At 43.9% G+C, this 72,089-nt stretch overlaps 1 protein-coding gene across 1 annotated transcript; it reads right to left on the bottom strand.

Annotated features, from left to right (window-relative positions):
* Nucleotides 1-39,139: 39,139 nt before the first annotated feature.
* On the bottom strand, nucleotides 39,140-51,865 carry NMUR2 (neuromedin U receptor 2). The gene is made up of 4 exons (XM_039486602.1): nucleotides 51,146-51,865; nucleotides 43,413-43,497; nucleotides 41,677-41,802; nucleotides 39,140-39,399 (listed from the first exon to the last, which is right to left on the bottom strand). Exons 1-4 carry the CDS (start codon nucleotides 51,863-51,865, stop codon nucleotides 39,140-39,142), a joined length of 1,191 nt encoding a protein of 396 aa, XP_039342536.1.
* Between the last annotated feature and the right edge of the window lie 20,224 nt (nucleotides 51,866-72,089).

Raw genomic sequence — 72,089 nt, 5'->3', positions numbered from 1 at the left:
CAACTTTCGTAAGCTTTCTCTCTCATCTCCCCACTCTGTCTCTGTAGCAGCAAGGTAGGATGCTCTCCTCACGCTAGAGCCTTTGGCTGGCAATTGTGCTGAGCAGAACAACCCAGCCCCAGGAGCATGTAGCTTAGGAGGCACGGCCAGCCGCCTTGTTGGCCAGTATGTATAATGTCATCTATACCATGTGAGCTGGAGAACATGCTCCTTGGCATAGCGGTAGCAGTGTCTGCCTCGCTGTGGCTTGGACTGCAGACAAGTAGGATGGTCATTATAATTAGTTCATGAGCAGCTCTACATTTCACCCCCATCCCAGCCACGACCAGTAAAGAGCGTATTTTGCCCATACTTTGTATAGCACCATCCTTAGGTGAAAGCAGGTGAGCTAAAGGCAGGTTTTTAAGCCTTATCTCACTGAATTCCCTTGCTTCATAGGTTGAATTTATATCCCAGATCTTATTTGGAGACAATCTTCAAGGATTTAATTAGATTTAGGGAGAGAATGGAACACTAGAAAATAAAGAAAGAGCTATAAGGCAGACCAGTTATGCAGTCATATTTGGCATAAAGGATGAAGCTTAGCAATTCAGGTTTTGGATGTTATAAGACTTTCACATGGGACAGGCTTACTATCTGGCTCTATTTCTCAGTATACACTGTGTGTGTGTATATATATTTATTTTAGAAAAACACTTAGCCAGAGGGAAAAGAATATGTTGTGAAAGATAAATTATGCAGATAATGTTCCATTATGCGCACACAATAAAAAGTACAAGGGACATGTATTTCCCCAGGGATGCACCTCTGAGATGAGAGGCCGGCGCAAAACAAAACAAAATAAAAAAAAATAAAAAGAAGAAGAAAAAGAATCAAATTGAAACTACAGCCAGTTCTGGCAGATTTTGCTTGGAGGTGGAACAAGACTGAATGAGCAAAAAATTGTACCAGAGGCTGTTCCTTCTGACCAAAGTTCTGAACATTGGCTGTGTCAGTTTTCGAGGTCACCACTCAAACTCGTTAGGACAACGTTTGGACCCTGGAGATGTTTATGCCACTCTGTGTTGGGCTAGAGAGAGGGTGACTGGAGAGTGTGAAAAGAATCAATGCAGAAAACAATTGGCAGTTTCTTTTCCCTCCAGAGCTCCCCTTGCTCAAATCTGTGAACTTTTCCAGAGCAATACTGGCTCTTGGACCTCTTCCATACCAGATTGCCATAAATGCATGGCACATCTTATATGTTGGATGACATTGCAAGGTCACATAGCAAGCAAGGCTTTGCCTGGATCTTATATGAATGGCAGAAAATGTCATCACAGGTGGAAGACTAATCGGAAGTGTTTGAACTGCAGGACACGGAAACAATCTAAGTGGGCTTTGCGCTCATGTCAATGGCCACTGAAGGTGAGTGCAAAAACAATATATATATCTATAGTTCTGCCTTTCCTCTCTTCCCATTATGTGGTTCTACCTTGTAATGGAAGAACCTCAAGAATATGAAGGTTCGGATAAGTCCCTTCTGTTCCAGTGCTCCTCCAAACCTATTACTGTGCTCGCCTACCCACCCCTTAAACTGACCCCCCAGCAATCCTTCTGATGCCCCCCACATCTTCCTTTTCCCCCGTAGGCTGCATTATCCATCTGTCTAAACAAATCAGGTGAAGCATCTTGGTTTTTCTACTACCTCATCCTCCCAACAGGCTCTGCTAATGTAGGGAGTCATTCTTGAGCTTTCACCCCCTGTGACTCATAAACAGCAGGAAGCCACTCTCAGCAGATCTGCTCCAGATTTTCTTCTCTGGCTCTTGCAGTGCTTGAGAGGAGGCACCGCAGGGATACGATGGGTTGTGGGATGGTACATGCAGCTTCAGTAAGATATTTTAATGCTAATAGAGACATGGAACCTGTGTAAGCTCTTGACCCTCTGTGCCTCTGTCTCTACTTGGACAGTTGCTGCCAACCACCATGCAGATGACTCTCTGGTCTGCTGGGCACTGGCCAGCTGCTGCCCTGTTCAAATTCTGCATGCTTCAGAACATCCTGGAATTAGAGACCCCCTAGGAAGTATTTTCCCTCCTCTCTGAAGTATGGGGTTGCAGTTAGGCAAAGCAAGATTGGATGCTGTGGGGGTGGGGATGTGTGGGAGACCACAGCCCTCTGCTAAAAACAGAGGAGCTCCACCTCAGTGCTCCTCATTCTCCTTCGTCGGTGCAGGGAGAGCTCCCCCTCCTTTTTCAATCTACTCTACCCGCTGCTGGGAAGCTCCAGAACTCATGAGCTTTGAAGACTGTGGCGAACTCAGTAGAGTTTCTGGTCATAGCTGGACTGGCAAAGGTCGGTTTGGTCACTTGGGTGTCATTGGGAGGAGAGGGCAGCTTAACCAGCCTTTTTCTTACCTGGAAAAAGGTTCAGTTTTGGTTTCAGGTTCAAGACTGAACCAGCTGCCCCATCCTAATTTGGTTTCTAGAATTGTCTAAAACTTTTCAGATGGAACACTTTTCTGTTGGAAACGCTGATCCAATTACATTGAAACATTTTGCGGAAAAGTGTTGATTTCATCGAAATATTAGATGAAAAATGTATCAAAGCCTTTTGTTTTGATGCAGTCAGATCACTTTGTTTTGACTTTTATATTATATATTATTATCGAATATATAGTATAATATAAAAGTCAAAATAATTAAATTAAACTGAAGCACTTCAGTACAGTCAAGCTTGAGATTTCCAAAACTAACTTTCTTTTGAATTTTCATGTTGTGCAGATTTCCAAAATCTTTCACTCTGAGTCAGGCTGAAAGAAATTTTTGAAATGTCAGAATTTCCCCTGGACTGGAAAATCCAACTTTCGTCCAGCTCTGCTGATTTCCCACAGGCTATTATTTCTTTTCCTCTCTATAAAGGAGAAGAACTCAAGAAATCAACTCAGTGCTAACTCAATACAGCTCCAGTAGGACATGTCAGTAGGTTCTATTGTCTTTTTTACATTTAGAATAGCAGAGATGTGTAAAATTGTGGCACATTTCTATAACAGTGTTACCAACTCTTGTGATGTTATTGTGAGTCTCACAATAATAGGTGTTTCTCTTAAAGTCCATGCTCCTGAAGTCATGTGAATATTTGAGAATATCAGCATTTGTCTATTTTTTTAAAAAAATGTGTAGCCCCAGTAGTTGCAGAGGAAAGCGCAGAAATGTGAGCGTAGTGTGCCCTAAAAAGGCTCAGAATGTACAAAGGCAAACCCAAGAGGTGTTATTTATTTATGATCTTCAAGTCTATCTTATAATTCACGCGTAGACAAGTCCATAGTGTGTGGGAAAATGAGAGTGAGTGTGTGCGCAAACCGTCTGTATAAAATAGATGCCTTATGGTAAAAAATCAAAGTTGCTAGTATCCATGGTATTTCATAAATAAGGTATTTTGTTTCATAGCAATCAAAATATGCCAGGGAATGGGAAAAGTTTTGCAGGGTTTGCCACACTGAAGTGACTTAGCTACTGCAGGCGAGTCAGCTTCCTCACTCTGGATTTCAGTTCTTGGCCTGACCTTGCTCATGGTGAAATTTATAGGGGTTGACTTTCAAACATTCCTCCATCCCTGTAAGAAGGCAGCTTGCCATGCTGTTGTTCCGCAGACTGACTTTCATGAGTCCAACCCACGTCGTTCCATTATGATTCAGCCCAGCGATAAATACCATCCAAGGTGTTCCTGAGCTATACAATCCAAACAACTCCGCTTCTGGAGGGTGAACGCTTTACCTTACCCCACTTGTTCTCATTGTCAAACCTCATTCAAACTGTTGTAATAAACTGGCTGCTGCCAATCTGCTCATGGGAAAAACCTGGCAAAACACTGGCCTTACAATGGATAGAACATGTACCGAACAGCAGGCTCCTCAGTCGCTGTAAATTATTAAAGGACAGGATTTTGCTACCTTAGTCCTGGTGGAAAAGAAATCTCCCTTGCCTCATGTTATATCCTTGTACAAGTAACTTATATCAGGGTGAATACTCATCTGCTTCCAGTGTCCTATCTATGGAACCAGTGAACTGCCACCTCAGATTCATGCTATTATTTACTATCAAAGAATATTTTCTCTTGGCCTAATTTATAGGCTTTCCTTTTGTTGGTTTTAAGTGAGTCTTCCTGTGCTGTCATTTAGTGAGACTTGAAAAAGCAGCTGGTGCCTCGGGGAAAAACTTTGAACAACATCCTATTTAGACAAAATTCTACTTCAACAGCAAATGGTGTCACCTGTATTTTTCTTCCCTTGTTTTTATTTCGAATTACAAAAGTGCTTTTGCATTTTAAATGAGTCTTTATTTCGTAAGAATTGCTAAGAGGGATACTAGACTGAATGGCCTATCTATATTCCCCAGTCTGATATGCCTCAGTTGCCAGAGTGGTTTCACTTGGATAAATTACATACTTAGAACATTTCATTCCGCAGCCATGGCACACTGAGGCACAGCCTGTGGCCTTACTCTTGCGAGTAGCCCATGCATCTCAACAGGAGTGTTGGATCAAGACTATTATCTTTAAAAATAAACACTAACTAGCACTGTCCAGAGTGGGCAACACTATTAGCCATCACCCTGTTACCCACCCCAATTTGCCAGGGACGGTTGAAAAGATGAGCCCTGCAGGAGACTCTGAAGGCCAGCAAACCTGGGCTAGGACACATGGAACTGAGTTCCTTACTTGAGAACTCTCCACCACAAACTTCCTGCCTTCACTTGAGAGTTCATGGCTAGCAGGGGGAGCCTCAGGCTGTTATCACTTGAGTCAGTGCGACGGTGCATGGACCATTAGGTGGTCTGGTAGGTAGGGACATCTGAGAATAAAACCAACTCCATGCAGTAGAGCCTGAAGCTATAATGTGCTCACACCAACAAGCAAGACATTAGCTGACACTTCTGTCTGGTCTTCCGAGTGTTAACACCAAGCAGAGTACACTGCAATCATCAGGAGTGGCAGTGACTGCCTGGCCTCTACTACTTCTGAGCGTATGTGCAATGTGCCTCAGGTAGGGTGACCAGATGTCCCGATTTTATAGGGCCAGTCTCGATTTTTGGGTCTTTTTCTTATATAGCCGCCTATTACCCCCACCCCCATCCTGATTTTTCACACTTGCTGTCTGGTCACCCTAGCTCAGGTGGCAGGTGACCAGGGTTCATCACCAAATTTGTCCTGCTGGTTGGATCATAAGCTTCCCTGGCCTGGGCCAGGTACTGATGGGGGGTGTGATGTGAACACTGATCCATGCCCCTCTGTCCACTACTACAGCTAGTAAAAATGCAGCACAGGCTATATGAGAGAGACCTGAATTTCACTAGTGGGTGAAGATACAGTATTGTATGTACTGCAGGCTGCACCTGTTCCATGAATAAATAGAGGATCTAAGATTCCTGTACTGTTAGTCCAGACTGTTTCAGAACTACTCAACTGAAAACTAAAACAAAAGAGCCCGCAGGTTTTAAAAGAGAAAAAAACACAATTTAAAATTTGAAAGTGATTCCTCTTGGTGGTTTAACAAAGGACATGTTAGGTAATGCAATCTGATGTAGCGGTAGCAAGGTAGAGATTACTGTTTTATGTCTACAGTGCTAGAAACAAATGAACAGCTCTCTGGAATTAGCATGTGTGTGTATCTTCCAATACAGAGACATCACCTGGGCAAACCTGCTGTTCAGTGGAAGTTTCATCTGAATAAGGACTTTGGGAATGTGCCAAACGCCCACCCACACACGTTCAAATGTATGTGCAGATATATATTTATTTATACTGTAGAATATTAAATTATGTAGAAAAGATGTTAGTGCTGCTTCTCTCTCTCTCTCTGCCTGGCTACCTTGTACTCTTGGGAAGCGAGGAGAGAAATCACTAATATTTCTGGTTTCTCATCTTCCTCATTCCACATCCCCATGATAAAATTCACAGATCAGAGCTCAGTGGCGGGTAGTTTTCTACATTTCCATGCTGCTCACTTTCCATCCTTCTGCGTATGTCAGGAGTCTCTCTCGTTAGGATGAAAGCAAATGGGAACATCGAGCTGCCTAGACTCTGCATGTCATTCCCTGAAACTTTGTTATTCACGTTCCGAAATCCCACTCATTAAAAACGAGTCACATAAACAGAAATAGATGGGCCCGTTGCTTGTCTAAACACAACACACATGGGAGGACGTTACTGTAGTTTGTCACCCACTGTCGCTGGTGTCTGTGCCCTGGCAGAGAGAAGCGCCAGCAGCTGCAGAAAGCCGGCAAAGGCCCAGATGACTCCTGCAAAGGCAAAGTAAGTGGCTAAACCCCAATGCCCTCTGTCTGGGGAGGGAGCTTCTGAGTGCAGGGAATTGCTCCTGATCAGCCCCGCCCCATCTCGTGGGAGTGAGCATGATTCCCAAGCGCCACTCTCCCCAGCTTCTGCTCCTGCCAATGGGAAGATTCAAATAAAGCCCTTCAAATTCCCTCGCTCCTGAATCTGCCCCCACTCCATAGGCTACTTCAGCAGGGCCCAGAATCAAATTTGCCACCCAACCCCCTTGCCTCTCTCCCACTCCCATGAAGGCAGCTACTGAAAAGGATTTCCCTGCAAAAGGTGCTCCCCATTCCCCAAAGACTTCATCCTACTACAGGGAGAGGGCTAAGAAGGTGCTCCTTCTCCCCTTTCCTGAGGGAGTGACGACTGTCTCCCAACAGGAAAGCTAGGGAGGCGGGGAGAAAAAACTCCCCAACATTAATCAAACAACTAGCAAGTGTGCAGGGGTCTCCAGCCTCCACTATGCAGTAGCTAATGTTCGTGTAACACTTTAGAAATATAAAGCGCTAGGCACAGTAAATGCTCAGCATTATTTCTGCTGCTGCATTGCGTTGCCTGCAGATCCAGCATATACACAGAAGTGTACGTCTGTGTATATATACATATAAAGTGCATGAATAGGGGAGTGTAAGGGGGGGTCTGGCTGGAGCACACAGCACTCTGGCAATCCTCAGTGGCACACTGGTCCCCAAGGGGCCATTATGAGGCAGCGGGTTATGCCAGGGGTTAAATTCCCCCCCATATCCTCCACCAGCCAGCCCCAGTATTGGGGAGGATATAGGTGGCTTAAATCCTTTCCCCTTCCTTCACTGAGTGGAGGGTTAGGGGCCAGTATATATTACACACTCTCTCTCTCTCTGTATTAATTGGCACGAGCTCTTTTTTGAAGCTGCCTCTTTCCTGAAAAATTTAAGAAGTTAAAGAGGGGGAATAAATCACAGTATACACTTGTCACCCTAACACTGGCAAGATCAGCAAAGGAGTTTAAATATAGCTAAACTGGTGTGTTTCCGTAAATAAACTCTGAAGTGCTTAAAATAAATTGCTTGTCCTTGTATCATTACTCATTCCTGGAATGATTTATAAGCCAGTTACATAGAGAATTTGCGTCTCTTTCACCAGCTTTATAGATTATGGGTCAATTATGTATTTTTCTCCTGCAGGATGCATCCTAGTAATGCCCTGAATGTCTGAGCTGGAAGATTGGAGCTAGGGAGTTGTATACTTCCTCTTGCAAATGCCCATGGTTCATGGAAAACTGTTTGAATAATTCTGTGTAGTGACAACTCTGTCCATGTATCATGCTTGCTTTATTGCTTATCTCTTTTTGTTTATTCCGGAGGATATCTGCATGAAAACTGAATGTCCCTTTCTGGTGAATGTGCTTCTGCTAAGCCTTCCCCACCTGACCTCCTCATCCTTTGTCTGTGGGCTCCTCAAATTTAGAATCCACAGATGAAAAACTTTAAGCTACAGTTAATTTGTACATAGTTATTCAGTAAGGGCCAGATTCTGAGCTGGCATAAATCAGCATAGCTCTACTGATGTAATGGAGCTACACTGAGCTACATGAGCTGAGGACCTGGCTCCGAAAGTCAAATCTATTGCCATTTACACGAGTGTAAATCCAGAGTAACTCCACTGATGTTTATGGAGTTATTGTGGATTTACACTGGTGAAACTGAGAGCAGAATTTGATCGAGAATGTTAAAGTTGACAAAAGAAAACATCTGAAAGGTTGGAAATTCACAGATAAGGAGCCAGGTTCCCCAGTATGTTCTGGATGCTTTGTTCCACTCTGACAGTGCAAAGCAACTGTTAACACACAACTAACTAGCTGATTAATCTGGTCAATGTAAAGCAATCAGAATTTTTTGCTGAGTCTGGTTCAAGGTTCCTACATCACATTAACGCCGCTCTTCCTTCCTTATTGCAAATATGAATTACAATGCCCCTGTTTTTCATAGCTCTGTATTTTCTGATTACATGAACATAAGCTACCGAGTTAAAGTGCACAATGGAGACTGGAGACCCCTGAAAAAGAAATGGAAACATTTTTCTGCCATTTTTAATATGGAATGTTGTTTTTTCGGCTGAGAAATGACTTCTCATTTCAAAATGGCCTTTAATTTTAGTTTTCAGCAAGTTCAAAAACATTTAAGAATGGTCAAAACTGAAATGAAGTGTTTTGGTCTTTGTCAAAATGAAATGTTTTGTTCAGCCCAAACTTTTTGATTTGCCAAAAATTTCAATTTTTTCTGGTTTTGGTCTGAGCCAAAACATGAAAAGGCCTTAGTTTCTTCCATTGATTGAACCCCGCCCCCCCGCCCCAATAGAAGAATTTCAAGGAAACTCCACAAAGGTGGAACTTGGGATGTTTCTGCTTCCCTACGCGGGTTATGGCCACCTAGAAGAGAACACGGTTTAGACTTGGAACATCAGGTCTGCCAATCAGTACATTCTATTGTAAAGCCAAGTGCCCTCTGGTGCTCAAACATCATAAAACAGCTGCCGAAACAGTCATGCCTGGTAGCTGCACCATTCAAAGGCAGATCTTAAATCTTAGTGGTATAAGCAATACCTTTTAAACCACTATGGACTTTTAGGTACCTCTTTATTTTACTGGGCAACTGTGCACCCTGCTATTTCTTTGTCACGTCACTGTTAATTTAAATCCAGGTTTTCAAGCATTGCAGGCTTGTATAATCTGTATGTCCATTTCCAACCATTGTGCACAAATAATACATGCTTTTTTTTTGCACTCTGGGTTATGTACCAGCAAGTCTGAAAATCTGGACCAAAGATTGGACAGAAAAGATAAAATAACAAAAAAATTGGGAAATGCAAAAAATACGATTCTAACAGCTTAACTCAGTGCAGTTGCTCTTCCAGCAAGTTCTATAGGAAACATTTTACAACAGAAAGAAAAAAAAAGTGTTTTATTTCTAACCCTCACACCTAGGAAAATTCAGTAAGGACTAAATCATTCCACCCCCTGCCCGCTCCTCTCTGTAGCCCTCTTCAGAAAAGAGTGGCTAGAGTTTGCTTACAACAGGAAGTAGATCTGGTCAAAATGTTTCATTGAAATATTTTCTTTTTGGATAAAAATGGATTTTTTTTATTTCAAAATGGAAATTTCTGTGGGAATTTTCCCCTTTCAACATTTTTTGTTGGTGGATTAACTGAAAAACAAAAATGTTTTTGTCATCAGCAACTGCAAAACAAACAAAAAAAACCAAACCCCAAAACATTTGCTCATCCAGGTGAAGTTTTCTCAACCAAATGAAATTTTTCAATGTTCAGTTATCAAAAACCAAAATCTATTAAATGAACTAAAATGAAAATTGTCCAGTTTTGTTAACATTTTTCATAGGGAAAGAGACCAATTTCCCGTAGCGCTAACAGGCATGTATTTTTTCCCCACTGGCCCAAAGGAACTGAAAATGACTGGCAGGTTTGTGCTCTAATGTTTGGGCAGCCCAAGCATAGTCAATAAACGTGGAAAATAGAGTGGCAATGTAAACTGTTGGTTGCAATATTGTTGTAGTCATGTTGCTCCCAGAATATTAGAGAGTCAAAGTGGGTGAGGTAATGTCTTTTACTGGCCCCACTGAAGAGAGCTCTGAAGAACTTGAAAGCTTGGCTCTATCACCAACAGAAGCTGGTCCAGTTACCTCACCCACCTTATCTCTCTGGTGGCAGCCATTAGCATCTTTCAGCATAACAAGAGTTTCCATTAAAGTGGTATTTGAGCAAAAGACAATCACAAACCTCACTATAGACAATGGGTGTCCCAAGCACTGTCTTATCTGCTCAACAGAAGGCGCAATCAAGCCACTTCATGTAGTAACAACAGCTGCAGACCATTAGGGCTACTCCCCAGAACTAGACGGCATGGCCAAGCCACAGCTAAACCGGGGTTTCCTTAGTTGTAAACGCAAGGGCTAGGATACTGGTTACAGGCTGTGCTTGTTGATGGAGGCAAAGCCAGGAGAAGGAATTATGAATGCGACCCTAGGTGAAAGCAGAGAGCTCCTCGGGGACAGAGTTCACTGGAGTGGCAGACGTGGGATTTTCTGAGCAAGGAAACTTCCTGCTGCTGTTTGCAAAGTCCCATTTCACGGAACACAGTATACACATATTTTTGTAGATAAACAAGTTTACACCAAGACTATATGTATTTATTAGCTGCTCTTGTGCTGTGTGACCCAAGAGGTACCAGTCTTTCCATTTGCCTAATGCCATATTTCTTACAAGCATAGAATTGTAGGACTGGAAGGGACCTTGAGAGGTCACTTACTCCAGTTCCCTGCACTCCTGGCAGGACTAAGTATTATCTAGATCAGGGATCTCAAACTCAAATCACCACGAGGGCCACATGAGGAGTAGTACATTGGCCCAAGGGCTGCATCCCTGAAAACTTTTCATACAACGATAGAAAAGTATAGTCAAAAATGAAAAAAATGAAGAGTAATATAGTATGCTATTAAAAGTCAATGTATTAACTTTTTAAAAACTGTAATGCGAAGAGGGGTTTTAATGAAATATAAACATCTGTAACTATTCCTTATGTGGTCAGTAACACTGATGATGATCTACACTAACAGTCTATCAACATAGCTGTAATGGCAGGAACTTTTTAAAGTAACTATTCATACAAAAACAACAAGGAGTCCAGTGGTACCTTAAAGACTAACGGATTTATTTGGGCATAAGCTTTCGTGGGTAAAAAATCCCACTTCTTCAGATGCATGGAGAAGTGGGTTTTTTACCCACAAAAGCTTATGTCCAAATAAATCTGTTATTCATACAAAATACTTTACCATTGTTAACAAACATTCTTCCCAACTACTCACAGCAAAGAACCATACATGCTGAATTTCATACCTCAGACTGCTCAACCAGTCCATGAGGCCCTGCCCCTATTCCATACCCCTTCCCCAAATCCCAGCCCTGGCCCTGCCTCTTCTTCGTTTCCTCCCCTGCATCCCCACTCCCTCCTGGAAAGACCTGAGCGCTGCCAAACAGCTGTTTGGTGGCAAGAAGCACCAAACAGCTGTTTGCTGTTGGAGGAGCGGGGATGCAGCACGCTGGGGGGAGGGGGCGCGAGGGAAGGCGGGGGCTGCCGGTGAAGTCGGCGCCTATGGCAGGCCACAGGAAATAACTCCGTGAGCTGCCTGCGGCCCGCGTGTTTGAGACCCCTGATCTAGATCATCCTTCTTAGTCTATCATAGTCTGTTTCCAGGACAGTGACATCTTTCTTAGTAGTTTTCTTTTAAGTCATCTGTGGTACTCGTCTCTTCCATCTTCCAGTCAAGAGCTTGTTTAGGAATACAGTTTTCTGACATCCCCACAACATGCACAAGCCCCTTCAGCCTTCTTTCTCAAATATACCCAACTCGTATCACCAGTTTCTCATCTTACCAGAATCAACCCTGCAAGGTCCTGATTATTGGCTAATGGCTGGGGGCAAAGGGTCAGCTGTATGTTACATCCCTAACTACAGTGGGCTTAAGCAGAAACTCACAGTAGTTTAATCCTGCAGTGCCTAATTTCATGAATGCCATGAATACTTTTGCCTGACCCGTTGCTACACTTGAGAATGTCTACCCTGTGTATTTGTCTACAGGGGAGCACGTACAAGTAAACTGTATTCCTTCTTTCTTCTGTTCATGCTCATTGCTCCCATGAGCGCAAGTGGGAACTACCTGATACTCACACAGACTGAGGAATGGAAATAGACCCTTTAGTAGTTGAATGTTTCTTGATACTTATAACAAGCTGGATCCCTCCGCTAACATGGATGTTAGAAACTGCCAGCTACGTGGTAATTAAACGTTGAATTGTTTGGCAGATTGAAATATATTTTAAAAATGATCATGAAATTCCAAGGTAATTGCCCTGTAACTGTAGAACAATATCAGTTCCAGGGCCCTGCTGCATCTTTGATAGCCACTGATGAACCTTGTATTTTCCCTGCTTTATCTCCTCCAGCCTTGATGTCTTGTGCCCTCCTTACCATCCTTCCAGTCAAGGGAAAAGATTCCACCTCACACCGATTGACTAGATACTTGCATCCTGCCACTAAATACATGAACACTGCTTCCTTTGCAGCACTCATGTTTAAACGCAAGTCTCCTGTATGCACATTTCATTGGTTGCTTGGATATAAGGGCCTTGAGAAGGAAGCTCTGTGGTTCTTTTTCAAATGGTCAGATAACTGGAAAGATCGCTCTGTGACTGCAGCCTGGTTATTCTAACTTACACACTAGCTTTGTCATTCTGCTGTATCATGTTCTAAATCATCTGTACAACTGCTTCTGATTATTATAGTAAATGTTTATTCAGCATCAAATGTGCACTAGGCTCTTTAAAGACTCGTAAACAGGCTCAGCAGTTAACAGAGCACAGAGGATTTCAAAGCACTCTGCGTATACTACTTAAATCCTACCATGCCCCATGAGACAGGGAAGTATTATAAATTGGGAAACTGAGCCACAGGTAAGTAACTCCCCCAAGATCACACAGAAAGTTGGCTTCGGAGTTGGGATTAAAACCCAGATCCGCTGATGCCCAGTCTGCCTGCTGTTGAAACCACTACATTCTACCTTGCCTAGTTTCTTATTAGGCATGGCATGTGAATAAGGATGGGGGCAGGGAGAAATGTCTGGCTATTCAGTTGCAAGTCTGACCTGTAAAGTATTCAGATAATAGGTAATTAGATGGGGGACAGCTGGGAGTACTTGGTAGATTTAGAACAGGCTCTCGAGTTATTTTTCAGTACAGTGACTGCATAGGCAGACATGCTCATACGTGGTGCTGGATATTAGAAGCTGGTTCATTGGGTGTGGGGATGCTGGTGTGACGAGTCGAACTGACACCCACCTTTGCCCCCCTTTTCATGCAGTGATTAACTCATGAGCTAGCTGGACCATCTCTAGAGATGTGCAGAAGGGTGTTGGGGGTAACGTCTTCTGCAAAGGACGGCACCTCTGCTGGTGCAGTACCCAGCCCCTCTCCTGCACTGCAGTGTCAGCAATGGGAATGAAATGAGAATCTTGTCAAAGAACTATTGCATTGAGCTGCATTGGCAGCCTTTGGGTGGTTATAGCTGTTTCAATCAAATGCCTCTTATATACAATTCAATCTTTTGGAAAGGGAGGCCCTAATACATTCCATCCCAACCAAGGAGATGGCAAAGGGAGAAACAACCTTTTCCATGTGTAATTTCTGTCTCCTTCCCACTGTTTTTCTTACCACATAGCACCTGTCTCACTGATCTGCCCCTGCAGGGAAGGGGATTATCACAGCAATGAGGCTGAATGGGACAAAGCATTGATAAGGGGATGATAGGTCTCTGGCTGAAATCTGGATCAGCTGGGTTTTGCCTGAAAGCTGTGTCATCTGTTAGATGTGGTTTACGTGAAATGAGCCAGTGCTGTCATGTCGGTCCCCCATTTGGACAGGTGTCCACATCACCGTGAGGACCCTGGTGAATGGCCTCCACCAAGAAGATGAATGAACAGGCAAGAAGATTGTGATCACTAAGGTTCCTCCGCCCCATCAAGGCAAATCCTAAAGAGTCACAGCCTCCTTGCACATCAAGCCCCATCTAGGTCCCTAAAGGCTTGTCTTCACAATGGGGGTAAGTCAACCTAAGTTACGCTACTCCAGCTACGTTATTGATGTAGCTGGAGTTTAGCTTAGGTCGACTTACCTCGGTGTCTTCACTGTGCTGCATCGATGGGAGACACTCTCCAGTCGACTTCCCTTACTCTTCTCGGAGACCTGGCATATTGGGATTGACCGGAGAGCACTTTGCTGTCGATTTAGTGGCTCTTCACTAGACCTGCTAAATCGATCCCTGCTGAATCAATTGTAGCAGCATCAATCTCCCCGTAGTGAAGACCAGCCCTAAAATAGTCTTGCAGGATGTTCAGCTTATGTCCATAATTGGTGATCTTATTGCACCACCAAAGCTTTTAGTAACCTTGTGAACAGTAGCCATGTAGTAGCATTCCTTGGTAAATGTGCTTCATAATGCATTGGTCTTCCATCCTCATAATAATATGATAATATAATACAATAATAATAATGAGATGATAACAAAATGGCTAGGATTGGTTTCTCGTGACATGACACTTCAGCCCCATTGGTATGTGTTTGGGCTAGACTGGCATTTCTGAAGAATGTTCATCCACGGAATGGTTGCAGTGTATCAAGGAGCAATACCAGCTCCCAAACCCAGCCCACCAACACATAATTCACCTTGAAAAAAATCAGCAAGGTGAACATGTAACTTGTAAGTCTAGTGACGGCACGTGTAAAAGGACCCGGCTCGTCATTCCCTCCCTATTACATTTATTTTTCTTGCTTTCATATTCCTCAGGTTTAAGAAATTCTTTCTGCCCTCCAAACAGAGAGCTTGGAACAGGCCGCTTAATTCCAGGAGGTGAAGTAAAAAAAATGTCACTCTGTGATTAATATGTGTTAAAACTAGGAGTGACATGGTAATAAAACAATGAAGGTTTGCAGGGGAGGGGGCGGTGCTCCAGGGAAAGGCAGCCGAGCTCACTCTGCTGTTGGAATAATGAGGCCTCTACTGTGCGGTCATGGAGTTAATGCATTTGATGCAGGTAGAATGATTAACAAGTTGTAGCCACCTGTTGGGAGGCCGCTTGAAAAGTTTTTGTGCCTTTTTCCCCAAAGACAAATGGTCTGTGTGTGTAGGGGACACATGTTTATTACTTAATATCTCAATTGTCCAGAAAATAACGACACACTATGAATACCCTGCTACTATCTGGTATTTACACAGTAAATAGCCTACCTTTCCTAAGGTCCTCTGTTAATCCGTTTATAACATATGACAATTACCCTTGATGCTGCATGCAAGAGGCTGGTGCATATGATCATATTACCCCAGCAAGGTCAGTACTTAGCAAGAACTAATTCAAGTAGTAAAGATTGATACTGTTGGTGCTGAGGTCTCAGGTCTGATCATCAGTGATGACTACAAATAGATGCAGCTACAGCTCGTTACAGTGAAGCCCCAGAAGCATGTCCGCTAGTCCATAGGGATGGAAGTGAATGGACTTCTATTGTACCTACTTCCTATTCATTATCAACTCATTTGTTCCCGTCGTTCTGGTTTTTGTCCCTCCTGCAAGCACCGCCTCATAGGTCTGAGCATGTCATCATCATGCCAGACATGCATAACTGGCTGATTTTCTGATGGCAGGTTCCTGGGATGGTTGCCTCTACTTTGGAAGAGTGTGGAGGTAAGGTGGATTTTGGCCAAAGGAAAGGTAAAGCTGGGTGGGGGAAGCTGCTCCCCATGATGGAAAACTGAAATCACACTGACATAGATGCCAGAGAGAGGAAAACACAGGACAACAAGGAAAATAAACTGAACCAGAGGGTAGCCAATAATGTGCAGTGGGGCAGGGCAGCGGCTCCCCACAATGGACGATTGTACACCTATCTCAGATAGTGCTTAGTTATGGTAACTCACTTTCCAGGGCTGGAATCTGGTGTCCCTCTTTGGAATGTGTTCAGCTGATATCAGCGTTCAAGGGGATGGAATACACCAAATCGTGTGATCTTTAGTTTGTGTGTCAATTGAATTATTCTGCCAGTGAGGCAGGTAGAGAGGAGAAAAATTGGGACATTCACCTGGCACTTAAAGGCCATACATTGCGAAATCTTAGAAAAATATCAACTCAATTTGTCAAGACGTACAGTACATTGTTTACAGCCTTTGGTAAGATGCTAGTGTGGCTATATGGACAAAGAACCAGTTGGGCTAGTGAGTCAGTAGCTCAGAGTGCCAAACGTTGGGGTCGTTTACTTCATTTCCACCCCAGTTACCATTTCCTTGCTTTCAAGGAGGGCTGAGAACTGACTTTCAGCTCTAAGGTGAAGGTGTATAGATTTTGCAGTGCAGAATAGAGGAAGGTTAAGCTTCAATTCAGGCACTAAGGGCACGTCTACACTGATAAAGGCATGTAACAGCGAGCCTCCCAGCCCACGTCTACAGACTTGTGCTAGCGGCGCTCATGCTAGCCCTCTATGAAGAGTTGTGTAGATGCTGCAACTTGGGACGGAGCTCTCAAGCCTGTGGGTGCACTTGAGAGCCAGACCTCCTGCCCAAACCGCACTGGCAAAACAACAGCTGCCATTTTAAGCACATTAGCAAAAGCCTCTCTAGCACTAGTCTGTGGACCTGGGCTGGGGGGCGGGGGGGGGCTCACTCTTATGTTCAGTGTACGCATACCCGGAGGGGCCAAACACAAGGGAGTGCAAGTGAATTAATAAAAGAGGGGAAAATCCTGACTGACCAGAGGGGGCAGCAGATGGGAAGAGTTAGGATCTTGTGGGTGGGAGATTAGAAAGTATTACGGAATAATTGCAGCATATGGGTTCCTCTGGAGATGCCATGTAACCTCGGACAGACCTATCTGTGCTAATAGAGAACTGGGTGTGGAGATCTGAGGTGCAGAAAACTGCTTTTTCTTTCAGCGCAATCCTCCCATACCGTCATTTTTAGACTCCCACAAGACTAAGTATTATAAAAATTCTCTGTCATTGCTTTGCAACGGTCCACAGCTTAGCTAATTTAAAAATGCAAATGAATGCTAAATTGCAGACAAATCTGAACCGTCTCTCTCCATTCAGTGCACTGGGAAGAGCAGGATGCAGCAGATATAAGTGCTGAGGCTGGAAATCAGTCTTTATGGTTTGGGGTAACTCTGAATAAACGCCTGTGCCAGTGGGTGAAGTCATTGGAGGTGCTCGGTCAACCGGGATTCAAAGAGGAATGGTTCATAACGATTTGCTTCCCTCTGTCCTTACATTAGGACAGAAAGCTGCAGTCTTTGGCTTATTCTATACTGGACCTTTCATACTCCAGGGATACTCAGGGGATCTCAAAGCACTTCACAAAGTAATGTTAGCTACAGCACTGCTGCTATAGTCCCCACAGTGTAGATCAGGGGTCGGCAACCTCTGGCACGCAGCTTGCCAGGGTAAGCACCCTGGCGGGCCAGGCCAGTTTGTTTACCTGCTGTGTCAGCAGGTTCAGCCGACCGCGGCTCCCACTGGCCGCGGTTCGCTGTCCCAGGCCAATGGGGGCTGTGGGAAGAGGTGCGGGCCAAGGGATGTGCTGGCCAAGGCTTCCTGCCACCCCCATTGGCCTGGGATGGTGCAAAGCGGCCAGTGGGAGCCGTGATTGGCCGAACCTGCCGACGCGGCAGGTAAACAAACTGGTGTGCCAGAGGTTGCCGACTCCTGGTGTAGATTTAGCCTATGTTGGCATAACACTGTACTGTAAATGCACCTACACAGATGGAAGGAGTAGGAACACCACGGCCCCAAGCAATGGTAGCTAGGTCGAGAGAAGCATTCTTCCATGGACCTAGCTGCAGCTACATGAGGTGTTGGGTTAGGCTGGCATAGCTATGGTGCATGGGGTATGGATTTTTCATAACCCCGGGGGCCATAGCTATGTCAAACTCAATTTTAAATGTAGACAAGACCTTAGACACTGGTTCTACAGGGACATCATAGGCAAACACATCAGCTCTCACACGGCCCTAGACTGTACAGTAATATCTTGTACTCCGCTTGTACTTGTGACTTCAGGGATGTTTCCTCCAACTGCCCGCCCAACTCCCATTTCTTCTCAAACACCAAAGGGGAGGGATAGCTCAGTGGTTTGAGCATTGGCCTCCTAAATCCTGCATTGTGAGTTCACTCCTTGAGGGGGCCACCCAGAGATCTGGGGCAAAAATCAGTACTTGGTCCTGCTAGTGAAGGCAGGGGGCTGGGCTCAGTGACTTTTTGGGGTCCTTTCCAGTTCTGTGAGATAGGTATATATTATTTATTAGCACCATTTGGGTCTTTACTTTCCTTCATCAGAGAAGGCGCCTCAGTTGACATTCTCACTCAAAACTTGGTACCATTAACAGCGTCAATGTCCTCCCAGTACTACACTGCATTGTTAGCCTTGAGAGTGAACCCAGGGACTAGCATGGGACTCTTGGATCTATGCACTGCTTAGTTAGGGTCAACAGCCAGACCCAGGAGTTGACCCAATAACACAACTCATCCTAGTACTAGATTGGTGTTAGTGGTAGCGTCATGCCCTTTGCAAGGTGAGTCTGCAAGGACCCGAGTCTTAGATGCTCTCAGTCTTAATACTAATGGTTACTATCTGCAGCTCTATGGCATAGGGCCAGCTGCTTTGTTTAAACAGTATTTGTTTTATTTTTTTCTTATTGAAATTACACGACTGTTTTGTTGATGCTTCTAAACAACAGACAAATTTCAAATGGGTTCTGAAAAGGCAGCTGAAATTCTGAATCCAAACACTGTGATGTCCATGGGGTCCGTACAGTCCCTTGTTATTTTTCTGGACAGAAGATGTAGAGATGAAAAATACTTGTGGATTCAGACACCCTTCCCCGCTTCCCATAGCAATGGACCAGAATCATGCCTGTTCCTCTCACAGCCCTCCGGCACACCAGGCAGTGGAGCCTAGAGTTTTGGATTTCAATTAAGATTCAAACATCACAATGATAGAGTCCTCCTAATCCTTCTACAAAGGTGCACATGGTTAATCAAACCACAATGCCTCAGGCTCCAGGCTGCTTTCTTTAACATGAGTTCAGTGCCAAAGCTCCCAGAGCTGTGCTGACCTGTTCAGAATGTGTGACATGCCTCTTGGCTCCGGGAGAGGGGAAGGCTGGAGAGCTCTTGTTTGTGAGTCCAACGTAATGGTGCATTGCCTAATGCCGACTTTTATTGCTACTGGGTGGGTTATGGGTGAGACCTTGGTCTTTCTCTCTTCAGAGCACGAGAGAGGGCCAGGGGTACTGTTCTGGGGCAAATGCACCGGAGTAAAGAAATACAGAAGATTTATTTCATGCATACGGCAGCCAAATGGAACAATCACATTAAATAAGGCAGGGGGTCTAGAATGAGAATGCATCCACATGGAGGGGATAGGTATCGACCCTAGTGTCTGCAGCAGCTCCATCCTAGAGCGGGAGGGTTGTGGATTCACTGTTGTGCTGGCACTTCACACTTGGTTATCATATCTTACAGGGTGCTTCACTTCCCTGTGTCACCTCGGGGGGCCTGTGATGGTTAACGGCAGACAGTCAGTCTGGTTGTCAGGCTGGCTTACATTAGAGCAGCCGGAAGGTGGACCCTACCTGCAGTAGCTACCAATAGTCCCCAGGGGCCATTCCAGCAGCTAGGTGCGTAAGGAAGCTCAGGCCTTGCCCCCTTACGCCCACTCCCACTTTATTAGTCCAGATGGAGAGTGGCAAAGCCTCTGCTCTCTACCCAGTGATTCCCCTACGCTGAGGGAATCCTCCCGAGCTCAGCTCTGCCAGAGCAGTACAGTGCTGCTCCAGAGCACGCTAGGCCCTGGTGGCCACCCAGGACAGCGTCTGACAGAGGAATACCAAGGGCCAAATCCTGCCCTCAGTGACACCGGTGTAAATCTGAAGTATTCCCATTACAGTCAGTGGAGGTGCCCTGAGTTTATACTGGTGTCCTTGAGAGCAGAATCTGGCCTCAGGAGTCTACTGGGGAGGAGGGGAGAATTCTCATGAGTACCAATGGGAGGGAGAGGGAAGAAGTATCCTGTGTCCTACCACGTCCTCCCAGTATTTATGTGTCACCACATCCCTTCACTGTGTGTGTGTGTGTGTGTGTGCATCACTGTAACCCCTCTGCAAATGTGTGTCTGAGACCACATCCCCTCAGCATGTGTTTGAATATGTCACCACATCCCTTCATTGCATATGTGTGTGAATCATTGCATCCCTTCTGTGTGTGTGTCTCTCTCTCTCTCTCTCTCTCTCCCTCCCTCTCTCTCAGGCCAGCAAGGAGAATTGAAGATGAGTTCAGTCCAGTCCTGAGCAATAAAAAAACCCAACACCCAGTCACAATGGGTTTGTCAACAACACTGGAGGACATTGTGCTGTTTTTTTAGTTGCTAGCTGATAATGGCCTGGTGTAAACATTTTATAACTAACTCATGAATTATTCACAGCCAGCTCCATAACCTTACATTTTATGGGATTATGGTTTAGAAGGGAGCGGCGGGGAACCACCAACAAAACAATCAGGGAGAGCCAGGACCTGGCTGCAGCAAGGGAGAAAGTTCTGAGGCCTCTGATTTATCTTCTGTCCGCACCCAAGGGAGGTGTCAGTCTTTGATTTCTTTCCCACTCTTCTCTTTCCTTCTTTTTATCCCTTCTGTTATTCACATTCTATATTTAATCACCACAAAAATATAAATAAAACACCTTATGCTGCTCTTGTAAGCTAAGCGCAGCGCTTGAAATATTTCACTCTTTGCCGAGGAACTGTTCTATTATTGTTGATGTCGCTTGCATTTGATGAAGGACAAGTCAGTGTAAACCAATCTGAATCTCTCTCTCTCTCTGTCTTTGTTCTCTCCTGCCTTCTTTTTTCTATCCTTTCTATCATCCCTTCTTTCCTTATTTTTCTCTGTTCTTTTCAGCCTCCCCCGCTCTCCATCCTACTCTCTCTTCCTTTCTTTTTATCCATCCCTCTATGCTCCCCTACCCCTCTCCTTCTCTGGGTTCTCTACTCTCATGGGAGCTGAATAAGTCAGTTACCCGTGTCTGCTGGGGCAAGAATCAGGCTCAGAGATGAGTTTCTGTGGTTTAATGAGACACGGGAAGGAAGAACAGCGCCAAAACCCTCATCGTCTCCTGCAGATAGGTGTGTCTAGTGTCCTGCCCACCAAGTTGCACTGGAAGGCGTTAATGCAAATCTGCTCATGACGGTTCCCCAGAGAGCTGCAGCAAAATGCAACTGCAGCAAGGGTCTAGGTGAGCCACCCAGCCTGCCCTGTTCCCCTGCATGGACAGTGATGCAAATGGCACAGCGAACATGGCAGCTGGAAGTAAATCCCTGTAGGAACCAATGGTGCTCTTAGTAACCAGGAAAATGATTGGCAGCTGGCACGGGGCCCAGACCCCATGATTCATTGTTCCTGATCTGAAGGTGAAACGGAGGGCACAGAATCAGCGTTGCCACAATGTGAGAGCAAAGGCATGAGAGCACCTTTCAGGGCTCCTTGTGAAAGCAGAGAGGACGTGGGGAGAGATTTGTATTTAGGACATTGTCCCTCCTTTTAGTTATCCACAGAGCTAGCTTTGGTGGCATGGGAATGCTCAGTTGTGTTGAAGTTTAATGCAAGGCAATTGATCGGTGCAACAGAGTTTCTGTAAGGAGCTCCCCATACATCAGTCACACATGTATTTTTCCATGTATCTCTAGGGCTCATGGGTATAGCTGAGGGCACAGGTAGGGACTGATGGGTATGCCCATAATGCTGGATGCACCATCATGAACTGGGGGGTTTAATGGAGGGTCCCCCTCGGGCCCTTTGAGTATGTGGGTACTTGGAGAGGGATGACTGGGCATGCAGCATTTTTTATTCAATAGTTCTTTGAGAAGGAATGAATAATTTTCACCAGCTCATTTCATGCATTTATTGAAATTCATGCCATAAGAAGCAAAAGCTGGGGCGAGCCAAAAGATTGCACTGATTATATATATATATTCTGTTCTAGATACATACACCTTGATTTTTTTTTGCTCAGTGCTTATTATTGCTTCACCAGCCTTGAAATGGGAACTGCGGGCAGCTTGATAAATGGCTTGAAAAGCTGTCTAATTTCACTGAAGTCTCTGTGAGGAACGCTGCCCTCTGCTGAAAAACGGTTTACAATTTCATACGCCGCAAACACCATATGCCTTGGTCTATCACCACAGAGAGCACTGCAGCCCCTATGCCAATAGCACGGCGTGGGGACGCCGTTTGTTTACCTTTTCCTTAGCTGAGGAAGTTCACCACTGCTACCAAAACTCAGCCGGTAAGAGCAGAGCAGAGCTGCTGCTGCTGCAGCAGATATGGCTGTACCGCGGGTGGCAAAGAGGGAGCCAAGATCCAGATGGTATCACCCCAGATCTGTGCTGGGGAGTCCACTCCTACTGAGTCCAGAGATTTAAAAATCATGAGTCAAGCCTGCCAAAAATTATGAAATGGGCTTAAAAATCATGAGGTATAATTTTTTTTTAAAAATAGTAAATTTTATCTTCCAGTAGCTGAGCCCTTAGGGTGCACTTGGATTTCAGGATTTTTTCCACAACCACAAGGACTGAAAACTTCTTTCATTGTTAAATGAAAGCTGAGCTTCTCGCCTGTTCAGATGCTCCCAAGAGTAGGGCTTTTGCACAACACACCAAGAATTGTGAGCGTTGGCAATGCTGGGAGATACTTCATTAATATTATCACTGCCCTAGGAGGGATAAGCTACAATAGACACATTGAAATGCAGCAGGCTGCTCGATAGAGCAAATGAGCTCTGACATTCAAAGTTGTCTGGCCGTAGGATGCCAAGTTTGCAGCACAGACCAGCTAGCTGCTACCCAGGAGCCACGTAGCTTTTCTTTCTGGGTTCTTTTTTCACTCGCTCCTTCATTCCTCCAAGTCCTTCTCTAAGCGGCTAGGGCCAAATTCATTGTGGGTGCAAAAATTTTAGACATCAGCAAAGTTACACCAGGAAATAACTTATTCCAATGCATCCATGGGCCATGGTGCCATCTACTGATTCTGCAGGGTATTAATGGAGTTAAACAAGCCACTCCAACGCCTGAAGGTATGGAATGAAAAGGGGGAAAATAACCTCTAAGAGCACGCTACTTTCCCATTAATTACAGAGATTCCTCATTCACCTCCTTTCCATCCAGGGGACGGCCTAGACTACCTGCCTCTTTCTTCTATTGCTCCAGTGCAGCAAGCGTAGATGCCGGCGCTAGGGTCTCGTTGTGACTAAATCCAGGGCAAAAGGTACCTGGCTTTGTGGTGGGGAATAACCGGAGACCCAAAGCGGGTTTGTGAGTAGACTTGACAGGGCTTCAGTTGCCCTCCATTCCTGTCCCATTGACCTCCACATGCAGCAACACCCAGCAGCGATGAAACGGCTGTTCACATCCCATCAGGCTGAGCAATGGGCAGTCAAAGGTAGAGTGAAGCAAAGGTAGAGTTGACAGCTCATAGCCCTGGGCCGAGCTCTGCTCCCATGGAGCAGAAGGAGCATTCTCAAGCGACATAGGTAGTGCGGGGGGCAGCTCCAGTCAGGCCAATGGGGCTGCATGTGGGGGGAGCAAATTCCACACCTGCCGAAGCTTGCAGTTTGGGGGGGTGGGCAATGGCCGTCTGCCCCCCTAAATTCTGCCCGTGCCAAGCGCAGGTCAACAGTTCCCAGTGATAAGACCAAAAACATCTGCACAGCGACGGGCACTTTATCCCTTCTGCCTCGTGTTGCCCAAATGAGCGCACCCCCACTCCAGCCCTGGGGCGTTCATATTAAGCTGCGTTCACAGGGGTGTGTGTTGCCACTGGATAGCACAGTCTGCATTGACGGCAACGAGCTAGCCGATATAACATCATTAGCATAGAGGCCTGAACGTTGGGGTTTCGAAAGAGTTTTGCTGTTTGAGGAGCGAGAGAGCCCAGCTTTTGCTTGGGGACGGTGTGGCATGCAGTGGGACACAGCATAACGGGAATGGGAGACAGGAAACCCAAAAGATGGACTCTCATCATTCTCCTGCTAATGAGACTTTATCAGTGCCACATCGTTAGCGTCGAAGGAGACTTTACTGCACACGGAAAAGTAAACCAGCAGCAGGGGATCAATATTCCTAGCACTGTGCAGCTGAGCTGATGAGAAAAGCAAGGCCGTAAGCTGCTCACAGCAAAGTGGTGTGACGCTCCGTGTTCGTGCACTTGCCAGAGCCAAAGCTGGGGGGCTCTGGACCTCTCTATATCTCAGCTGTTGTTTCAGCTTGGCGCGGTAGTTGGGTGCATGGATTCTCAATGCCCTTTGGATGAAGATGTGGTCTAGGGCCTGTGGCCGGAAGGGAGGCAAGTGGCCCCTCATTGATCATTCTTCTGAGAGCCAAAGCTAGGCCAGAGACAAGCCCAACATGAAGCTGAAATAGCAAGAGTCTGGGGCCCAAACTCAGTGTGATCAATGGACCAGTAACCAACGGGGGATCGCAACACCGAGCCTCAGGCTGTATTTACGGTGTGGTCCCCACAGATCCAAACACAGTGGCCTTGTGTCATGGGGACGTTCCTCGAGGTCAAGTCTTTTAACTCAGAGGCCTGCATGAAAATATGCAAGACCAAAAGAAGGGGACTCAGGCTAGACAAAAGGGATCTGCTTTCGCTTGGAGAACGGACTCAGGAGCGCAACTTGAGCCTCCCTTTTGACAGCACGAAGCACTTCCTGTGACCCCCACATTGGTTCATACACGGACGGCTGTGACCCAGCGTGGATGGGGGCTCAGCCCTCCGAGTCACCGTTTCTATTATGCTCAGCTCCACCACAGTATAAAATAACACACTGTTCAGCGGCTCCCAGTTCTCTTTCCAGCAGATGCAGTGTTTGCATAGGGATGCTGGAGTGATGCTGGTGTCTTGAATTGGTTCTCTCCCTACCCATAGGCCTATCCTTACATACTTTGCTTAATCAGGGCCTAAGTATAAATATGAGAAGTCTGGCTGAAGTCATGTGAGTAACTGCCTCGTTATTTGCAATCTCCGTGCACCTGTGAAAGTTCATTTACACTCCAGCAGAGCTACCACATCATGCAAAGTTTCAGCTTCCTGCACAGGTGTACAGTACACATCCCTCCCCAGGGGTAACAGTCCTGCCAGTAACAGACTGCTGAAAATTTGGGGGGAAACTGGAAAATGTTCCATCCATATTTTGAAGGTGATTTTTTTTTTATTCAAAGGTCAGGAATGGAACAATGCCTTGTACTGGGCATCATCCTTTATACAGGGAAAGCAGCCTCAGGCAGGAAAAAAGATCAGCTGCTTAAACGGGAAGGGGGGGAAGGGAGGGGGCAAGAGGTAGACTCTGGTGCAGCTTTTCATGGCACAAGAGTGACCTCCAGTGGCGTGTATAATCCATGAGCACCCTCACTAGAGCAGCAGTGGGCTGGCTTCAGATAAGGTAACTACAACCAGCCTTGTCTGTACCCTTCTAGTCTGCAGAAGAATCTAGTGTCAGCAGCTTGATGAGTGTAACAGTGCTGTAGATACATTACCCTAGCTCAATTCTGCAAAGACCGAAGGGGGCTTGGAGCAAGAGGTTGGGGGGAATACACTGAAGGACTGTGGCCTAGAGAGTAACAGTGGAAAGAGGAAATCTGTCTAGGGGAGAAGTTGCTGGGAGAAGGAAGGAGACGAAGTAACAAGAAGCCATCTCTCTGTGGAATGACAGGAGAGAAAGGAGAGACTTTGAAACTATGTGGTCAAAAACTGTTTCATCTTGAGGGTTTGGTTCTTTTTCAAGATGAGTAGGGATGAAGTCAACCTCGAGCCTGTCTCTCAAGTGGAGGAGAGAGGACAGACAAGCTGAGAAAGCACAGATGTAGATTGAGAAAGAGCGATGAATAAGAATGCAGTGTTTGCAGTTGGGCGGAGGTTCTCCTCTCTTTGAATAAAGATTAAACATTTAGATTGAGGACTCTTCCCAGGATCTTCTGGGCAGCTCTCCTCTCAACACCCCCACTATTCTCTCTTTCCATTGACTCCTACCATCCCTGCAATCAAACTCTGCATAACCTCCCTGCCGGGCAGGAGGTGGATCCCCTCCCATGGAGCAGCACTATCTCCACTGGAAAGCTACTAACCCTCTATCCCCATCTGGCAGCAGCAATCTGGAGCCGTATGCTGTCTGGCTCTTACCCCAGTGAGCAGATCCCTGCATCCTGCAGTTCTCTTCATACCAATACCAAGTCTCTATCAACAGGGAATCACTGAAGCTAGTGGCAAAGCTCCCACTGAAGCTGGGGCAATCAGGAGCTAATCCTAGACCTGTACCATCATTTTCACCTTTCAGCAGGCGACTTTGGGGTGTATCCCCCACTTGAGGCAGGAGCAGAACTTTCGTGAATGCACCTTAATGCAGTGCAGAGAGGACAGGCCAGGGAAAGGAATTAGAATTCATCTAAGAGAGGCAAGAACCCCGAGGGTGGAGCTGTTACAGGTGATTCACGTTGACCCAGGTTCAGATCTGTTTACACTGGGGCAAGTTAGTCCAGATTTAGAAATCAGAATTTGGCCCACTGCATCTAGTTAAACATGTTAAAAGGATGGGGGCAAAGACCGCAGTGTTCTTAACTTCTTGAAGAGAGAAGAGCTCCAAGGGGAATTTATAGAAATGAGCATAATGGAGCCTATTGGTTATGATTTGATGTGGGTGAGCTGCAAAAGGGATAGCATTTGTCTCATGAAATGCACAGCTTCCAAGCGGCTCAGAAGAAAGGAGGGAGATGTGAGTGTCTGGGGTGCTGTCTAAGCATGGAGTAAAGGCAGACAGAGTTGAATTGGCTTTCACCAAGCGTAGTTAGCATAGGCCAAGGCCCTCATTTTCTGTTGACTGGAAGAATGTTTTACAAGTGCCCCTTCTGGTTTCGAGAGATCTGAAATCTGTCTGCAATTAAGTTAATTTGGAGTTGAACATGGACAAAGATAATGAGTTGGAAATAACAACGGGAAAGGAGGAAGGGGGTTGCTAAGAAACAGGACCATTTATTGCATCCAGAAAAATCAAAGAAATCATTTTTACGAGCTGAATGGCTGAGTGACAGGGCACACATTAGAGCTGGCATGGAAATAAGAGTGCTAGAGAGAGAGACTGCAGAGTAATGAAGGAGGTAAGAAAAGGACAGGACTTCTGGAAAACTGCAGAAAACAAAACAAAAAGAAGGGGGAAGAAAGACTGTTTTTGATAGGTGGGGGCGAGTAGGGTCTAAGGGTCAGTGCACTGGCCTTGGAGCTGGGAGACTTGGGTTCTATTACCAGCGCTGGCACTTAACTGATGTGAGTTAGGGAAACTGAGGCACGGAGTCTGTCCAGTCAGTCACATAAGGATAGTTATGATTGCCTTCCTTTGTGAAGTGCTTTGAGATCTACAGATGAGAGTGAAGCATTATCATCACTTTCCAAATAAAGGCAAAAATCAACTCTCTGACCCACAAAACTATCCTCACCTCCACTTTCTTCCCATTGGGAGTTTCACATGGAGATCTGAGAGGGCAGCATTCCTTTACTCTGGGAATTAACATGCAAAATGTCACCCCTGAGCTAAGGGGAAAAAAAGAGAATTGAAAAGAGATCAGAGTGCTTAACAATCACAAGCCTTAAGTAAATACATGAGCTATTATCACTGAGCTGGTTTGAATTGACAGAGCTTTCCTGCAAATATTGGGGTGACACATTCCCCACCGGTGCATGTTTTAATAAGGAGCTTGGTGTTTTCTTATTCTCTCTTTCAGCTAAAATGGAAAAGGTTGCCCAGGTAATTGAAATCGGGACTAGAATACAAATACAGTGTGAGAACCCTACACTTGGTAAATATAGTTGCAGGGTGAAGAAGGAATCCCAGTGGAATTCTGTATGGGATGGAAAGAATGGGAGATCCTGAAATATTTCCTCCCCACTGATCAGATTAGGGAAAGAACGCAAGATGATGGGAGACCAAAAATGGACACAACAATAATATTGGTGTCTCCAGTCATCACTGAAAGAAAAGGCAGATAAGAGATTATTTCAAAGGCATTGAAATTAGTTATGATTAAATCAGGGAAGCTAATCAGTGTTGCCTCTTTGGACAACTTTGTAATGTTACCATCTGGTGATTCCCAACAATATTACAAAGTATCTTACTTTGCACAGTGCCTAGCACAGATGGGGCCTGATCTTGGTTGGGCCTCTGGGGGTGACTATAATACAAATAAGAAGTTCCTCTACTAAGAAGTGCTGTTCAATTGAATGTATAGTCAATTAGAGCTTGGGGAGACTGCCTTGTTGTTGATTACAATGCAATTCCTTTTGGGAACTCTGCTATGGGATATCACCAATAAAGTTTGCTCACCTTCTAAGTCTCTCTGACTGGAGTAAATTCCTAGCTGCAGACCTATTTCATCACAAAAAACAACAGAAACTTTAGCCTGTATGCTGTTAAAAATAATAGAGATGTATGGAGATATCGTCGTTTGTATTCTGTGTCCTACGGAGCTGAGCGAGGGGGTCTGCCCATTCCCACTAGACTCCTGAAGATCCTTTGGTAGTTCTTTTCCAGTTCATCCACACTGCATTCACTCAATGCTCTGTGTCATGGCCTTCTGCATTTCAGTCAAGAAAGACTTGACAGAATTTCTCCTTAGAGCCTGTCAGCCTTGTTTATTAGACATTTAGAGTGGTCAATGCAGAGCATGCCACCTCCATAGCTCTCACCAAATTGGGGGAGGAAACACCAGGCTTGGGAACTGAATTGAGGTCTTCTAAAGAGTGCTGTCCAGCTCCATCACTGCCGTCCTGCAAGGTTTCAGTATCACTCTTGCTCCGCCAGCATCACAGCAGGGCACTTGCCAAGGGGCTACCAATAGGGCTACATCTTTGATCAGTGCATGAGAGAGGATGCCCACTAAACTGGCTTTGGTAGCTACAGGGTGAAGCCTTCACTAGGGCTAGTAATATAGGCGGCAAGCAACTAACTAATAGTGCCCCAAAAGCAAGCATCAGAGTAGCCAGAGCCCCACTAAAAGAAGTAAGTCATTTTACCTGTCTAGAGTGTGAGATATGCAATGATAGTGACACTATGCTGGATGTTAAGCAATGACTATTCTATCAAAAGCAACAAACCACTTTCATAAACTTGAAAGGATCCAGAAAAGTAGCAGGATTGGCACTGATACAAAAATACAAATTCTTAACACTAGCATCACATTTTGTCCTCCTTTATGGAAGTCTACAACAAAAAATGACGAGAAGATCAACTCTTTCCAATGGATTCTGATGATCTTCTTCAGGTATTTACTTGGGGAATGAGTTTCTTGCAACATCAGAAATTCTAAATAGAGAAAACCAGCCTTCAGCGTCAAATGCAGTAAAAGATGACTCTCTCTCTCATCAACAGACGTTGGTCCAATATAAGATATTACCTCACTAACCTTGTCTCTCTCATATCCTGGGTCCAACATGGCCGCAATAACACTGGTATCTCTAGTGACAACTTAGTGTCTTTTACCCTTATTTGGTACCTTGTAGTTTATGTATGATCCAGGGAGGTAAATAGACAAAATACATTTGATTTTATAAAGTTATCAGTAAGACGAATTTGCCTGGCAGAGTTTGCAAGGGTTATGTGGTCTCTTAGGAAATGGCCAGGTGAGATGGTTGTAAGATTCCCACGTTCTACCTTCACTGGAGATCTGGCTTTTCCAGAGGGCTGTTTTGTCAGGGGTAGTGGCAGTGGGCGGTTGATCAGTGTGAAGCTACTCACATTTCAGTATAAAGAAGGGAAATCAGTGCAGAGAACAAAGCACTTTCCACTCTTCTGCTCACGGCAGGAATCCCAGGGAGAGAGAGCAACCCTTCATCACAATCTCTTTGCTCCCGCGCACACCAAGCTATGCCAGTTGAAGAAGAGTGGGGGAGTTTGACAGAAGGAAAATGACATAGAAGGCAGAGCAAATAATGAGAAACCATGCAATCTGATTCAAAAGGATTTGGATTGCTTAGGTGATTGAGCCCACAGTTAGCAAATATAGTTCAATGTGGACAAATCAGTTTGGGAGCAAGGAATCAAGCGAGGGAATATGTGCTATATAAGAAAAGCACCCAGCATACTGATCAGGGAAAGGATTACCCCAAGGTCATTGCATTTTTTAACTTCAGCTCTGCACCAGCCTGATGGTGTCAAAGATATTTCCACAAACTTGATACTAGTTTCTATGGAATACAAAATACTAGTGACACTGTTTAAAGCACTGGCTAGATCCTTGCTGGGATACTCGGTATAGAACCTACTCGTCTCTCTGCCAGAGGAAGCATATTTTTGCCTTAGAGAGAGGGCAAGGAAGCTGATACAAAGTCTGAAAGGAATTGGACGTATTCTCCTGGGAGCAAGAAGGCTTTGCGGTGATCTGATGGATGTTTTCAGAATGATAATGGAGATGATTGGTAAGAACACATTGGGATGAGGTTCGAAACAATGGGAGAACCTAAATATTTTTGTTTAAAAAAGCTAAATTATATTGTATGTAAATAGTAAGAAAAGTAATTAATACAGACATTTATTTGTATTGCAGTTGTGTCAAGAGACCACAGCTGAAATCCAGACCCCAAAGGCGCTGGAGGTGGCAATCTAAATATTCACAACAGACAAAGGGGGCGAGACAGAGACAGAACAGACAAGTGGAAGTTCGGGAACTGAGGCCCGGAGAGATTAAGGGGGAGATTTCCAAGGCACAGCAGCAGTTACATGACTACCTGCCACTGAATGTCAATAGGAATGGGGGGTCGAGCTGCCCTTTGTTCCTTTGAAAATCTACAGCATCTCTCAGTGAATCTCCCAGCCTGGGCAGACAGGTGAGCCCTAGCAGGGCTTGAGTGGCTAAGAATGGCAATGCGGACGTTCTGGCTCTGGCAGAAGCTTGGGTTCTTAGGCCTGCCTAACCCTTTAGATGTCAGAGGCCAAGGTGGGACATCCAGAGAAGTGCAGACAAACCCCTAGGGACTTGGCCAGGGTCTCAAAGAGGGAGTCTGTGGTAGGGCCAGGATTGAGCGCTGATCTCCAGAGTCCAATCCAGTGCCGTTACCAGAAAGCAGCCTTTGGGAAAGTAAGAAACACCACGATGACTATCTCATACAAAGACCCCGTGTACACTAGGAAGGTGGTCCTGTTTTGAGAGCAGGTGTCTATAATGGGTCCCGGTTGATCTCCCCCAGCCAGGATTGAAAATAGGTGGGCCAAACCTTTACCAGTGGAGGAAGGGACAGGAGAGTTGGGAGGCAGTGCGGAGTTAGCAGGAGACCCATTCCTGTAGCAAATCCCTGGGAAGCTGTGGATTTAGAGGCCAAACCGCTGCCCATTTAAGGTGGCTGCAAGCTGGTCCCCAGGAAAATTGGCTTCTTACTTGTTCGTAGAGTGCCAGGCACATTATCAGCATATCATAAACAATAATAATGTTACACGTGGTATTTCCAGATCATCCAACCCTCCCTACAGTCACTATCCACAAATGAATGACCAACAGGTAGAGTATGAAGAAGGAAAGGGCCTGTTTTCCTTTTAACCGAGACACTGATGAAAGAGGAGCATGAAGATGCCATTGGCCTGGGCGTATTGCAGCCAAAGGGAGTATTTTCCTCTTTATGTGTGCACACAACCCCGGTTGCTGCTAATGCCTCGAAGACACTAAGTGTCTCTGTTTACACAGGCTGTAAATACAGCTCCAGCCCATGTCTCAGCTGCTGTTCAGAGCCATCATGAAGGATTGTTTTTTCAAGCATCTAGCACAGCTCAGAGAATCTTATTATCACAAGAACAAACAACTTTGTGTAGCAGCACTAGAGGCTCACTGCATGACAGGGCTCAAGGTTTCTTTGTTGTTTACCAGAATTGATTTTTAAAGAAAGCACTTTGAATCATAGACTCATTGAAGTTCCAGATGGAAAAGAACTCCAACCGTAAATCATCTGATTCATCTCCCATCCAGTGCAGGATTGGTCCCTGTTTACTAATGGTTTATGTTCAGCTGTTTGTTTAGCATTTTGGAACATGATTCTGCTAGTGATTTAGTTCTAAGAGGCCTTTTCCACTCCTGTATTACAGAAAAGTACAAATTCAAAGGGATCATTTGGTCTCATGCACCATATAGGCGATGACAGAAGAAACATCAAAGCCAGAGCTGTATAAAGGTAAGAGGTTTTGCTTTGCAAATACAGTTCATGTGGGGTGGAAAAACTGCCTGGAAAAAACCCAAAAACAAAACAAAACCCCACCTTTTATTTTGTCTGAAAATTTGAAGTGAGAATGAAAAATGTTTAAGTCACTTTTTTTTTCTTTTTGCTAGTGATAATTTTTAGTGGTAAGTCCAGTCAAAAGAGAAAACAAGAATTTAGCAGATCTTGTTGTTGTTCCATGGTCGATGTAACCCAGCAGAGAAAAGTATCTATGGGCCTGTATCACCGTCAAATTATTCCACTCTGATGCTGGCATAACTCCATAAAGTGGACTCAGGCTTTTTATCTCCTCATTTTCCTTGGATCATCGTTTTGTTTTCTTCTCCATTTCCTCCCAATTTTCCTAAGTGTATTAAAGAGAGGAAGCACCTCGGATGTTTGTTCGGTCTCATTTTCCGTGCCGTATTTTCCACTCACTTTCCCTTCCGTTTTATCTAACGACCCAGCAGCCTTACAATTTGCTATCATTTGCCAGTTTGTGCCCTGTACTGTGATAGATTTTCATGCTGGCATTTGGCGTTTTGCAAACAACCAAGCAGCTTTTAGGGGAAAGAGCCACAGCGAGATGGATGGTCTGGCTATTACTAGCTGGAGAAAGGGGCGTGGGTTCTGATTTCAAAATAAAGCTGAAGAGCCAACCTTGGGGATCCAGCTAGCACAAAATTCTCTGTTACTTGCATACTCTAGGGGCACCCATCTTCACCCAGTTCCTAGGGCTCAGGATGTAACCTTACACTCTGCGGGGTTGCAGGGTCTTTTACACCATAATATCCTACTTAACCTCTGTTTATTAACCAAAACAGAATGCACACGCTAAGCATGCAACGCTCACCACTCCCAATAAGGCCCATGAACTTTTCTTGATGGCCAGTCAGGATCAGGTCATCTGGGGGACTCCCGCTTCTGCACGGTGTCGTTGGCAGAGTGTTGGGGTCTGGGAGCTCTGATCGTGGGGCTGTGTCCTGGAGTTGGTTCCCAAGCACTTCCTTTTGGACCCCAGTTTATATAGTGAAACTTGCGTCCTGCTTAGCTGATCATTTTACTAAAATATCATAGAACAATTTTCTAACCAACCCTACCATATTTTAAAACAATTCTTTAATCAATCAGACCCCAGCACCTTAATTGATTTACACCTAGCAAAATGATTGTTCCTGTCTGTTGCGTAACTAAAAGAACCAGACAGAGACCGTACCGATAAACAGTAGAGCGGTGGGGACCATAAAGGCAAAACAAGAAGTGTAGATTTTACAGTCACAGCTGTTGATAAGTGATTTCTTGCCAAATAAGATGATTAGCATTCTAAGAGCTGTTTCTTTATCTGGTGATGGTGGGTATTGTTAGGACAGGAGCACCTTCTTAGCCGCCCGATATCACATTGTCTTAATGTAATTTAGATGAAATGTGAGGATGTGACTTTCAGCATCTTGGCTAATGGCTGCTGCTTTCCTAACATGGCTGCAGACCAAGGCCTCAGACCTTACCATATGGCTACAGGAAAAGGTCTTATCCTTCCATATGCAAGTGTACTTGCTGGCAGAAGGATGAGGCAGATCCTAGCCATGTCCAATAGCTGGCAGATCATTTCCGCTGCAATGTGGCAGCTCTAATTAATGGTAATACTTATATATTTCTATTCCGGTAATGCCCTGTCTTTATTTCCCCTGGCATTCTGGTAGGGCATGAGGCTGCTTCTGCCAATCTCGGAAGCAGGAAATATGCTATATAAATAAATGTAATTAATGTATTGGCATCACCTAAGGTTTATCAACACCCCTGTCCGTTTTCCCAGTATTTTCAAGTTCCTACCCAATATAAAAAAGCCAGCCAGCCAAATTTTAAAGCAGAATGCTCACTTGCACAACGAAAATGGCCCTTTGGGGAGTAAAGCCTACAATGGCTGTCAGAGGGAAAGAGCCATCGGCTGCATTTTTGGTGAAACGCTCTATAAACACATGATAACATTCTCTTGATGAAATTGGATTGCACAAACCATGTTTATATTACCAGGAGTGCCAGATGTGATCTGAATACAGTCTTGTCCTGGGGGGTGCTGTGCACATATCCTTCCCCCAGGGAACTTTGGGAGGGACGTGCCTCCAGTGGAGAGCTGGTCAAAAAAACAGATATGGGGTTTTGACCAAAATTTTCGGAGAGAAATTTTCATTTCGATCAACGTTTGTGGGTTTTGGGAAATATTTGCAGCTGCAGTTGCAGTTTTTAGTAAAAGTGTTTGGGTTTTGGTAACATTTTTCAGTATTCAAAAAAACGAAGCCAATTTTTTTTTAACCAAAAATATTTTTTTGAAAACAAAGAACCAAAAAAACCCGTTGCTTTTCAGTTTCTTTTTTTCCCTCTTTTTGTCAAAAATGGAAACTTTTTCCTAGGACATTTCAGATTTTTTTCTTCTCAAAAGTTCCGCCTCAGACTGGCCTTTTCCAGCTAGCTGTACTCAGGAGATACAGCATCTCCCAGAGCTCACCGGTGTGGAATAAGCCTTTTGACCTTCCGGAGGTTCCCTGCTTTATGGCTGCCTGGCCCCCCACATTCAGCCCCACTCCCCCCATTTGAGTCAGCTCGCACATCCTCAGGTGCTAGGATGGAGACCTCCCTGGCATCTGAGGCTGTGGTTTGCTGGGTCCTTCACAAGGAGGGTGGAAGGGGAATGGGGATCTCCTTGTACCTGTCTCCCCCATGCACCAGTACAAGATGAAATCTATCCCTAAATATAATCACATATTTGTGTTGCCACAGCCAGGAAATACTGCAAGGGGATTTCCCAGAAATGTTATGCAAGTCCGTGTAAGCCTAGGAAGCCCCCTGTCTACATGACATCTCCTCTCAGCCTAGGCCCAATGTGTGAGACTTCTTCTCCTGTCTCAGGTAGGCCATGAGGACCTTGGTGCCTGGACTTTGTAGTTTGCAGGGAGCAACTGTGCACTTGTGCGGCACTGTAAATATTAAAGAATAACATTCAAGTCTCAGCTGAACACGAGAGGCTCAGGGCCAGCCAGAGGTGCATTAGTGGGAAGTGCAGAGATGTCGTTGCAATGGCTGGAGGCAAATTCCCTAAGCAGGCCAGAGGCGAGCAGAATGCCTCTGTGGCACTGGAGAGAGTGCTCTCCACACCAGGTATTCCTGCTCCTCTCAGCAGGTACCAGCAGGAAGATGGGAAAGAGGATGCAGGATGCTGGCCATACTCTCCATTCAGTGCCATGCGTCCTTTGGGATTATAGTGTCACCAGTAACACTTGACAATTCCCACCGTCTTGCACTTAGGGTTAGCTATGGTATTGTGGTTTCCCCTCACCTATGTATACTGGGGAGTGAGGGGCTCCCTGTGACCTCTCCCACCCTCCCTGCAGCCATGCAGAGGTAGCCACAATACATCCCCTAATGTTGAACAGGATTAATGGGAGAGCGCTGGACTGGGACTCAGGAGACCTGGGTTCTATTCCATCTCTGTTATTAACCTGCTGGGTGACCTGTGCAACTCACATCCCTGCACTTTGCCTCAGTTTCCCCATCTGTAAAATGGGGTTAATGCTGCCCATCTTTGTAAAGTGCTTTGTGATCTACTGATGGAAAGAACTGTGTAAGAGCTGGGTAGTAGAAGACAACCTGTGCCCTGCCTGATACTCCTTTCTAGTCTGGAAGGTGAGATGGAACATGGGTAATTTCAGGGACAGTGCAGCCTGCTAGTAAATACCACGAACCAGTGAGCAAATACCCACACATTTCTAGTTACATTGCAGGGCCCAGTGAGCTGTGACAGGATAAGTGTGTAGGTGACACATCATCCTGAGGATGAAGGCTCAGCGAGATGCAATGTACACTTGGCATCTGCAGTGCAAATTAGCTTTAATGATTGACTGAAGGAGTAAGCCTATAAAAAATGGATACGAATGTAAATCATTGAAACTACTCAGGCGTCCACTTGGGGGTAGTAAAGTATTTTGACTGAGCCTTCAGGGAGTTGCAAACGCTTTCTTTTCCCAGCTAGAATGAGTCCTGTTCATATATAGATCGATTCATCCCAATTCTTCAATGAAAAGCACAGTTATTAGAAATGGATCCAGTGTTCTGCTTCAGACCCAATTCCCATTGAACTCTGGGGACCGATGGGGACACAGGAACTGACAGACTGGATCAGACCCAAGATCCAGCCAGTCCAGTATCGTGTCTTTACCAGTGGCCAGTCCTAGATGCTTCAAGAGAAGATCTAAGAACCCTACAGTAGCAGATATGGTCTCACCACACAGGTCTCATCGGGTACGTCTACAATGCAAAAAACCAACCAACACAGCAGTGAGTCTTAGAGCCTGGGTCAACTGAGCTACCGGGCTAAAAAAAGCAGCATAGGCATTTGGGCTCAGGCTGGGGCTTGGGCTGGAGCCTGGACTCTGAAATCCAGCAAGGGGGAGGATCTTGGAGCCCGGCTAGTTTCAGCCCCTTAACATGAGCCCTGCAAGCGCAATTCAGTTGACCTGCACTCTGAGACTTGCTGTAGTGGGGCAGTGTAGCTGTACCCATACACAGAGATTGATTTAAGCCCTGAAGCACAAGGCTTAATGTCCCTTCCAAAATTTTTGTTGTCATTGATTATAATGACTCCAGAGAGCCTTGATATCCGTGTCGGCATGCAGGCCATTTACAGCTCTTCTTAAGTTCTTGTCTTCAATGACTTCCTGTGGCAGCAAGTTCCAAGCCTGTGGCTTGAATCCAGCTCTAATATATGTGTAATAATGAACAAGCAAGGTATTTCTCTGAAATACACTCAGGTCAATTAGCAACTTCCACATTTGGATGCACTCCAGGCCATTTCTTCATTTAAAGGGTTCCCCTTGATTCACTTTGGTTCCCGTTGTGAAACACTACATGATCCTACAATCAGATCCGTGTCTGGGGAGTCTTGTGCCCATACTGAGCCCCGTTGATTTAAGTGGTGTTGATCGATCTCCTCAGATTGAGGCCCATAAAAGTTCCCCAAATTTTGTGGTTCCCAGTATTCACTTGTATTCAGCTAAAGTGAAACATGTTTATAAAAATCCCAGTTTTCTTCATTACATTTTCTTTTCTGATCTCGCTAAGCTTCTGAAGTGTACATTCGTGAGTACTTTCCAATACAATATCTCCAGCTTTCAGGATATTTCATGGTGGTTATTAGCCTAATGTTGGTCTTAGACCGCTAGGAGGAGCGTTCTCCTGACGTAGACCTGCATAGGCCTGATGATAGCTAACGACTGACCAGTGGAACCAACTGTAAGTGGCAATACATTAAAAAGTGAAGTATACGCAATGACAGGAGGTTCCTGGCACTGGCAGGACCTAGCACTCAAATCTTCCCACTCAGGGGTGATCTTCCATGGCTCCTCCAGTCACATACAACTGTCCCAAATCTGAGACTCAGCTCAAACCAGATGGATAAAAATACAACAGTATTTTCCCACAAGGATCCTTTCACACTCTTGCACTGGGAAATGGCCATTGGTTGCCATGCACAGAAGCAATGCTGTAAATCAGGCTAAAAAATGTGGCTACTGGCAAGTAAAAATCCCATTGCTGCGGCAGACATAGACCTATTGGGCTAAGTTCACCCCTGATTTAACAACACTGAAATCAGAGGAATTAAACCAGCAGGGACAAATGTAGCTACCTGTCATTACTATATACCAGCAGGGCAGCTACACAGTTATTATGAAATGACAGAACAAATTCTGCATTTACCTGTGCATCCTGTTGTCTCCCCTCAAGAGCTAGCAAAGACTGTTAGACATTTTGAGAATAATCAGCAGGAATCTGCAAATGCGACATGGTACAAGGTATTTAGCACGCAGACTTTCTGCCTCCAGTCCTAGGTTAGGCTGCATCCCAGCTGCGCATAGGACAGCTCAGAAGATTGATAGGCCAACGGTGGTTTTATGCCACTTTTGGGCCAAGGTCCCTCAGTCCAGAGATGGCAGTGCATGAGGATGGTCTCTGGTGTACTTTAGAGCAGCCTCAGAGCTACTCATGCTTATGCCCCCAAGGGCTGTTGTAACGGCTGCGTTTACTGGTGAACACCCTCCCCCCTCCCAGGATGTGCCCTGTGAGCTGGAGGCCAGGAGACGAGTGTTGTAGGAGCTGGTTTTATCTGACCTAGAGATTTCCACAGACTGGGGAAATCAGCGGCCAATTCCAGGCAACTTCTCAGCTCTCCTGGAGCCCCAGAGTGGCTGGAGTCGGGGACAGGCTCAGAGGGATCAAGAATAGTCATGACCACCAAATCTGCTCTCAAGACGACAGGAACTATTTATTTGTTTTTATACTCAGGTGAAATCCTGCTCCCCTTACTCATGGTGTTAGTACTGGAGCTAGTTGGGAAAGAACATCCCCCCCTTTCCTCCCACATGTTAGCAAATACATATATGTTAGGTGTAGTATACACCACATTAATTGGCATTATGCACATGGTGTTAATGTAATATACATTATACATATATATGAGCATTGGGAGGTGATGTTATCTGAATGTATTACTCTCTTCCCACAATTCTGTCCACTCGTGTCAAGCATCCCACAACACTTAGCAAAGCTGAAGTCAGCTTTGGCATTAGAAAACAGGAAGCAAAGATGTTGTGGGGCTGTAGACAGGCTACTAGGATCAGCGCTGCGGAACCAGGGCTGTCTAGCACACAGACACTAAGGGTGTGGTGTTTGTCTCGTGGCCACTTTTTTACAGGGTGCAACTTGCAGGCTGGTAGGCTGGTTGTGAGCAGCCCAAGTTGGGAGCTACAGCAACAAAGCATAGTGAGGCACCCAGAGTTACTGGGGAAGAGGTGACAAGCCCTCACTGGTCTGGATTGCACCCCCAAACCCCGCGACACCTGATTATTAGGCTTTTTTTTTTTAAAGAAAAAAGGTTATTTTCATTGACTTTTGTCCCATTCATAGCACTAAATAAAGTCATAGGCCAGTGGAAAGATGAGAACTACAGACAGATGTTCTGTGCATGCACAGGGAGCTTGCGTCTTCAGCACAGTCCACCAGATTGCGGTCCCCCACCAGGAAGATGCTCTGCTGGGCTGGAATCTCACTGGTGGGGTGTTTGGAGTGCCAGTGCCCGCACCGGGGAGATATCACATTGAGGAAAGCCGTTCTGAAACGACGGGAAAGCAGGTTGTAAATGATGGGATTCACAGCCGAGCTCAGATAGAAGAAAACACCTAAGAGAGAAAAACAAAGCATGAGAGACATCTAATTAGTGAGTAGAATGTATATATCAGAGCTGGTTGAACAGCAACAGCGTTGATTGGTGAATATTTTAATGAGTTCAAAGCACTGACTTCTGCTCACTATGATTCGTAGTATCCTAGTTTTCATCATTTGTGAGTATTCAAACAACCAGCAGCATCCTGGACGTTACAGGAATTTTAGCACCATTTTTAGATTAAACACAATCCCCAAAGGTAGCTATCAGACCCTGGGAAGCTTTGCAATGAATGCCAGGCTGAAATTCAGGAACAAGCTCCGCTGCTAGTGGAGGTTGATTGCATGATATTGTTTTGTACTGCATGCTCTGGGAACTAATGATTGTCGGGCAGTATATTTGACAGCAGGGCTTTGTCGCCTTACTTAGCTCTGAATCTGCCAGCACAGTGGAGGTGCAAAGTAGATCATGCAACACCGGTATGTTTTTCAGCTGCACTCCCTGATTAGCATTTTCCACTCCTTGTTTTCTAATGGGGTCTACCCACTGTGCCCTGTTGGCTAAGGTATAATTTGGGTGTGTTTGGTGAAGTACCACTTGACACACAGGGGAGAGAAGATATGGCCCATTGACAGCACATACTTTTTACAAGTCCCTTTCAGTAAGAAGATCACTAGGCAAAAACTAACTGTTAAGAGTCAGATTTTTGCCTTCTGTTTCACTGGTGTAAATTCAGAATAACTGCATGGTCTTCAGTGGAGATCCTGCTGGCTCAGATCACTACTCTATGGCCATTACTCCGTGTGAGCCCAATTGTACAACCCTTTCTCACACTTGTGTAAATAAGCAGAGCCCTACATCTTTCTGATAAGCAACACATGGGCAAAATCAAGCCTTGGGGGTGTAACTGGGTCTGATTGCACTGACATCATATTGCACGAATGTATTCTGGGAGGGTTTTTTATCTCCTTGCACTGACACATCTGGGATGGCCATGGCTGAAGATGGAAGATTGGATGGAGGGGGCCAGGGCTCTAAGATGGCACTGGGCACTCTCTCTCTTTCTCTCTCAGGAGCTTGGCTGGCTGATTCTTGCTCACATACTCAAGGTCTAACTGATCCCCATAAGTGGGGCTGGGAAGGAATTTCCCCCCAGGTCAGGTTGGAAGTTACCTTGGAGGGTTGGGGTTGCAGCATGTGAGTGGTTGTCATTTGCCTGGTGTATCTGGGTATCTCTCACTTAATTATTTCCTTGACATGACACGGGCCTCAGTCACTGGTGTACCTTGGGCCTCCCTATGCTCTGCCTGAGGCACATCACAGCCTAGTCTCCGGCAGGCTGGGGTTAGTGTACAGGTGGCTGGTTGATGTTGGTGGCCTGTGATGTACAGCAGGTCAGACTGGATGATCTGGTGGTCCCTTCTGCTCTTAAACTCTATGACTCTATGATATCTTGTATTATATGGGTTCAAATTCTGCTCTGCTGTACCAGTGTACATCCACACTTAATGGGGTCATTCCAATTTTACATCCGTTAACTGAGAACAAAATATGGGCCATAATATTTGTCTCTCCTTTTTTATACTGTCTACATAAAGTGAACTAATTCAGTACCCTTAATGCAAGGAAAAAAAAACATTTAATAGAAGCATCTGGATGCAGACTTGATTCAAGAGAACAATCATGCATTTGTATTATTGCTACCCTTGTCCTTCCTTTCCCATTCCGCAATTTTATTTATTTATTATCTCCATGTGTTACATCATGTCTGACTTTATTTGATAAGCTTTTGGGGGGCAAAGACAGCATCTTGACTTGTTTCTGTGAAACACCTAGCACCCATTTGAATGCTCAAATATAATAAAGTATCATAATCTATTTAATGGAGACACTGGAAAGAACTCTGAATAATATAATTGAGGAATGTTTGCAGAGTTCTAGCTGTTTTGGTCCCAGGATATTTGAGAGACAAAGTGGGTGAGATAATATCTTTTATTGGATCAACTTCTGTTGGTGAAAGAGAGCAGCTTTTGATCGACGCAGAGCTCTTCTTTAGGTCTGAAGAAAAAGAAAAAGACCCGTGTAACTGCAAAACTTGTCTCTTTCACCAACAGAAGTTGACCCAATAAAAGATATTACCTCACCACCTTGTCTCTCTAATAACTGAGGAATAACATTTGAGTATCAATATATTTCTGAATAATTTACTCACAAGTTGCCTGAAAAAAACCTTATTCACAAAAATTCTTTCCCCCAACTCTACTGATTAGCAAACCCTAATAACGACAGTTACCTGACACCACATGGATCAAGTTGAACACATTGGCCAACGGCTCAGTCCAGTCCACGACGAAGCTGAAGAAGAGTCGATCAATGTGAAATGGGGCCCAGCATATGGCAAATACCATCACTAGAACAACTGATTTGGAGAAAGGAAAAGAGAAAGAGAATTACAGAAGTATATGGCCTGTTACTTTGCACTGATTGAATTAGGTCCAGTAAGCAGAATGAAAAGTCCCAGGTGGCTACAAGCATTTGTCCAGTGGGAATCTCAGCTGGTTCATAAGCTTTGCTTTCCCCTCTGCTGTCTGCCATGCTCTCCGCAAAATTAACTTCAGACTGAAAGAGAAATTTCCAATCAATTTCTCTCTGGTCTGCAGTCAGCAAACATTGATTTTTTAAAATACTCCGATAAGTTTCTAGTGGAGCTGATAATAGTCAGTGGTTTTTAGCTTATGTGGCACTTCATCCTAAGCAAACTTTGGAGGAGCCAGCAGGATTCATTCTATCACTGGGGCTTTTACTTGATGGCCTCTTGAGCAGCCACCCTCTCTCACTGCAAAAGCAAAGCTCACGGCTCAGGACTAATTTCCAGGGGGCACTGCCTGTAACTTGCAGGGTGGCGAGTCAGACCCAAGGGATTGTCCTATGATTTTCAGACTGGGTTGCATCCATTCAGATCCCTGGCATGCTGACCAGCACCAAACAGGTTAAAGATTTGCCCCTTTCCTTCCTCACCAGCTCGATGACTCAGTCATCTGAGCCTGCTGTCACAGACTAACTGGCGTTGCAGACAGATAGGAAAGAAATGCCAGCTGAATTCAGAATTCCAGTGCAAGGTTTCAAATAGTGAGTTAAAGTTGTCTCAAAGCCTTCTGACTGGGAGATGCTATTTCCTGAAATGTTTGAGTGGTTTAGGTTTCTTGGGTAGTTCATGTTCTGACTGCAGGGCCTGCCTGGTAGCGGTGGCTGGCTGTGTATGTTTTAAAGACAGCCCTAAGTTAGGGAGTGATGTTCATGCTTTCAAGGCTGTTGGAGCTCAGGTGCTCAAGTGGATGAGGCTCCACATCTTGCCATGAAACATTGAAGACCCTGATAGATGTTGGGATGAGTGAAAGCAAGAGTAAATGATGGGAATAGATTGGCAAGAGCTTTCTTCAGAAAGGTGCAGCACATGATGCCAGGAGAGGTGATGCCTGTGCAACAGACATTCACCAACCTGCATCTGGAGGGTTTAGGGAAAGATTATATATAGACAACACATGTGTATGTATTTATTGTTTCAGAAGTTTGCAATTGCTGTAAGGGGGACAATAGTGAATTTTAGTTCTCATCAGGGCAATGCAGGATCAGTCACACGTGGCTAATAGCAGAGGTTAGAGATGAATATAACACAGGGAGCTGCTGTGCAAACTTCTTGAACACGTGGCTGCTAATTCACAGTAACCGTGATGGGAAAAACCCTCTACTAATTCAGGTGTGGAACCCCACATGTCTATCCCAATGACCATCAGTCCCATGGTCTGTAAGCCCCCAGCTAAGCTTTTCTGGGTCAGAGATATCCAATGGGGCCTATTTAGGGAAGGGGTTGTTTGTCCTTAATGTGAACTGTTCGTCAAACCTATTTCACCTGTGAATTAAACTCAGACTTCACCTTCAACTTCTCTAGGTTTTTTTCTGCACCTTCCTTTATCTGCACCTTCTTCCCCATGTTAAATAATACATATGAAAAAAGGACCAATTACTTACACAACATCTTGGTGACTGATTTTCTGCACGGTCTCTGAATATTCACAGCCATTTCATCAGCTGCCAAAGATTTCTCTCCTCTCAGCTGGCCAGGGGAAAAAGAGGGAAAGAAACAATGTGATTTCCTCTGAAGCAGTATGGAGTCCGACTGGCCACACTAAGAATTCCCCATTCCAATTCTATGGTAAGCTGGTCTGGGAAAGTTGAGTTAAGTAAATCTTGCTCTACAGTGCCACCTATTGGTGGTTTAGGAAGGATATTAAATGAGTTCAACCTGCCTTTGAAGGAAGGGTCTTAGTGATTTCAGGCATGCATATAGTGAAGAAGAGATGTTGTATATGTGGACAATCATTTTGTTTTAACTGACTTTAGTGGTGGTTCTGGAGTGACACTCTGGAGACTGGAAAAGAGGCCAAGGAGCATTTTTTTGCTTTTACAAAATATTGCCAGTTTGGTTTGGGTTTTGCTAATATCAACCTTAAATCAAGGGTGGTTTGGAGCCAAGAAAGTTCAGAATAAGGATGTGGCTAGTACGATAAAAAGATTTAGTTTTGTTCCATTACTAGAATGGGCAAATCAAGGTATTGAGCTTTGCAAAAATGTGCTGATTTGGTTTGTTTTTTGCAAAAGGTTCAGATAAAAGGTTCTGGGTTTTTTTCCCCCACTTCTAATCTGGCAAAACAAAGATTTAGTGAAAATTTAGATTAAAAACAAATAGATGTTTTGGATCTCAAATAATGTACATACAAAGTATGCTTCTAAGTCAGTTTGAAAAATAAAACAACAACCAAAACTCTCATTGACTGGTGTAGAGTAGGAGTCGGGCTATAAAATCTACTAAAATTCAGCTTTGTTTTGTCTTCCTGCAAAATATCCACTACTATTTTATTCCCGGGTCCTATGCAATCATCTAAAATCCCTGTGATCTGAAAATACTGACTAGGGGCTTGATTGAAAGGACTCAGTGGAAAGATACTTATGGACTATGAATCAAACCCTAACTATTTAGGCTAATTTGCTTGGAATTAATGTGATGAGTAGAATCCTTGTATTCCATCAAGCAGAGAACCCTAGTGCAGCACATGCTCAGATTTAAACACACACCAATCAATTACAACAAAAAAAGTTAATACTTTCTGAGCAGATTTCCCTGGGCTTTTAAACAACCAAAACAAGGTGATAAAGCAAACAGAGACAACTTGTTATCTCTCCCTACTCCAGACTAAAATGATTAATGAGATTAAAATTAATCCCAATTAATTCTTGATAATCTACTATTTACTGGAGTGCTTTTCTGATGAAAAGAGCTGAGATCAGGTGGTGTAATGGGGAATAGGCCATTAACTGGTCAATCAGAGGGAAACTCACTTTTGATGTGATTTTATTTGGAACTAAAGCTGGTTGCAAAATGGAATTACCATCCCATGGGCAATTCCAACATTCTGAACTTTGTTTAGTTTCCAAATTAAAAGAGAAAATATCAATTTCTAAATTTCATCCAGAACAGAAATTCCAAATAATTTCAATTCAGAAATACCAGAACTTTTGATATGATAATGCCGAATCTTTCATTTGTTTGATTTTGATAATGTCAAAATGTTTCCTTTCAATATGGTCAAATGTTTCATGTTACTAACATTGAGACACTATAATATAAAATATATAATATTTACATTACTAATATGTATAAAATATAACTCTTAAAATGGTACAAAATTGACAAAGTTTAAACAATTCATTTCAATACTTTCCCAGAGAAAAATTTAATTGAAATTGACCCGTTCCCGTGAAATGTTTTGATTCTGACAAAACAGCGTCTTTTGATAGAAAAGTATTTTAACAATAAACTTTCAACTTGCTATAGCTGAGATCATCTGTAGAGATCATTTAATTGGGGCCCAGACATTTTGATTTTAATTGCTGACTATTCAGTCATTTTTTTTAGTGAAGATTTTTCAGTACCTGCAGAATGACAGTTTAGCTTTTATTATATGGGAAAATATATGCATAGAGAGAGAAGCCAAAAATAACTGATCTAATAAAATATTCCCGGGAGAAGAGGATATTTCATCTTTTTACTGACCTGTTACATTTTAGTTTTCTGTTTCACGTTTTATGATTAATTACATCTTATATATTTTTCAAGAGTGTTTTAACTGTGATAAAAGGCAGGCATGCTTTTATATTGATTAATTATAAGGTAGGACTCACACTTGGGAAGAAAATAGATAATATTTTATGCAACTACAAAGCAACTTAACTTTGCCATGTTTTTCATTATTTTATTTGCCATTTTTACTCATAATCAATGTTGTTTAAGGAGTAAACTTGATTGATATGTACCATACGTAAACATTCATAAATGTTTGCTTAGATTGATTAAAAACTTTAGTTTCCCATCAGTGGTTTTTCAATCTCAACAGCCATTTATTCTAAGAATGTTCGAAAGCCATAGAGAATATATTGCTAGGACAGAGTAATAAACAATAGAAATGTGGGTTTTTTCTTCTGTGCAGTGGCTTTGATAGCACTGTGATGCCTGGTCTTCTGACTCTCCAGGGACACTGCGTTGTGGTGGGAGGATCAAAGAGAAGGCATAAGTGAGCCATCGAGAGGGAGAAAATGCTGTGATGTGTGCCTTAGAAATGATTACTAGATAGTTGGAGTAGGGGCTTTTGCATGCATTCTTGTCATCTTTGTGTCAATGCTAACATTTAACGCAATGAACCATGTGTGAGATTAGCTCAGCTGTCTGAAAACGAATTCCACATCCGTGCTCTGAGAAAATAAAAGATGTGCGGAGCAAGGAGCCAGAAATGGGGTTTAGCCATATATTTATATATTGGAGTATGGTCTACGAGGTAACAAATGTTATTGGGTGAAATTCTGCCCTCTCTTACAAGTCCACTGAAAGCACTGGAACCATTCTTCTGTAGGTCACTGGCTCAAGTCTGACCAAAGTTAGTAGTAACCAAAAGTAGTTGTCATCTGATGAAAAGTTTGGTAGCCTTGCCTGCCTGTCTATGCAATTGTCATAAACAGACAGTTAAGGGTTAATTCCTCTTTTACCTCTAAGGGGTTAAGAAGCTCACATAATCTGGCTGACACCTGACCAGAAGGACCAGTAAGAAGATAAGATACTTTCAAAGAGGGAGGAGGGAAAAAGTCTTTTGTCTGTTCTGTGGGTGCTTTTGCAGGAGTCAGAGATCCAGAAAACAACCTTCTAACCCTTGTTTAAATTAGTGAGTATTTAGATAGGAATGTGGTAGATTTCTTTATTTTTCTCTTTGTCATTTCTTTTGAAAACATAGAGGGAGAATCAAATTGGGTTTTGTGTAACTTTAAGGTTTTGCCCAGAGGGAAATCCTCTGTGCTTTGAATCTGTTGTCTGTGAGATCATCTTGCTTTCTAATCTCACAGAGGTATTCCTTTCACCCTTTTTCTTTAATTAAAAGTCTTCTTTTAAGAACCGGATTGATTTTTCCTTGTTTTAAGATCCAAGGATTTTGGATCTGGGCTCACCAGGAATTGGTGGGGGGAATTTTATTGAGTCTACCCAGGAAAAAGGGTATAGAGACTTGGGGGAGTGAAATTAGTCAAATCCTGCCAGGAAAGGGGGGATAAAGACTGGGAAAAATTGGGGGAAGGCAGATTTCCCAAATGCCTCCCCCTCAAACGTTGTGTCAAAACATTTGGTGGTGGCAGCGACTGTTTTGCCTGAGCTTGTAAAAATAAGATTGGGGTTATTCATGCAGGTCCCCACATCTGTACCCTAAATTTCAGAGTGGGGGGGACACCGTGGCAGCAATAATAAAACACTCTGTCAACAGGGCGTCTAGGAGTACCAGCATGATGTGAATTGGGTGGGCGGAGTTTGATTTCCGGTGGACAGATGTCACAACAGCAATTGGCAGCGTTGTAGCTGTGTTGGTCTCAGGACACTAGAGAGCTGGGGAAGGAAGCAGAGCTCTTTGGAGCTCGAAAGCATTTACCTTCCACCAACAGAGGTTGGTCCAATAAAAGCTATTACCTCACCCACCTTGTCTCTCACAACAGCAATTGTCAGCATCAACTAAAGGGCCAGGGACTGGATCGGCATGGAAATAGACCTGTCCTCTCCCTTTAGTGGTGGTTTCCTCAGGTCAAGATTTGTAACAGTAATTCTCCAAATTTTTTGTTCTGTGGGTCACTTAATAAAAACGGAGATCCTCAAGGACCACTGCACCTCCCACTGGCTGGTTCTCTTGAGGGTTTATAGCTACCATGATGGGGAGCGACAGGGTCCAGATTGGGGCTCCTCAGTCAACCTTCTCCAGGGGCTGGGGATGGCAACCATGGGAGCAGGGGAATGCCTCCTAGGCTCAATGTGTCTCTTCAGTCATGGGAGATTCTCAGATGGGGACACTGTCTTGTGATGTGAGAGTTATTCTATCGCCCTGATTGCACTGCTAATAGATGGTGGGATTTCCCCCATCCCCATAAGCTATTCAATATCTCCCTCCACATCATGATTTGCTCAGCTTATAGAGAGCTGGTTGAATGATTTATATTCAACAAATTATTTAGGCAATGAAACCTGCAAAAATGTTTTGCATGCAATATGCATCAGATAACTGTGCGCATTATTCTCGTGGCACTGCTCTCCTGACATCACTTCCCAGCATGCTGTTTGATGGACATGGGGATCAGGGACAGAATTCTGGAATGTGTTCCCACAGAGAGACTTGGTGACCACATCGGCGTTATGTGGTTATCTCAGAATGGGTTGATCCCCTCAGAATTTGCCTTGCATTTATGACTGTGTGGCTCAGAGGTATATCTATGATCCGGTATGTAAAGTTACTTATATAGCCACTGTCATAACAGCATCTGAGAAGGGTGGGTGGAAAACACCTTTCCTGTCCCATGAGAATTTTTTTGAGGTTTTGAACCTATTTTGAACCTATTTTCCATGACATCAAACAATCATCGGATAGCAATAATTTGCAGCTACTACTGACCTGCACAGAATTCGAACAGGCAAAGCAGAAGCAAAAGGTTTTATATGCCCTTACCAATCACCAGAGCCATCAGAACACACACAACTGTCTTTGTGTGTGTATTTATCTCCAGTGAATTTTGCCATCAATTTATAAGCAGAAATCCCCCCTGATTTCAATGGAGATTTCTACTTAAAAATAAATGGCTCAATATAGGCCTAATACTTTTAGCAACAACACAAAATTGGAAGGTACAGCATGCTGCAGGTTCATATTGGATACACTGTTGATGTTCCATTAGTTTGAAAGGCAGGGACCGCGAGCGAATGCCTTGTACAGCAGGGATTTTTCTTTTCAAGTAGCTTCACTCTGTATTTGTCAGTTCCTTACGGATGCTCCCATCATACGTCCCGCTTTGACATAGTCTCTCCTCCTCATCCTTCCAGCTACCTGTTGCACTCAAGAGCCATCTGGCTAGAGCAACCAGGACAGCAACCAGGACTTAGCAAGGGATTAGTCCTGCAAGTGGCTGTGTTGAGGGCACACTGCATTGTGAAGGAGATACTCATAGAATCACAGAATATCAGGGTTGGAAGGGACCTCAGGAGGTCATCTAGTCCAACCCCCTGCTCAAAGCAGGACCAATTCCCAACTAAATCAACCCAGCCAGGGCTTTGTCAAGACGGCCCTTAAAAACCTCTGAGGATGGAGATTCCACCACCTCCCTAGGGAACCCATTCCAGTGCTTCACCATCCTCCTAGTGAAAAGCCCTGCTGTGGATTTACTGAGCTGCTTCTTCATGGGTCATTCTTTCTTCCTGCAATGCAGTATCACAGGGTATTCCTTACCATTTAGGGTTTGGGCAGGGCTGAGAGAAGCAACTGGACTCCCCGATTCTCCCTCTTCCAGAGCGCTGGCTGGGAATCTCCTAACTAAAAGGAAACTTACATAAGAACATAAGAAAGGCCGTACCGGGTCAGACCAAAGGTCCATCTAGCTCAGTATCTGTCTACCGACAGTGGCCAATGCCAGGTGCCCCTGAGGGAGTGAACCTAACAGGCAATGATCAAGTGATCTCTCTCCTGCCATCCGCAATATTGCCTGAGCTGTTCTGAAATTTTTCACTTCAGCATTACTGAAAGCACACGATGCTCAGACGGGGGCAGGCCCTTGGGATTTATTAACTGATTTCATGCTTATCACTGACAAGATGTAAATTGTCTATGCCTGAAAATGATCTGACTGGACCGTTTGTCAATCCCCTCCATTTAAAAATTAAACATTCTGCCCTGACATAACTTGTGTTGAAGCCAATTGATCTGTGCCAGGGATAGATGTGGCTTAAAATGGAGCGGTGTATTATGAGCATAAAACAAAGTAAATAGGCATAATTGAATGGACACCCAGCCCTTATGAGGTAGAGACTGAATAGAACAGAGCATTGGGAGCATTCATAAATCTGTGCGTGTGAGCTGTGCTTTGAATGATGACTTGGAAAGTCTGGGGCAATGGTGAATAGCTACAGTTCTTTATGTGAAGCAAAGGTTTTTCATTCCCCGTTTTAAGCTTTTCAGCTATTACAGTATCAAGAAAACAGAAATTAGTGCGCAATGTGCTCTGAAGTGCAGGTAAAGATACTGAGTGAACCTGTGCAAAGACCCCCACAATAATCACTACATTGCAGTTTTGCAGAAGTTTAACCCATTTGCCCCTTCAAAGATCTGCTGTTTGCTATAACTTTTAGGCTATTTATCACCATCGATTGTCACGGATGCTGCAGGTGAGTCTTTTCTCCCCCCTTTAAGTGACACAAAGCAGTAGATAGCGAGGCTATGTATTAACATGGCAACAAACATTTGACTGCTGATTCTTGTTCTTAGCACGATTAGTGTCATGGTCCGTACACCCATGCGCCTCCCCATGTTTTCTGTGTAAGTCAGCCAAGCTAGTTTTTTCTGCCTTACAGCCAAAGTCACATTCAGGTTTACTAGTTATATACATATATAAAAAAAACCAGAAAAAGAATAAACCAGCCACCCAGTCTACATAGCAGTGTATTTCATAGTTGTGCAGTGAATAAAGGTGCATTAGTACGGTAAGATATAGGTTGTTCCCTCCCGCCTCATCTTCATTCAGTGATGCTCATTCACAAGAAACTCTAGTGTCTGGAGGGAGTATAGATGTGAAATACTAGCATGATGTGTGTCTCCCTAGAAATTCACTCACTGAAAAGAAATCATTTGCTGAACGTGCTGTCTGCAGTAGTAAAGCAGCAGATCGATTTATGGCAGTTTGCATGTGAATTTTTAATAAAAGAACATCGGCTATAACGCTGTTCTTTCCACAGTTACTGCCTGCCTGTGTCGGAGAGAAAAGATGCAGTGGAAATTCTAAAGCCACAAGAGAGGGAGAGGCAAATAATGCATAAGATTCAGTCACTACCTCCTTTTTATTCTTTTTACATTTTCTCTTTGCTGAAAAATATGGAAATGGGCCGGGGGAGGGGAAGGAGGGAGGAGGAAGAGGATTAATACATATTACAGTAAACGGCAACTGAGACCTAAAACAACAATACTTAAAATATATTGGGCCAAATTTATCCCCCGGGTAGCTGTTTTAACTCTATAATGGTGAATTTGGTACATTGTTTCCTGGGGCTCCCACTTGAAATGGTTTCCCTTGTCTGTGGATGGAAAGACAGCAGATGCGGGCACTTTTACACAAGGAAGGAACACAGTTGAATTTGGACTTACTTTCAGCCCCATCAGGTAGTACAGCACACTAATGACAGCCATGGGTAACACATAAAAGAGGAAGGAAGTGACCTGGATGATACAATTGTAGATCCACATGGGCGTGACCACAGTGCAGGTAGCCGAGCCAGGGACCAGCGTGCCGTTGGGGAAGTACTGCAGCATGATGCCATGGGTGCTGGTATTGGGCAGAGAGAAGAGGACAGAGAGGATCCAGAGCACGATGATAATCCTCAGGGCACGTTTCCTGGTGCTGTCCAGCTTGGCTCGGAAAGGATGGAGGATGGCTATGTATCTCTCCACGCTGAGAGTGGTCATACTCAGGATAGAGGCAAAGCACACAGTCTCGAAGAGGGCTGTCTTGAAGTAGCACCCTACCGGGCCGAACAGGAAGGGGTAGTTGCTCCACATTTCGTAGACCTCCAGGGGCATTCCAAAGAGCAGCACCAGCAGGTCTGAAATGGCCAGGCTGAAGAGATAGTAGTTGGTAGGAGTTTTCATGTTCCTGTGCTTAAGGATCACCAGGCAAACTAAAAGGTTGCCCATCACCCCAACCACAAAAATCAAGGCATACACCAAAGTCATGGGCAAGAACAGATGGCTCCGTTTGGGTCCACATAAAAAGGCTAGGTAGTCCTCGGTGCTGTTTAAGTATCTCCTGAAAACGTCCTCCTTCACAGATAGGTGATCAAACCATGAGATATTAGTGATCCAGTCCATTGTCGGTTTTGTTGGAAAGTATCTCTACTCAGATCCAGTCTTACCCGGGCTAGTTAAGGCTTCCCTGCTGCAATTTACTCACTTCTAGAAACAGAGAAAGGAAGAGAGAGACACACACGGATGCCCTGCTGGACCTGACAGCACAAAGACACTGAGAGGTGTAAGTGAGAGTATATGGCTGGACTCAGTTGAGGTTTTGCTGTTATAACAGCTGTTCTCTTGTGAGGAGTCCTTAGACAGAAAGCCCCTCCTTTCACACATAGTCATTGGCCAGCTATATGCATCAGATTATATGATAATAAAGGAGTCCTGGCTACTCATATTAGCTGCCCTGCCTGATGCATTTCCTGAATTGGAAATGTGGAGTGACTAGAACTGTGAATCTGAAATATTGGATGCAAGACCAGCTGCAGGATGCTTGTTCTTGTCACAGTATGAGAGACCAGGCATTGCGAGCTCAGTCTAAAAGCTTTTACAAAGTTAACTAAAGCTACCTCCAGCTGGAAGCTACAGAGAAAAATTATTGTTTTTTCCAGGGACAGATTTCTAAGTCACTATTGATTTTAGTAATCTGCTTTTTATGGCAACAAGCAATAGCAAATAGACTGATTTTCTCCCAATAGAGAGCTGCTTTTTTAGTTCAACAGCTAGAATTAGTCAAGCTTGCTTTTTCATGCTTGCATTTGTTTAAGCTATGAAATCATTTTGCTTGGTACCAGCAAAGGATTGTATTTGTCCTTGTTATTAATATCAGGTATTTTGGGGCACTAGCATTTTGAGAGACTACATTTAGTTTCTAGGAGCATAGTTGGGATGCTGATCCTGTTTTGTCAGAAGCTCTTTGGCCTGTAAATCTATGGAGAAAAAAGTTTCTTTTTTGAGGAGATTTTTGGTACTTCCTGGTCTGACGTTTGTTGGATGGTTCTAATCAGTTTACACTTTACCCCTGTCGATTCACACCATCTCTTGATTTCTCCACAATAACAAGCCTCCTGCATATGTGTTTACATGTGCCACAGAACACACCTTCCTGAGTGCATGACAGTATCACACAAGATCAATTATCTCTTTATTAATGTTCAATTCTTTACTGAACTAGCATAACACAGACATTGCTTCAAAACAAACAAACAATAAACATAGCAGTAAGTACTATTCTTCTGTAATGTAGTAAGTTTAATTGGTTGGAAGAAGGGAGTTAAAAAAAGCTGTGTGGAAACTGATAAGTTTTCGCGATCCAGTATGTGACATGGCTTATGATAAGGAATGTTATCAGATCCTTATGAGCAGACAAAGAATGTTTTCTGGATTGTACATTTTAAAAACACGGAAAGCTGCTGTTTTGATGTGACCCACCAAAAAAGAACATGGGTGAAATTTGCCCAGGTTTGGAAGGCCAGGGCAAAGCCCCCTGCACCAGGTAAGCACTAAGCGGTGGTGGTGTGTGTGGGTGGGGTGGGGTGGGCCACAGGGCCGCCCAGAGGGGGGGCAAAGGGGGCAATTTGCCCCGGGCCCCGGGCTCCGCAGGGGCCCCCAAGAGAAGAGCGGAGGCTCCCGCCTCCGCCCCTCTCCTGGAGCCTCAGCGCATCAAGCACCGAGACTCCGGCCGAGCCCCTGAGCCCCACCCCGATCCGCGTGGTGAGGGGGCGGGGCTGGGAGCTCCAACGGGGCCTGAGCCCCGTCCCGCTCAGAGCGCCGTGGGGAGGGGGCGGGGCAGCTCCCTCCGCTCGGCGTGGAGCTCACAGCCCCGCCCCCTCTCCACGCGGCTCTGAGCGGGACGGCGCTCAGGCCCTGCCTGCGACGCTCGGTAAGAGGCCGAGGCCGGGAGAAGCCGGGCCAGGCGGGGAGAAGCGGTGGCCGGGCCGGGCGGGGAGAAGCGGGACCCGCTGCCGTCGAAGCGCAGCCCGGTCTTCGGCGGCGGGGCCTTCTGTTCGGGACCCGCCCGAAGTGCCCGAAGGCCAGCGGCGGGACCCCGCCACCGAATTACCGCCGAAGACCGGGCGGCGGGTCCCGCTTCGGTGGTAATTCGGCGGCGGGGGGCTCCCGCCGCGGGTCTTCGGGGCACTTTGGCGGCGGGTCCCGGAACGGAAGGGCCCCCCGCCGCCGAAGACCCCGGGCCCCCGGAATCCTCTGGGCGGCCCTGGTGGGCCACATGGTACAAAGACCATTCTTAGGACAGAGTTGCCTGTGGACCCTCTGTGCTTCACAATTAGAATGTTTTCACATCTTGCCCCCTCCCCCCCAGCCCCCATATACACTGGGGAAGAATGCAGCAATGGTGGGGTGGGACTCCATCTGCCCCATCCCTGTCACACCGTCTCCCCACACGTCTGTGCCCCCCATGCCAAAAGGCAGGAAATCAGGTGGCATAAAGCTGGCTATGCTGTATACACACAACATAAGGAGTCCTCCATGCTCAGTAACCCTTAGCAGCCTCTTTAGGCCGGCTTAAAGTCCCTTTTGTGCTGCCCTCGCTGCACAAAGAGCCCTTAGTATCGCACCCAAACAGTAGAAACAGACTAAAGATGAAAAAAAAATCTTTATCACTTAGGACCATAGTAAGTGCTGGTCAACTATGCGCCATCTCATCCAGTGTCCTGACACTAGATGTTTCTAAGGAAGATACACGAAACCCTGCAGTCAGCAGTTATGAAATAACATGCTCACAAGGAGAGCTTTTTCCTAACCCCCATTAGTGAGTGGTTGGCTTATATCCTGAAGTAGGAGGGTTTAGATCCCTTCCAATGTTATTATTAATCTTTCCTTATATAACTTGTAGCTGTTTGACAGCAGAGGGTAGGCTGACCAGAATGCAAAATGAGGTGGGGCGTATAGTTGAGTATATAAGACAAACCCCCTCATACTGGGATGTCTGGTCACCCTAGCAGAGGGCCTCAGTCCAGCTCATGATAAAAACCATTGTAATAGGCACCAGTTAGCACCCCTGATAGCAGCAACAGCTAACAGACCAAGGATTGAGCCTACATGAAGACTGAACTCCATTCCCAGCTTTACAACAAGCACACACAGAGTCCGACCTGGGGCACATAGAGAGACTTTCACCTCTTTACTGTGTATGTAGCTGAAGACAACTGAGTGAAAACTGACATGTACTCACTACTCAATGTAAGAAGCATTTCTCTTGTGATAATTGCAACATGCCTATCACTTATCTCACATGTAGTCCTCCTCCATTTGCCATTACCCATCTGAGCTGTAAAGTATATTTCGGGCCAAGAAGAAAATTTTCATTTAGCCATGTGGAATGTTTCAAGGGACTGTGCCGTTGTGTGCAAGGAATGTGTATCCTTTTGCCCTCTTCCTTCAGGTATCAGATATTTCTTTCAAAAGGCTTTTAACAAATTCAGAGTCTACTTTTAAGGTATTTTAAACTGCTCTCGAATATCTAGACTTCAGCTAGGAAGGAGCAGAAGAACTGCCATGCGGGAAGTGACCCATGGTCCTTATATGCAGAAGCACGCCTCTGACAATGGCCAATACCAGACGCTTCAGAGCAAAATGCAAGAGGATGTTCAATGAAACACTTGCAATCGTGCCTCTTGCAATCAAACCCCTTAATCTTCCTCTTCTTAGCAGTCATGACTTTTCATTAACCTTTCACTCATTTCTCATTTCTTTCCACTTCTCCCTCTTTTTTTTTAAACAGGCCCCAGCAGCCCCGTCTGCTAGTGCAGCATCAATATGAAATAAGATGATGATGGTTATAATGCTAACTGGTGCAAACATGATCCTGGAATTTTGGAGACATCCGCTTTGACTGAGACTCGGGATTATTGCTACATACTTAAAAAATATCCACTGAGGAGTCTTTCCATTTCTTGAAAGTAATTGAAAAGGAAACTTAGGTTCCACTCAGCTTGCACTTACTGTTATGGAAAAGAAAAAGAGGAATCATAGAACTGTAGGGCTGGTCGGGTGCCTCGAGAAGTCATCAAACCCAGCCCCCTGCTCGGAGGCAGGACCAGGTAAACCTAGACCATCCTTGACAGGGGTTTTTTCCAACTCTGTTCTTAAAAACTTCCAATAATGGGGATTCCACAACTCCCCTTGGAAGCTTAACACCCCTTATTGTTAGAAAGTTTTGCCTAATATCTAACCTAAATTTCCCTTGCTGAAGATTAAGCCCATTACTTCTTGTCCTACTTCTGTGGACATGGAGAATAATCGATCCTCATCTTCTTTATAACAGCCCTTTGCATATTAGAAAACTGTTTTCAGGGCCCCCCACCCAGTCTTCTTTTCTCAGGACTAAACATGCCCAGTTTTTTTAACCTTTCCTCAGAGGTCAGGTTTTCTGAAACTTTTATCATTTTTGTTGTTTTTCTCTGGACTCTCTGCCGTTTGTCCACATCTTTCCAAACCTTTCCAGAACTGGACACAGTCCTCCAGCTGAGGCCTCACCAGTACCAAGTAAAGTGGTACAATTACCTCTCATGTCTTACATACGACACATCCAGGACATTTACAAAAAGCCAGCCAGGCAGCTACCCTGGTAATTATACCTTTGAGGGGAAAACTGCTTTACTGTAAAAACAACAAAGTTACTGGAAGGTGCAGTATGCCAACCGTATCCAATCCCCAGGCGCCTGACTTTCTTTCTGTGTACTCACTCTTTTGTGTCTATTTCCAGTCATTCTGTCCTCTGCTTAATCTTTTCTGCCCGCACTGAGCTCAGATTCAGACAAGTGTATTAAATGTATCTTTAAGAGTGATACCACAGGGCAGAAAGCAACAAGAACTGTCTCTCCAACATTAAATAATAAAGAAAGCAAAGTTTTCCTCCCTTGGTTAATCATGTCATCGTTTTACAAAACAGTGCCATGCTTTGATTAACTCTTGCCATCAGGAGTGGACATTGAAGGCAAGAAAGAGAAAAATGCACGTAAATTCTCTTCTAAAAGCTTTCCCCAGAGTGATGTCTACAATTACATTTCCAATAAACAGCATGGGTAGGGTAATGCATCCAGAAGCTGAAGTCCAGCACTTTCTAAATGCCCAATGAAAAAAATAAACAAAAACATTTTATTTCTTTCAAAAACTATTTTCAATGCACTTGATATTTTTCACCATGGTCCACACTCCAGGATCCACCTTATGTTTAGAATCTAATGCTTGTTATTATATATTTACGAAGAGATTTTTTGTATTGCATGCTGGCCTTCGTTGACTATAGTTTCATGTACAAGACGGAGTGATATATTTAGCAATACTAAACCCAGCTAAGAGTGTGCATTGTAAGTCCTCTTCCCAGGCATAATGGCTGCACTTTCTACTGACTGTGAGATTGTAGAAGGATAGCAGCTAATGGAGGTTCTTCTTCAGCTGAAATGACAGAACTACTAAGGGTTCTTTGGTTCCATCAGGGGTGGCAGTGTGTAACAGACATACAATTTTAATAAATGATATGTTTCAGTGCATAGCTATCTCCCCAGGGTATTTCTAGGGCACTCATCAGTAAGTTCTTGTTAAGTAAATGCTAAACAACTTTGAGTTCTATCAGAAAGCTGGAAATTGTTGGAGAGATTCATAGGGCCAGATGTTCCGCTGATGTAAATCAGCATATAGTACATCGAGTTATTCTGATTTACATCATTTGTGGATCTGGACTATAGATTCATATATTTTAAGGCCAGATGAGAACATTATGATAATCTAATCTGACCTCTTCCATAGGTAGGCTTGGCAGAGTTCTTTTTTTTAATATATATAATTTCCATAAGTAACATGGATGTTTAATTTTAAGCTTTTAAGTTTAAAGGTTAAAGCTTTACAACTGTTAAAACACAAATTGTCAACATTGTATGTCAAAATATACAAAGCAAATAGCTTTAAATGAAATTCCAATACGTTCTCAAGCAGCATTCTTCTCCTTTGCCTATCTGTAAATTCTGATTACCGGTATTATTGATGGAAATATTTGTCTGTTGGTATGAGTGTATATGATGAAATGAACATTTACTGATATTTACCGAGAAAAATCTTATCCTTCCAAGCCTGTGCATAACACAGGCTATAGAGTTTCACCCAGTAATTTCTGCAGGGAACCCAATGAACTACAGCATAGCTTTTCAAAAGATACCCAATCTTGATTCAAAGGCTCCAAGAGCTGAGGATGTACCATAGCCCCTGATTAGCAGTTCCAATAATTAGTTATTGTTACTGTTAAAAAAAATTTGGTTTCCAATTTGAGTTATTCTAACTTCAACTTCTAGCCTTTGGATCTCATTATGCCTTTGTCAGTTAGATTAAAGAGCCCTCTGCAATTACCTTCTCTCTGTGGGAGTGAAGAAGAGAAGACTCAAAACAGAGAAAGGGCAGCGTTAATCCATTGTGTGTTACCTCCCTTGTTAGGACACACCAGAAGGGGAAAATTAATGAAAACCCGAGAAATTATACAGTTTGGTGTCCACAAGTTGAACTGCTAGATCTGACTCCACTGGCTCCTTATTTAGGTCTTGCTCGTTCACTCTGCAGCAGGGATGATGCAGTGCTCATTTGTGATGGCAAGGATTTGGTTAACCCTTTCACATGCCATCAGCGATGCAGATTTAGTTTGTATTCTCGCTTCCGCTTGATCGGGCTGAATAGGCGAAGTGAACCGTACTACCACTGTTGGAGCTACGCTATCTCATCAATGTCTCCGTGTAATTTGTTTTGCAATTATTAGTGTTCTTCAGAGCCAGTTTCTGTGGCTGTGCATGATATCTGATGTACCCAAGAGACCAATGAACAGACATAAGTAGGGGCTTCCAGCAGAACTGTACAAAATACCGAGGAAGAGGCTATATGGAGTTTACAATCGAAGTTGTACAGGCAGTTCAGAACAGACACAGGTTGGTGCATTTTTAAACGGACTAAGGCATGGAGTCTGTGTTTGCAAATGAACTTTACACCTGCAAAACCGATCCTGCATTTTCACACAGAAGCCCAGGTGCAAATCAGAGTACTTACAGCTTTAACTTGCGCACATGATAGGTGCTGGCAGGAAAACATGCAAGGATCCTGGATTGTATCCCAATTGAATTATGGGGGCAGTTGAATGGGCACTAATTGCTCCCATTCAATGCAGACCATTTTCTGGACATTTGGCACAGAAAACATGGATGGGCAGGGAATGGAATGGCAGCTTTGAGAGTGGGTTCGAGCAACTTTGCTGGTGTTTTTTCTTTCCATTGAATGGGAAATTAACATTATAAATCTACACAGAAGGCGTATGTTTGCAGGAAGAGGGGATCTGTTCCAAACAAAGGATCAGCATGCTCAGTACAAGCTAAGCGGAAATTGGGGGCGGGCACATGACCGCATAAACCCTCCCCCCCCATGCATTGCCTCTGGTCCAGCATTTATTATGTAACCATGCAATATGCTACTGTGTGGTTCCCATTGTGACACTGAACATTTTCCATTCACTACATTCACTTTAACATGTTTTCTCAAAAGAAAATAAGATTAAACTTCAAAATATGTAACACAGTCACAAGTATATTTGGCTGGTATCTTTTCTCCTTTCACTATCCAAAAAAACCCCAAGCCAATTGGAAGTGAACGTTACCACTATGATGTCTCTTAGGCCCACCTTGTTATAAAAGGGTCCATGGGGCTAATAATTGAATGCACTAGAGGAGATGACAATATAGGACTGTTCTGCGTTTGGGATGCACCTTATTGGAGCAACAATCGTCTTCATTCTTTGCTATTAGCTCTGCAGATAATCTCGATTGCTTTTCTTCTTTGCTGCATTCAGAAGCATCTGGCAAGCAAGCTGAGACTATCCAGTTCTGATGTATTTACTGAATATGCAGAGTCTTACTGCACTCGTGGGATGCTCACTTATGCATGGGCCACGTGGACTGAAGCCACAAGCACTCACCCACTGCACACAGCGTTCTCAGAAGGAATGCAGGACAAATATAAAGTCTGGAAAAGACTAGAGGCTTCGGACTACATCGAACTACACAAACATTATGCTCTTAAGTTCAATCTGTTCTAGTTCCTTGGGCTCCCCTCTGGTAATTTATTTAAGAGGAGGCTGTTTTACAAGACAGTCTTAGCATTTTATTTTTGCTGGTTTACAATACTGGGCTCTGGCTAGAAGTTTGCAGACTTCTAGCAAGTTTTAAATGGGAACTTTTTTTTCTTTTTTGCTATTTTTGGCTCTGATTTTCTGCCTTTGGAAAAGTAGAGATGAGAATAGCGACCCGATGTTCATAAAGCTGAAACTTTAAGAAATGATGGAACCTCCAACACAAAAAAGCCACCCACGCACTCACCCACGCAGTGCCTTGTCTAAGCTGAGGTTTGGGCGACCTAACACTGCGGCTAACAAAGACAGAAACACTGTGTAGAGTAGCCACTGGCATTGATGCCAACTTGCTGTCTAGACTTACCATGAGCATGGTTACAAACACCTGCACCCAGTCTACATGAGCATTTCTACCATATCTGCCATCTGTGGAACTGCACTAGCGCTAGAACAACTGGGATTGATTTTTAGAGAAATGTTGGGGTCGACCCAGCCAGGGACACACCATGTACTTCTGGGGAGCATGGCAGTGCACCAAGACTGAACACACCTCCAGGTTGCATGTGCATATCTATCCATCTAGCTAAGCAATGTATACCATGCTCAGTACCATAACATCTGATTGCTTATTCTCGGAAGGAAAAGCCATGGCATCTCCTACATTGCTTTCTGGTGATTGTAAGCAGCTGTTGCCTTGCTAATGATAACCCCTGTAAATAACAGCAGAGGAACACACACACACACATACACACACACACACACACACACACACGACCCCTGCTTTTTAGCAAATACCCTTTGTCTTGCTGCCATCCAACCTTTCCTCATTAAAATACAAACAGTAGAGAGCAGGGCAGTCATGGGCACATCTGGTAGAGAAAGATCACATACAAAACACTGCCGTAATGGTCAATTCCATCAAAATGAAATTACTTTGATTTGCAAGTGGAAAAATCACACAGCAGGAAATGTATTGAAATAGTATGTACGACAAGGAGTGATTCAGAACCCCAGAGCCAGGCACTATACTGCAAACCCCCATAGAGCCAAACCATTATCAGTTATGCAAACTGAATCAGATTACTCAGAGCAATCACTGCTATCTCCATTTTATTACAGCCTTGGTGCTTGACTCCAATTTCCTCTCTTACATGCAAAATCCAAGCATCTCTGGAGAGGTCACGTTATTTGCATCATCTGGCCTCCAGGAGTCTAATTAGGTTTATATTCTTTCTTCCTGCTGAATTCTTCACTGTCACCCTGCAGCAAGGACTGTCTTGGGCTCAGGTAGCTGTCCCTTTTTGATATGAACAAACATACTTCCCCACTGGGAAAACAACACATTGCACAGTTCACTAGTGCATGAATGCTGATGAGGCTGATTTCACTGGGTGAACCCTGGTTCTTATGTTATGGGAAGGGATAAATAACCCTTCCCTATTCACTTTCTCCATCCTATTCATGATTTTATAGACCTCAATCATATCCCCCATGGTCGTCTCTTTTCTAAGCTGAAGAGTCCCACTTTTTAAAATTTCTCCTCATATGGAAGCTGTTCTATACTCCTCATAGACTTTAAGGGCAGAAGGGACCATCATGATCATCTAGACTGACCTACTGCACATCGCAGGCCATAGCACCTCAACTGCCCGCTCCTGTAATAGACCCCTAACCTCTGGCTGCGTTACTGAAGTCCTTGAATCATGATTTAAAGACTGCAAGTTACTGAGAATCCACCATTTACTCTAGTTCAAACCAGCAAGTGACCCATGTCCCACACTGCAGAGGAAGGCAAAGCCCCCAGGGTCTCTGCCAATCTTATCTGGGGTAAAATGACTTCCCAATCCCAGATATGGCAATCAGTTAGACCCTGAGCATGTCATCAAGACCTACCAGTCAGACACCTGGGAAAGAATTTTCTGTACTAACTCAGAGCCCTCCCCATCTAGTGACCTATCTCTGGCTGTTGGAGATACTTGCTTACAGCAGTTGCGGATGGGCCACACGTGATTGTAGGCAATCTCATCCTACTATCGCCTCCATAAACGTACCACACTCGGACTTGAAACAAGTTAGGTTTTTTTGCCCCTGCTGCTCCCCTCGGGAGGCTGCTCCAGAACTTCACTCCTCTGATGCTTAGAAATCTTAACCTAATTTCAAGCCTAAACTTCGACAAAGAGTCCCGTGGCACCTTATAGACTAACAGATGTATTGGAGCATGAGCTTTTGTGGGTGAAGCATCAGACGAAGTGGGTATTCAGATGAAGTGGGTGTTCACCCACAAAAGCTCGTGCTCCAATACGTCTGTTAGTCTGTAAGGTGCCCCAGGACTCTTTGTCGCTTTTTACAGATCCAGACTAACATGGTGACCCCTCTGATGCTTGAAGCCTAAACTTGTTGATGGCCAATTTATATCCATTTGTTCTAGTGCCATCATTGGCCCTTAACTTACATAAGTCTTCTCTCTCCCTCCCCTCCCCCCTCGGTCTTTATCCCTCTGTTGTATTTATAGAGAGCAATCATATCTCCCCTCAGTCTTCATTTGGTTAGGCTAAACTAGCCAAGTGCCTTAAATCTTCTCTCATAAGGTAGGTTTTCCATTCCTCTGATCATCCTACTAGCCTTTCTCTGCACCTGTTCCAGATTGAATTCATCTTTCTCAAACATGGGAGACCAGAACTGCACACAGCATTCCAGATGAGGTCTCACCAGTACCTTGTATAATGGTAATAACACTTCCCCCTCTCTACTGGAAATACCTCACCTGATGCATCCTAGAATTGCATTAGCCTTTTTTATGGCCACATCACATTAGTGGCTCATAGTCATCCTGTGATCCACCAAACACCCAGCTCTTTCTCCTCCTCTATCACTTTCAACTTATAGCAAAAATTAGTCCCTAAGTGCATGAGCTTGCACTTTGCACTATTAAATTTCATCCCACTTCTATTATTGCAGCTTTCAAGGTCATCCAATTCTTCTTGTATGATATTCTGGTCCTCCTCCATATTGGCAATACCTCCTAGCTTTGTGTCGTCTGCAAGTTTTTTTAGCACACTCCCAATTTTTTGTGCCGTGGTCATAAATGAAAATGTTAAATAAGATTGGTTCCAAGACCGATCCCTGAGGAACACTACTAATAACCTCTCTTCAGCCTGGCAGTTCACCTTTCAGTGTGACCTGTTGTAGTCTCCACTTTAACTAGTTTCTTATCCTTCATTTGTCATATTAATCCCCATCTTCTCCAATTTAACTAATAATTTCCCATGTGGAATTGTAGCAAATGCCTTCCTAAAATTCAGATAGATCAGATCTACTGCATTTCCTCAAAGAAAGACATCAAGTTGGTCTGATGCAATCTATCTAATCATTTTTGTTGCCTTTCTCTATACTTTTCCCATTCTGATGATGATGATGGGTGATCACTCGTTACCAAGTATGATCATCTTCCATGGGAGTTAAGGGTCCTCAGATGGCTAATAAGGCCAATCCTTGAACCAGAAGTTCTATTACAATAAGGGCAGATGTTTTCAGGAGGCTGTTGACCGTGACTGGAGACCAGTCTCGCCTTCCTCCTGTTCCTCTTGTCCTCTTCGGCTTGCTTCCCATTCTTTTATATATATATATATATATATATATATATATATATATATATATATATATATATATATATATATATATATATATCTTTTGAGATGGGGCCACCAGAAGTGCACTCTGCATTCAAAGTGTGGGCGTACTATGGATTGACATAAGGGTATTATGCTATTTTTCTGCCTTATTATCTATCCCTTTCCTGTTAGCTTTTTTGACTGCTGCTGCACATTGAGTGGACATTTTCAGAGAACTATCCACAATGACTCCAAGATCTTCCTTGAGTGGTAAAAGTTAATTTAGACCCCATCATTTTGTATGTATAGTTGGGATTATGTTTTCCAATGTGCATTACTTTGCATTTATCAACATTGAATGTCATCTGCCATTTTTTCATCCAGTCACCCGGTTTTGTGAGATCCCTTTGTAACTTGTCTCAATCAGCTTTAGACTTAATTATCTTGAATAATTTTGTATTCTCTGCAGGCTTTTCTGCCTCTCTGTTTGCCCCCTTTTCCAGATCATTTATGAATGTGTTGAACAGCACAGGTTCCAGTACAGATCCTTGGTGGAATGCTGTTATTTACTTGTTTCCATTATGAAACTAACCATTTATCCCTACCCTTTGTTTCCTTTGTGTTATAGTGTGATCATACGGAATGCACTTGTGTAGGGTACTCTTGGGGCTGCTGGAGATGTATGGGATTTGTACATAGTAGGGCTTAATCTGTCAGTGAAAGTTGCAGACGGGATACATGGGGTTTAAGGTATGTTATACAAAAATCCCTTAAGTAGACATGTCTTCATTTAAAGGTTTGTGTGCATGTAGGGGGTGGGGGAGAGGAGAAGGGGGGTGGCATATTTCCCTTAAGCAAGCTTAACTAGTTTTTAACAAAGAGGATTTTTAATGGGAACATACGTGTGTTATTTTATTCCCTAAATAGAAAAGATCCTGTAATGAATTCTAGAACTGTTAGCTAATGTTCAGAAGTTTCCAAGCAATGAACGGAAATGTGATTTATTCAAAATGGAAAACGGAAATCTCTCTCTCTCTCTGTTTTCCAGTTTTTAAAAGGGTTTGTTTTTAAAGATCTATGTACAGAAAATTTAATTAGCCTTGTTCCAGCAGAACTATTACCTTATTGCTCTTTAGAATGGCAAGTCCACAAAAACACTTGCCAGGAGCTTTCATTCCCACTTTCATCAGTCCTCATTAGGATTGCCCCTTGAGTTTGTAATGGATTACGGTGACAGCATAGCGCTTGTTGCGTCTAGAATCAAAGCTGTTTGACGTGTAACTAATGAAGTCTTCTTTAGTGAGGATGTAACTTAAGCTACTAACGCACTGTCCTGAGATGTTTTCTTTCGCTTGCTCAGTTCCCCATTTTGCATTCACCCAGGAACTATATTTTTGTTCAAATAAATGCAGTCATGTAAGCTGATGTTCTCTGGAATAACCCCTACTAAGAGGGTTTTTTTTTTAAACAAGCAGACAAACCACACAACAACAATTATTCTGGAGGCAGAAGCAGGGGCGGCTCTACACATTTCGCCGCCCCAAGCATGGTGTCATGCTGCGGGGGGCGCTCTGCCGCTCGCTGGTCCCGCGTCTTTGGTGGACCTCCCGCAGGCGTGCCTGCGGAGGGTCCGCTGATCCCGCGGCTTCAGTGGAGCCACGGGACCAGCGGACCCTCCGCAGGCACACCTGCGGGAGGTCCACCAAAGCCGCGGGACCAGCGGACCCCTCGCAGGCATGCCGCCGAAGGCACCCTGCCTGCCGCCCTCCCGGCGACTGGCAGAGCGCCCCCTGCGGCATGCTGCCCCAAGCATGCGCTTGGTGTGCTGGGGCCTGGAGCCACCCCTGGGCAGAAGTGAGGGGAAAATCTACATCAGAGGGATTATTTACTGTATGTTTCAAAGGGCTGAATGAACCCATGGTCTGCAAACCAAACTTTGCAACAACCAATTACAAAACCTGCTTCAAAATTCTATGCCCAACCTCAAAACTCCTGTGCATCTTTCAGCCATCTCAGAAGAGAAATAATCCCATGCAGAAGAACCTAAAATAATCTCCAGCTCCCAGCCTCTCTGGTCTGTGGAAATGTGACCCACCTACCTCACCTGCAGGGCTGATGGGTCTTTAATATAATTACGGGCATAGTTTAAAAACTGGATTTGTTTATTATACTTTACAAATAGAAAAACACTATTCATCGTCTCAGAGATCAGGAAGGTGTTTTGTTCTACCTTTTATGAAAGTGCCAACAATGATGTCTGGTATAACAGGTCAACTTGTGCCAGTGTGTTAGTGAACATGGTACTTCTGTAGCTGGGTCACACTCACATTAAACAATGGTAAGTGTGTATTTCTTGACACCTAGTATCTAAATATGACCTAAATCCTATTATAAAATGTATTAGTGTTGCAGACTGAATTTGCCTAAGTCTGAGTTATTGTCCTCTCAATACACCAATCGAGTATTAAAACAAAGGACAATATTTGTGGGCTGCAATACTTTCATCTAATTTCAGTTGTTGGGTTTAGTGTACGGCTGCTGGGTGCTGTTGGTGGCCTGTGATATACAGGAGGTCAGATAAGATGGTCTGGTGTTCCCTTCTGCCCTTAAACTCTATGACTATGACTCTAGGATAGTAAGTCTGAAATATCAGAAATAGACAAAGCAAGGAACACAGAGAAACAGAAACCTTTCCATATTGCTCCCAGGCCTCAAGCTAGAGAACAATGTTACTCAAAATAGAACACATTCAATGGAGGAGAGCGGGAAATAAAATGGAGGAAGAATAAAACCCTCAAAACAAATAACATAATGGAAATCTAATCAAGAGGAGGCTGAGAATTAATGGGAAAGAAAGAACAATATTGCTCTGAAAAAGTGAAAGGACGGAAACATGAAATGAAGAGGTGATGCAAACACAAAGATAGAAAAAACAATGACAAAAGGCAAATAGAAAAGAATAATCAAAAAGCCCTGTGGGCAAGAAGAACAAGATGTACAAAAGTGAGAAAAAAGGTTCTGAATAGAAAAGGAAAGTTAAAAACACTGGAAGGAAATAAATATACCAAGCAGGGAAATAAGAGTATACGCACGTACATAACACACATACACACCGAGAGAGAGACGATTAAGGAAAGGGAAATAAGTAGTAAGCATAGCCAGGATTCCTGGATGTTAGTTTCATCGTTTTCCTCTGGTGATCTAAATGTCATAAGCCAGCACTGATAAGACGAACCCTCATTTCTTATTTTGGTTTCCATAGCTCAGCTGTGGCTAGGTAAGAATATATAGGACTCAGTATCCAGCTAGTTCAGGCTGGTTACTGAACACGGGTGTGACGGGTTGGATCACAGAAACCCTCTTGGGAACTGTCAGATGATGTGCCAAGACAACTTCTGCCCCTGCTTTCCTGCCTTCCCAGCTTGGGACTTCAGTGCCCTGCCTGGTTTGAGCCAGACCCGCTAGCCTGCTGCAAACCCAGACCCAGGTCTGAACCACGTTCCCTAACAGCTGTGGGCTTAATTGAAAGCAGGTTAAGAAGTGTTCCCGTCTTTAACACTCAGATGCTCAACTCCCAATAGGGTCCAAACCCCAAATAAATCAGTTTTACCCCATATAAAGCTTATGCAGGGTAAACTCATTAACTGTTCACCCTCTATAACACTGATAGAGAGATATGCATGGCTGTTTGCGCCCCCAGGTATTAATACGTACTCTGGGTTAATTAATGAGTAAAAAGTGATTTTTTTAAAATACAGAAAGTAGGATTTAAATGGTTCCAAGTAGTAACGGGCAGAACAAAGTGAATTACCAGGCAAAATAAAACAAAACACGCAAGTTTAAACCTAATACAGTAAGAAAACTGAATACAGATAAAATCTCACCCTCAGAGATGTTTCAATAAGCTTCTATCACAGACTGGACACTTCCTAGTCTGGGCACAATCCTTTCCCCTGGTACAGCCCTTGTTCCAGCTCAGGTGGTAGCTAGGGGATTTTTCATGATTGCCACCTCTTTTGTTCTGTTCCACCCACTTATATATCTTTTGCATAAGGCAGGAATCCTTTGTCCCTCTCTGGGTTCCCACCCCTCCTTCTCAATGGAAAAGCACCAGGTTAAAGATGGATTCCAGTTCAGGTGACATGATCACATGTCACTGTAAGACTTCATTACTCACTTGCCAGCACACATGTATACAGGAAGACTTACAGGTAAAACAGAGCCATCTACAGTCAATTGTCCTGATTAATGGGATCCATCAAGATTCCAAACCACCTTTAATGGCCCCCACTTTGCATAATTACAATAGGCCGTCAGAGTTATATTTCATATTTCTAGTTTCAGATACAAGAGCAATACATTTATACAAATCTACTTAGCAATCAGTAGATTATAAGCTTTGTAATGATACTGTACAAGAGATCTTTTGCATGAAGTATATTTTAGTTACATTATGTTCACACTCATCAGCATACTTTCATAAAATCATATAGAGTGCAATGTCACAACGTGTTCTTTTCCAAAATGTCTTAAAAACTCTTATTGGGTGTGCAGGTCATTTCAATGAAAGGCTCTAGAGGAGCAGAGTGAATTTCAAAGAGCAAGTGAATCCATCACTGCAGCATGACAGAACTAGCTGTGCTACTTACAAGCCCTCTTCCCCCACCCCAAAGAAAGAAAAGAAAAGATTGGGAATGCATGATGCTATGTGAAGCACTTTAATTAATTGAATTAATGTGTTATTATTAAAGGACTTTATTATATTGTCATATTATTTTAAATAATATAATATTATAATATTCATTAATATGTTGATAGTATGATAATATAAATATTATTACAATATTATTATATTATTATTAAAGTACTTTAATTTAATTAAGGCATTATTTTTTAACGAGCATGGAAGCATGTCCTCTGAAATGGTGGGCCAAGCATGAAGGGGCATATGAATGTTTAGCATATCTGGCACATAAATACCTTGCAATGCTGACTGAAAAAGTGTCACGTGAATGCCTGTTCTCACTTTCAGGTGGCATTGTAAATAAGAAGGAGGCAGCATTATCTCCCGTAAATGTAAACAAACTTGTTTGTCTTAGCGATTGGTTGAACAAGAAGTAGGACTGAGTGGACTTGTAGACTCTAAAGTTTTACATTATTTTGTTTTTGGGTTCTGTTATGTAACAAAAAAATCTACATTTGTAAATTTCATTTTCACAATAAAGAGATTGCATTACAGTACTTGTATGAGGTGAGTTGAAAAATACTATTTCTTTTGCTTATAATTTTTAGAGTACAAATATTTGTAATAAAAATAATAAAATATAGTGATCAGTGTACACTTTGTATTTTGTGTGGTAATTGAAATCAATATATTTGAAAATGTAGAAAAACATCCAAAAATATTTTGTAAATTTAAATTGGTATTCTATCGTTTAACAGTGTGATTAATCACAATTAATTTTTTTAAATTGCGAGTAATTTTTTTGAGTTAATCACGTGAATTAACTGCAATTAATCGAAAGCCCTAATCTAAACCACTCAAAACGATGCACAGTCAGGACTTCCAGATGTGATGATTTCCACCCAAAACCAAAAACTGGGAATCCCCTTCTCCAGAACCTCTCCCCGAACAAACCCCTCTCCTTTTGTCTCTGCTGGGTTAGGTGGGCGGGGCTAAGTATAAGTAAAGATACACAGTGCTCCTCTGAGGACAATAGCCATCAGAGGTGCGTTGTCTCATGCAGAAATGGCTATAGAGAAACAGACTATGAATCCTTCCAGTCCAGTAACCTGTCTCTGATAGTAGCCAACACCAGTAATTTCACAGGTAATCCCTCTGCAGGACACAGGATGAGCTAATCTATTTTGGAATTGACAGAGCAAAACTTTTTTTATTTTTTTATTTTCAGGAACTCATACAATTTATGATGTGGAATCCAGTTTCAAGGAGATCAGTCCTTTAGCTATTCAGAATGAAACCTTGGTGTGTCAAAATTGATGGGATCTTTATAGATGCCCCGCTTCTAAACTATTCCAACAAAATAATCTCTCCTCCCATGTCACTTTATTAACCTCCACTGGCTCTTGCTTGCACAGTGAAAATGTAAACAGTAAGCAATGACAAAAGACCCAGTTACATACCTGATATAAACAACTCCTGGGCCTTCTCAGTTTTGCCAGGTCTTTCAAGGATTCTTGAACATATTATTTATCTTCAGCTGCACTCATATTTGCTACAGAATAATTTAATTTAAAATAGGCTGGTTTCATATATTTTCCACTTCATGACTGAATTCAAAAATCCCCCTGGCTTTTATTATTCCCCTTTACATTAATAAAGCCACATTTTCTACTGCCTTACATACCTCATCCAACCCTGCACAAGTCCATTAATCAGATGCAACCTGTCACTCACTTTAGAGTGAATCCTGGAGCCATTTTCTGGGTTAGTTGTGATCCTTCTTTTCTCGTTTCTCAGTTGACTCACCATCGCCTTCAAGTCTGTACACTCACAATGGCAGCTTTTCTCATGCACTGCAGGACTCAGTTCTCCATCCATAACTGCTCCTTCATAAACTCTTACCAGGGCTTCTCAATGGCTGTCACGGGACTATGTTGCCTTCAACAGTAATACGACAAAGAGCCTGAGCAAGAATGGACCTAAAATCTGTCATTTCAGATGGAATTAGAATAGACTCTTTTGTTCACTAACAGAATATTTTTTAAATTAGCTCTGACCAGTTATTTCCGAGGGCTTCTCTACATTAGGGATTTGTCCCCATCACAGCCATCAATGGCTAGTTACCAGTAGCTGAGCCTGCGTAAAACCCGCAGGTGTACGTAGCCAAAGATCCCGTAAGCCCTGGGTTTACTGAAGATTGTACGCCCTTGTAAATTAAAGCAAAATTGAGCCCCAAGTGGGACTGCACATCTGAGTAAGGTGAACAGGATTTGGCCTCTTAATTCCATGGGACAGAAAGGCCTGAAATTTGATGGGATGACAAGTTCTCCCGTTCTGCAAAGTTTCATTCTAGGATTCCCCAGCCGGAGCCATTTTGTATACCTGGAAAAAGAAAGGATTTGGGTGTCTAAACAAAAGATCTGCTAAGGCAGCATATTCAAGATATGATATAGGTTGTTGCTAGTTAACTTGCTTTAAAGTTGGCTTAACATCTCAAAGCATCTGTTGGTGCAGGCTCCATTTCTGCTGATTAAACACCGTGCATTCTGCTTGCCTAAAAGTTATCTTCCCTGCAGTTTGATTTGTCTATGATGGACTTCTTGATTAAAACCATAGTGTAACTGAGCTCACCACCGTTAATTAGCTGCCATATTTCAGCTCAAGGAGGCTCTATTTTAGGAACCACCAACAAGAATTCTAATGCCAAGTCTGATGCTGGCTTCTGGACACATGTCCCATGGGATTTGGGCTAGCGCCTTCTAACTCATTTCAGAAAGATATGATAAAGATAACTCATTTTATCATTTTTTTGGTATTATTATTTAAGGGGGAAAAGCAAATATATCCATATCTTGTAGCAATACAAATATATATGGCGGTTATATATCTTGGATCTAAAAGCCCAGACCAACCAACTAAACAAACCTAACAACAATGACGTCCTTGAACCCGTTACATGGCTTAGATAGTGCAACACACACTATGCCCTGTGATAAGTGTCTTTATTTGCTCCTCTTTGTCAGGCTGTTACCTCAATCAACATACCCAAGAAAGGTGTAGAAGCAAATCAGGGCTGTGGAAGTGAACCCCGGGGGGTTAGGCTGAAAGGGGACAGAAGGGAATATAGAGGATTGTCATTTGGGCAGGAATAAAAAAAACAAGTCCTTCTAATCTCATACAGTTTTATTATCGAAGCCTAGCATCATTCATTCCATAAAGCCATTATTGTCTATTAGCCAGACAAATAAATTACACCATCAATCCATAGCTACAGTTCAGCTGGATTTTGGCTGGCAATATAACTGGAGAGTGGGTGAGACAAATATGACAAGAATTCTGCAATAAGGTAAAGGAATTCAAATTAGTGTTTGAAGTGTATTCACCAGCTATTTTAAACTCCTAAACTCCAAGCAGTGCTGCTACTTGAATTCATATTACAATAAGAAAGTCAAAGTTTGCAAATAATCTTGAATGTGATTTTTTTAAAAGCCCCTATACATCCCCTGTAAATACTTATTCCAAAGCTATACTATTGGGATTATAATATTTGGTACTATCACTAACAATTCCTTCCCCAGCAACCTGAAAGGGCAAATTCCCTCCTGGTCTGACAAGGACCTCTTCCAGGGAGTGTGGGATGGGCTGGCATTGCTGGGGAAGAAGCTGAGGTGGGCTTGGTGCTGAAGCATGGGCATCGGGGCATAGGTACTGTCAGGGAGGAAGACAAGGTAGGTTCTGCACTGGTACTGAGATGGCAGGAAAGGATGGTCTGCCCCCCTGCAGAAAGAGGTTGGGGTGGGCCGGTAGCCTCTGCAATACCACTGGGATGGCCTGGCCCCCTGCAGGAAGAAGCCAGCGGGTGGGGCTTCGTGCTGGGGTTGCAGT

This window comes from Mauremys reevesii, linkage group 8 (assembly GCF_016161935.1).
Source record: "Mauremys reevesii isolate NIE-2019 linkage group 8, ASM1616193v1, whole genome shotgun sequence".
NCBI lineage: Eukaryota > Metazoa > Chordata > Testudines > Geoemydidae > Mauremys > Mauremys reevesii.
The sequence above is the reverse complement of the archived record's forward strand: the minus strand, read 5'-3'. Positions and strand labels throughout refer to the sequence as shown.

Bases quoted from the DNA above. Each gene is read 5' to 3' on its own strand.
- NMUR2 (XM_039486602.1), bottom strand. From the start codon at position 51,865: ATGGACTGGATCACTAATATCTCATGGTTTGATCACCTATCTGTGAAG. The intron at 41,803-43,412 runs GTAAGTAATTGG...TCTCCAAATCAG, and splicing joins ATCAGTCACCAAGATGTTGT to TTGTTCTAGTGATGGTATTT. The intron at 39,400-41,676 runs GTAACTGTCGTT...TTTCTCTCTTAG, and splicing joins CTTGATCCATGTGGTGTCAG to GTGTTTTCTTCTATCTGAGC.